The sequence below is a fragment of the Lotus japonicus genome, chromosome 5 (assembly GCF_012489685.1).
Source record: "Lotus japonicus ecotype B-129 chromosome 5, LjGifu_v1.2".
Lineage (NCBI taxonomy): Eukaryota > Viridiplantae > Streptophyta > Magnoliopsida > Fabales > Fabaceae > Lotus > Lotus japonicus.
The window spans coordinates 29,571,017-29,643,105 of NC_080045.1; the positions used below are offsets into that span (position 1 = coordinate 29,571,017).

At 39.1% G+C, this 72,089-nt stretch overlaps 2 protein-coding genes across 3 annotated transcripts; one reads left to right on the plus strand and one right to left on the minus strand.

Annotated features, from left to right (window-relative positions):
• Positions 1-26,850: 26,850 nt before the first annotated feature.
• On the minus strand, positions 26,851-27,291 carry LOC130719414 (uncharacterized). Its single transcript, XM_057570041.1, has one exon. The coding sequence runs from the start codon at positions 27,289-27,291 to the stop codon at positions 26,851-26,853; it is 441 nt and encodes a 146-aa protein (XP_057426024.1).
• A 3,415-nt stretch (positions 27,292-30,706) lies between these two features.
• On the plus strand, positions 30,707-37,467 carry LOC130716981 (subtilisin-like protease SBT3.17). 2 transcript variants are annotated; one of them, XM_057567053.1, is made up of 3 exons: positions 30,707-30,982; positions 31,076-31,173; positions 34,415-34,647. In XM_057567053.1, the coding sequence occupies exons 1-3, from the start codon at positions 30,747-30,749 to the stop codon at positions 34,438-34,440; spliced, it is 360 nt and encodes a 119-aa protein (XP_057423036.1). In that variant the 5' UTR covers positions 30,707-30,746; the 3' UTR covers positions 34,441-34,647. The 2 variants fall into 2 exon arrangements, with proteins under 2 accessions (XP_057423036.1, XP_057423034.1); XM_057567051.1 differs by lacking the exon at positions 34,415-34,647 and adding an exon at positions 37,259-37,467 and having other exon boundaries at positions 30,709-30,982.
• The last annotated feature ends 34,622 nt before the right edge of the window (positions 37,468-72,089 follow it).

Sequence of the window (72,089 nt, forward strand, 5' to 3'; positions counted from 1 at the left end):
ATCAAAATCGGCGAATATTGTAACACCCCACTTTTCGTTATTAGGTTATTTATTATTTTATTTTAATTATTATGTTATATGGTAATTTGATAATTTATATGATTTAATTTGATGATTATGTGATTTAATTAGATGATAAGGTCATTAAGTTATTTTATTAAATAATTATGTGATATAGATAAATATGAGTTTTAGGTTTTAAGTGAGTAGTTGGGTGTGGGGCCCATTGTAAGATTATTTAAGGGTTATGAGAGAATTAAAAAGAGAGAAATCAAAAAATTAGGATTAGAGAAGCAGCAGAACAAAGGAACACGTAAAAGGTGAAGGAGAGGAGAAAAGGTAGAGAAAACCTAGAATTTGATCTTCAAGAAGAAAAGGGTCAAGGAGGCTTTGTACCGGTGTCATAGAAGGTAAGGGTTTGAATTTACCTTGTATAATTGTAGAATAACAGAGGTTGAGTTTAACATGAAGGAACCTCCATCTTCTTTGAAAATTCAGAACTGAGAGACTGTGTTGAGTGTTAACATGTGGTAAGCAAAATTGATTTTGAGCGAAATTGAGGTTCTGGAGAAAATTGGGTTCTATTCTGTTTTGCCCGCAGATACCCTACCAGTCTGTGTTGTAGAGAGCATAACTCTCTCTACAGAATTCCAAATTGAGTGAAACCAATTTTGTATGAAAGCTAACTCATAGGGCTATGTTGGATAATATTTTCATAATTTTTCGATTGCTGGTTCAATACCAGAATCATTTGCAAGTTCATTCTGTTTCTGCCCGCAGACACCCTAGCAGCCTGTCTTGTAGAGAGCATAACTCTCTCTAAAGAATTCCGAATTGAGTGAAACTAATTTTGTATGAAAGCTAACTCATAGGGTTATATTGGGTAATAGTTTCATAATTTTTGGATTGCTGGTTCAATACCAGAATTATCTGCAAGTTCACTCTATTTCTGCTCGCAGACACCCTAACAGCCTGTACTGTAGAGTACATAACTCTCTCTACATAATTCCAAATTGGGTGAAACCAATTTTATATGAAAGCTAACGTATAAGTCTATGTTTGGTAAAATTTTCATAATTTTTGGACTGCTCATTTAGTACCAGGATTATATGCAAGTTTGCTATGATCCTGCTTATTTCTGGGATTGATTCTGAAACTGATTCTAGTAATTGATATGAGACATTTGATGATTTTGTGTTGCTATTTTTTCAGTGGAATAGTGAATGATTTGATAATTATATTGAAGTGTTATTTTGTGCAATTTTGGTGTGATTTCCGTTATGGAATTTGGTGAGAAAATATGTTATATATTTGGGGTTGGAGTGGTCTCAAATTGCATGTTAAAATGTATGAGTTTTTGCACGAAATACACTTCATTTAGTCAAGAGGCAACGTGTCGGTTTTCATCGGAAAACTGAGGTTTGTCCCATAACTGGAGTGGTTCTGGAAGTCTGGCGTGGACTTCATTGGTGGTTAACTGTCTGGAGTGGACGCGGTGATACCGCTAAGGTTAACAATTGGTACCATGTAAGACCCAAGTTTTTAAGCTTATGCTAAGTGAATAAAATCTTATTCACGATTATGGTTGATGTATTGCGAAGGGAAACCTGAACAAGAGTTTACTAAATGAAATAAAATTATGAAGGAGAAAGTTCAGGAAAAGTCAAAGGATTGTATCGAAGTCGATTTAAGTTATAGCACGATCGTTATACGCTTAAACCTAGGTCAGAAACCCTAGTATATAGCTAGTTTTCACTTATAGGCTTGATGGAAGTTAATTCCAAAAATCTTCAGAGAAATGTTAGAACTTCTCTTTTTCCATATATAACAATCGTTTCGAGGCGAAACTCTAGGATCTACGAACGTCCGATTCCAATCATCGGAAGTATGCCGAAACTGAAACCCTGGTATTTCAAAACCCTAGAATCACCCGACAATGAAGACTTTTTCTATTCGGAACATCAAATGAAGATTCCACACGCGTACACCCATTTCTCTTGATGATTTCAATCTTTCTTCAGAAGGAAGTTTTCTATTCCGACATTCGATGCAAAAAGTAACTTATCGGGTAAAATAGTTTTACACCGACTTTGCATTAGTTACCAAAAATACAAGGAGACCTCATTTTAGTTTTGGAATTCTTTCGCCAAAACATATCTTAGAATTCACGGAGAATGAAGCCGAAAAAATCAGATTCGCGAAACTTTCATTTTACCGCGTTTTTCCATCCTCTATATATAGCAAGAAAGGAGAAAAAATGGCAAATATCTTACCCATTTTCTCTCCAAACCCGCGAGCTCACCAAGAGGAAGAGGAAGAAGATTTTTTGTTCATTCCTTGCTTGATCATCGATTAATCAGTTGCTACTTCAAGGTTTCGAGGTATAGTCGCTAATCCTTACCTCTGATCGCTTTTTCTATAGCTTTTCTCTAGACTTTTCTGCGTTCATAGTTTTGAGGTTTTTGCAAAACTATCCTGAATATTTCATTTTTGATTCTAAACATCTTCCTTACATGCCCAAGATCACTTCTATCGGATTAGTTTTTCCGTTATGTCGCCGAAATTCCGCCGAAATCAATTTTAGCCTCAAATACCCATTTTGGGGCAAAGTCTCAACCTTTGGACTGAAAACTATCGCCTTAGCTTAGTGCTAGTAGGATTAGTTGTCATAAACGTCGTTGGTGACGTCCCCATCCAATTTGCTTTTCGAAATTTCAGTTTTGAATTTCTGAGCTGAAAATATTGACCAAAATACCCCTGCGACAGTTTTTGATCCGATAATTTTTCCGAGTTTAGAATACCCTTAGTTACGGCTAATGATAGCATAGGAACCAAGTTTGATCGAAGCAAAATCGAACCCCACAATTACCAATAGTGGCCGAGCACCCTAAGGGGGGAGGGGGAAAATTCCTTTTTCGAAAACTTGTCCTTTCGCGCTAGATTATCGTACCTCGGAGTATATACTACTTCGTGTAACCTTAGTGAGTATTTCTTTCTGAGTTTCTGATAGTCTTTGATGGAATTCTGTGGTTTTACTCTAAAGGTTCTTTTGAAGAATTTCCTGAAGATCAAGGAGCTCATTGTGAAGGAACGTTTGAGGAGAACGCTGGAATAACTAGAGGTTAGGGCAACTTACCTTACTAGCTAATGCTTTAGGTGTCGACGCGTTCGACTTGATTTACTGTTTATGCACTTGTTTGTGTTTTGATTGGGAAAAGTTTTCTGAGGCTTCGGCTGACAATGTGGATGATTCATCTACTGACTGTTTTTGAGATTGAATTACATGATATGTGCTAAGTGGGTAATTTAGGATGTGTGATGCATGCCTTATATGCTAAGTGCTACGTGGTTATTACATAATATGTTGATATATGATATGTTGGTTGATTGTGCTGAGTTAATTATGCTTTTGCAATGAAATCTGAGATTCTGTGTAGTGAGAATAGCGGGCAGGTCATGCCGATTTTATTTTGAGAGTTTTGAGAAAGTTTGATAGGACGAATGAGATTCGGACCTTGTTATGGTGTTTCATGGATCGAGACATTCTCTGGAGTCAGTTGGGGATTAGGAGATCCCGGGAACTTATAAGATTTGCGATAAGAGAAAGTAGAAACTATTTTGTGAGGAAAACTCATAAGACATTAAACAACCTGTAAACCTTTTAATAATGATAATAATCTCGAAGGAAAGCTTAGGAGTTAAATCTTAGTTTTTGGAAAACGAGAAGTGTCGTCGGATCCAAGTGTTGAGATATTGAGAGGTTTTGAGTATGTTGATACTCTTGTGCTCTGGGAGCAGTTGTGTTGTTTGGCTATCTGAGAGATAAGCCGGGAAACGGGTAGTTTCCGAGCATGTTGATGCTCTTTGCTCGTTGAGCAGTGTTGACCATCGGATAGAGATGAGTCGGATGATTTGGAGATCATCATGAGATACAGTTTATGCCTTCGGGTACAGTTTATGCCTTCGGGTACAGTTTATGCCTTTGGGTACAGTTTATGCCTTCGGGTACAGTTTATGCCTTCGGGTACAGTTTATGCCTTCGGGTACAGTTTATGCCTTCGGGTACAGTTTATACCTTCGGGTAATTCGGACATCGACGGGGGATATGATCGACCGTGAGGTTAGGATCGACCTGTTGATTGTCGGGCATAGCGGAGGGAAAAGTCGACCCGCAGGGTTATGACTGATCCGGCTATGTCAAGGTTGTAAGTGACACTCGAGGGTTATGGTCGACACAATGCCAGTGTTAGGACCGACTCGATCGTGCCCAGCCTACTTCTTTCGGAATCGTCGAGATTGACGTTGCATTGACATATCATGCACTCTAATTATATTCGTTGGGGATTTGGATGAGTTGATGTTGATGAACATCGTTATGTGTTTAGAGGAGTTGATGTTGATAAACATCGTTATGTGTTTTGATGAGTAGATGTTGATAAATATCGTTATGTGCTTTGATGATTGAATTGTACTAGAGTTTTGATAACATGCTATGTTTAAACCTTAGGGTAGACAATGCAGAACTTATATGTATATATACAACATATATATATACCCCTTATACTTTACCTGATGTCTTGTATTCTCCATACTGTATTCCGTAAGTTGACCCTTGCACGTGCTACCTGTGTTTGGGGGGCTATGTATGCCCTTTTTGTCAGATGTCGTCGGTGGATTCTTTCGTGATTCTTCGTCGTTCGGGGAAGACCCGGAGCGAAATGACTACTACTGAGCCTTCGACGTGGACCCGGACTTCATGCATGACCAGATGAGAGTCGATGATGGAAGTATGGGGGATGGGTGTTTATAGTCTACTAAGGTTGGGTGTTAGTGTCATAGCTCTGACTTATTCTTATTTTTGAGGGCTTGTGTTGCTGACACTTGACCTATCATTTTGGGATTGTACATTTTGCCTACGGGCGTTACACTTTTCTACTTTCCGTCACTGGAGGTTACTCGTGACGAGGTCGCTACTTACAGCGGGGGATGTTATATATATTGTATATTAGTTCTGTTGCCTTTCGCATTTGGGTTTTATTTATTTCAGTCTTGTTTATATTATCGACAAAAAAAATATTTATGTTTTTCCGCATTAAGTTTATTTTGGTTACTAAAGTGACGCCACCGAAATCGGGGTGTTACATACCACATGCATACATTAGAGTCTCACACACTAAGTTTCACGTTTTCAGTGGTTTTATGTGTTTGGTGAATTGTTGGTGAATTGTTTTGCTGTTGTGGTAAAGTCGAATTATTATTCTTCTTAAAACTTATAATTTTCCGAAACAACAATAAGAATGATGAAACTGTCTTGAGAGCAAATATTATAATCACTCAGATTTTAAAGAAAAGGTGAAGAGAGTTTATAAAGTAGGATCTGAATTGTTTGCTTGCTCTTTGTTATGCTATATTTTATACAATGTAAGTTCTTACCCTTCTGTTGGAATGATGTTCTATTCGACATCGCTCAGGTACTGGAGGTAGAGATGTGGCTCATGAGGAGTAGCTTTGGAGAGTCTTAGTTTATGTTATTATTATTATTATTATTATTATAATAAAATAAGTGTCTTGCTCTGTAATGTAACACTGGGTAGATATTTTACGTTACTTTTACACTTATGTTGAGAGGATTTTATAACCTCTCCTTATGTAAGTTGTTGAATAATTTTCTAAATTATGGCGATGTCGTACTGTTGATGGCCGAAGTGCTTATGAAATTCAGTTATGAGTATGATGAATTTTATTGGAAGGTCATGGAAGACAAACCTATTTAAATAAGTGATTTTATGCATCTTAGGATTATCTGGCTGGTTTAGGATTTTTATTGGCAGGAATGATTCATTCTTTGAAAACCATATGAGTTTATAAATTTTCAAACACAATCAGTGTTAATTTTAATGAGTTTTCGTGAAGAAGTGTAATACTCCCTTGATATGTTTTTAAACTCTGATAAACGTTTTTAAATAAAACAATGGGGAAAAGGGGGTGTTAAAAATATCGGCGAGTGTTCTAGGCTCTTGGGCAAGTACAGAAGATATCCCAAGCGAAAAATCAAGAAAAACGGATAGTTTTACGAAAAGCTCGAAACTTTGAGCACAGAAAGAGATATAGAAATGCAGTAGAAACAATGATCAGAGGTAAGAATCAAGCTAGTTACCTCGATACCTTGAAGTAGGGACGAACTTCGCGAAGATCGGTCAAGTTTCGGCGAAAATCTTTCTCTCCTCTTCTCCCCTTAAACTCGCGGCCTCCTTGGTGGGTTTTGTGAGATATTTTTGAATTTTTCAACTATTTATAGGAAGGTGAAATCGCGGGAAAATGAAAATTTCGCGATTCCGATTTTTGCAACACATTCATCGATGAATTCTAAGAGAGATTCTGGCGACAGAATTCCAGAACTCAAAACAAATCTCTAACATTTGGGAAAAACGATCCCTAAAATCCCAAAAGCGGTGTAAGTTAATCTGTCCCGAAAAAACTACTTTTTGCTGTGAAGGTCAGACGACAAAACTTCGTTCTGAAGAAAGATTGGAAACATCGAAACAAATCTGGCAACACGGACGGAAACTTCCTTAAAAGCTCCGAATAGAAAAAGTCTTCATTCAGTGATTGAATTTAGGGTTTTGAAGCAAAGAAATTAGCGTCGTCGGACTTCTGAGAAGTGAAACCCATCGTGCGTACAGTCCAGAGTTCCGAAATGAAACACTGGTCGAAGGAAAAATAAAGAGAACTTCTTATTTTCCCAAGGATTTGAAATCTCACTTAAACGTTGCTTTAAAAGCGAAATTAGCCTATTCTGGACACTCTCGCCATAAGGCAGGTGTGCAGACGACTCGCACTAACTCCTAAAACAACTATGAAACATTCCTCAAGCAATTCCTAAACTTTCTCCTTCATTAACCTTTCTCAAACAGCAAACTCCTGTCACGCTTACACTGATTCTACGCGTGAGTCGGAAATTAAACTTGCTCTGTAAATCCAGGTCTTACACTATAACTTTTATCGATTTTGATACAATCCTTAGCCTTTTCCTGAACTTTCTCCTTCACAAATTTATTCTATTCAATAAACACTTGTTCAGGTTTTCCTTCACGTTACATCAAATTAATCGTGAAAAGGAATTTTATTCGATTTATTCCAAACTTAAAAACTTGGGTCTCACATTACTACCCTCCAAAAAGAAAGTTTCGTCCTCGAAACTTAAGGTTCAGCAAAAAGTTCCGGATACTGTTCCTTGATCTTTTCCTTCAGTTCCCATGTTGCATCACCAGTGTCCTTGTTCCAAATAACTTTCACCAACACAATCTCTTTTCCCCTCAACTGCTTTATCCTGGTGTCACCAATGCTAATTGGCGGTGTCTCAAATGACAAATCATCCTTCAACTCGATGTCATCAAGTTCGATAACATGCGTCGGATCTGCAATATACTTCCTCAGTTGCGACACATGAAACACATCGTGAATGTTTGATAAGAATGGTGGTAGTGCAATCTGATAAGCAACTAGCCCTATACGACGAGTAATCTGATAAGGTCCAATAAACTTTGGCGTAAGTTTCCTTGACTTAATCGCTCGTCTGACTCCAGTAGTCTGTGTAACTCGCAGAAATACATGATCTCCTTCTTCAAATTCTAAAGTTCTGCGCCTCTGGTCGGCATAACTCTTCTGTCTACTTTGAGAAGTCTTCATTTTCTCTCTGATCTGTTTGATTTTCTCTGTTCTCTGTTGCAGAAGTTCTGGTCCAACTAACAAATTCTCCCCATCTTGATACCAACACAAAGGTGTTCGACACTTGCGGCCATACAAAGCTTCATACGGTGACATACCTATGCTCGTATGAAAACTGTTGTTGTAAGTAAACTCAATCAATGGCAATAGATTATCCCAACTACCTTTGTTGTCTAACACGCAAGCTCGTAGCAAATCCTCCAATGATTGGATAGTTCTCTCAGTCTGTCCATCAGTCTGTGGGTGGTAAGCAGAACTCAATCTCAACCTTGTTCCCAATGCCTCCTGAAGAGCTCCCCAAAAATGTGAAGTAAATTTTGGGTCTCAGTCAGAAACAATACTAGTCGGTACCCCATGAAGGCGTACAATCTCCGCTATGTAAATCTCCGACAGTTTCTCCACATTGTAGGTAGTTCTCACAGGTATAAAATGAGCCGACTTGGTCAATCGATCCACTATTACCCAAATTGAATCATATCCCTTCTGAGTTCTTGGCAAAGCTACGACAAAATCCATCGGTATGCTGTCCCATTTCCATTCTGGTACATCCAAACTTTGTAACATACCCGAAGGTTTCTGATGTTCCACTTTAGCCTTCTGACATGTTAAACACGCAGCTACATACTCGGCCACTTGTCTCTTCATTCCTTGCCACCAAAAATTCATCTTCAAGTCTTGGTACATCTTTTTCATTCCAGGATGAATACTCAACTTGCTCTTGTGACCTTCGTCCATAACCAACCTCCTCAAATCGAGGTTGTTAGGTACGCAAACTCTGTCCTTACACCGTAGGATATTATCATTTCCTACCTTGAATTCCGGGTCCTTACCCTGAATTACCAAGTTCCTTTTCCCGAGTAGAAATTCATCTTGTAACTGTTGGTCTCGGATTTCTTCCATCAATCCATTTGCGATCCTGATCATACCGAACTTCAGTTTTCCCTCGGATGATCTCACATCTAAACTCAAATCTCGAAATTGTTCCAGCAATTGCAGCTCCTTAACCATCATTGACGAGATATGCATCTTCCTGCTCAAGGCATCAGCAACAACATTAGTCTTTCCAGGATGATATTGCAAAGTAAACTCATAATCCTTGATGAATTCCATCCATCTTCGCTGTCTCATGTTCAGTTCCTTCTGGTCAAACAGATATTTCAAACTCTTATGATCACTGAATATGGTAAAAGTGCATCTGTATAAGTAATGCCTCCAGATCTTCAGTGAGAATACGATGGCCGCTAGCTCTAAATCATGAGTTGGATAATTCTTCTCGTGAGTCTTCAGTTGTCGTGAAGCATAAGCTACAACTTTCCGATGTTGCATCAGCACACATCCTAAACCTTGATGTGAAGCATCACAATACACTTCATAGGGTTCCTCTGGTTGTGGCAGAACTAGTACAGGTGACGTTGTCAAACGTTCCTTCATCGTTTGGAAACTCGTTTCACAAGCTTCGGTCCATGCAAAAGGTTGGTCCTTCCTTGTAAGTTGTGTCAAAGGTCCAACAATCTTGGCAAAGTTCTCGATGAATCGACGATAGTATCCAGCCAAACCAACAAAACTCCTGATTTCAGTCACAGTCTTTGGCTGTTTCCAAGCCAATACTGTCTCTACCTTTGCTGGATCCACAGCTATACCTTCCTTAGAGATTACATGACCTAAGAATTTAACCTCTTCAAGCCAAAATTCACACTTGGTAGGGTTAGCGTACAGCTTCTTCTCCCTCAGCACTTGCAAAACTTTGCGCAGGTGTTCCTCATGGTCCTTAGCATCCTTTGAGTAAATCAGAATGTCGTCGATAAACATTACGACGAATCGATCTAAGAATTCGTGGAAAGTCCTATTCATGTAGTCCATGAAAATAGCAGGTGCATTTGTCACTCCAAATGGCATCACCAAATACTCATAGTGTCCATAGCGAGTTCTGAATGCAGTCTTCTGTATATCCTCAGTCTTCACTCTAATCTGATGATAACCCGACTTCAGGTCTATCTTTGAGAATATAGCAGCTCCTCGAAGTTGATCCATCAAATCATCAATTCTAGGCAACGGATACCTATTCTTGACAGTTGCTTTGTTAAGTTGTCGGTAATCAACACACAATCTAGATCTCCCATCCTTCTTCTTCACTAATAAAACTGGCGCTCCCCAAGGCGAAACACTTGGACGAATGAATCCTTTTGACAAAAGATCTTCTATCTGAGACTTTAATTCCACTAACTCTGCAGGTGCCATACGATATGGTGCAATCGAAATTGGCCCTGTTCCTGGTACAATGTCAATAGCAAACTCGATGTCGTGTACAGGCGGCAATCCAGGTACATCATCAGGAAATACATCAGTGAAGTCTCTCACGATTGGAATACCATTCACATTCGGGTTTCCTTTACCCTCTAGGTTCAGCAATAGAGAATACTCTTGAGATCCTTCGTTCAGAGAAACGCTAATATGATTTGCGGAAAGATACTCAAAAAGATCCGAGTCAGGAAATACCACTCTCTTTCGGTTGCAGTCCAAAAGACAATGATAATGAGATAGCCAATCCATTCCTAGGATAACATCTAAGTTCTTGAGAGTTATGCATACTAGGTTAGCATAAAAGACTCTATCTCTATATGTCACCGGACAGTACATGCATGCAGCATTAGCAAGTAGGGTCTTAGCAGGTGTAGTGACTATAAGATCAAAGCTCAAAGCAGTAACAGGCAGTTTCAGTCTGGTCACGCACTCCCTAGAAATAAACGAATGCGTTGCACCGGAATCGAAAAGTACAGTTAGGAGATTACCGTCAATCTCGCAATTCCCTCTGATCAGACCATCAACTCCTTCAGCCTCTTCACCATCCATGGTGTAAACTCTTGCTTTGGCGACAGGGCGCTTTCCACGAGCAGTGTTGACAGACGGTTCAGTCTTGGGTGCCCTACACTGACTGGCAGTGTGTCCAAACTTGCCACAGTTAAAGCACTTAGGCCTTGTGTCTGTGCACGCATTAGCATAGTGCCCCAGCTTTCCACACTTGAAACAATTCACATCCCTGTTCACAGTCTGATTTCCAGAACCACCAGCAGTACCAGCCATAGGTCGGTAAGATCATGGGGTAAACCCTCTCCCAGCAGGACGTTGATATGGTTTCTTGTTCTGAAATCTCCCTTTTCCTTGGTAATATTGAGAACCTGATCTCACCGGTCCTCCCATTCCAGCACGATTCAACCTCTTATTCTTCATCAACTCAACTTCTGTAGCTTTCTCAACAAGCGACTGAAAACGCATGATTCCCAGTGGCCTCACCGAATCCTCAATATCCGGCCTCAATCCATTGACAAAACGCTTACACATGTAGCGTTCATCCACATGATCATGGAAAAATTGGAAATGCTTAGCCAAAGACTCCAACTTAGCAGCGAATTCAGGTACAGACATGCTCCCTTGACGAAGTGTCAGGAACTGTGCCTCTCGCTCATCCCGAGCACTAGTTGGAAAATACTTCTCCAGAAATGCAGTTCGGAAAGAATTCCAGTTGATCTCTTCATTGTTGGCTTCCATGATTCCCCTGGCACCTCTCCACCAGTACTCAGCATCACCCAGCAGCAGATAAGTAGCCATGCCAACCTTGGCACCTTCAGCAGTTTGCAAAACACCGAATATCTTCTCAATCTCCTGGATCCAAAGATCCGCTTTATCAGGGTCGGTTCCACCAGTGAACTTAGGAGGATCTTGTCTCCTAAAGTCATTCAATCCCTTATTCTGATCCAGAGTTACTTCTCTCTGACGTTGATGCTGATCACGTGCTTCCTCAGCCGCACGTCTCATAGCACTTTCATTAGCCTGTGCAGTCACAACTTGGGCCATAGTGGCCATCATCTCCGCTAGTTGGTTAGTGTTCACCATGTTCTGTTAAGTCAAACAAACAGTTAGTACTCATCATAAGATAGCATCTAACATAACTATACAATATGATTAAGTAATAACTTCAATCAATTCTAAGCGAAAAATCGCTTGCAGACAATCAATTTTCACTCTTTGCATAGTCACACAACCTAGCACAGAAGACCTATTCCCCAAAGACTCCCGAAAGACTCGACAAGCTCTGATACCACAATGTAACACCCCGATTTCGGTGGCATTTCGGCGACATTCGGCAAAATGTAATCCGCTAAACACGCTCAGGAGCATGCAGGGAATAAGTTTAGACACTGAAATCAGCTTATTTGGACAGTTTTACAAAAAGCTCAAAACTTCGAGCACAGAAAGACATAGAGAAAGTCGACAAAACGACGATTAGAAGTGAGATATGGTATCTATACCTCGAAGTCTTCAATTAGCAACGATCTGTGCAGCAAACGGGCAAGAATCGGCGAAAATCAAATCCTCCTCCTCTCCTTGGAAGCTCGCGAGTTTTGGGAAGAAATGGGGTGAGTTTTTGAATTTTTTTCATTTTCTCGCTATTTATAGGTTTTGGAAAATTTGGAAAAATGAAAATTTCGCGATTTTGATTTTTCCTGCGTAATCCTCGGAGAATTCTAATATAGGTTTTGGTGACAGAATTTCAGAACTCAAAACAGGTTTCTTGGAATTAAATCAAACGATCCAAAGTCGGTGTAAATCGATTTTACCCGAAAAGTTACTTTTTGCAGTTGATGTCGGATGAGAAAACTTTGTTCTGAAGAAAGATTCAAAACATCGAGAGAAATGGGTATACGCGTGTGGAATCTTCGTTTGAAGCTCCGAATAGAAAAAGTCTTCATCGTTCGTTGATTTTAGGGTTTTGAACTATCAGTGATTCGGTTTCGGCAAACTTCCGAGTATTGGAATTTGACGTTCGTACATTCCAGGGTTTCGTATCGAAACGCTTGTTTATAGGCAAATAAGAGAAGTTCTAACATTTCTCTGAAGATTTTTTTGGAATTAGTTTCCGTCGTGTCTTAAAATATAAATTAGTTATTTACTAGCGTTCTTGACCTAGTTTTAAGCGAATACTAATCGTGCAATAACTTTTATCGATTTTGATACAATCCTTAGCCTTTTCCTGAACTTTCTCCTTCACAAATTTATTCTATTCAATAAACACTTGTTCAGGTTTTCCTTCACGTTACATCAAATTAATCGTGAAAAGGAATTTTATTCGATTTATTCCAAACTTAAAAACTTGGGTCTCACAGCAACAATAATCAAATCAAAACAGAATCTTCAAAGATCTTGTTGCGTTTTTTTTTTCTCAAGTAAAGATAGAAACAAATCTTTTATCAAAGATTGTTTCACAAATAACAACCCACAAATCAAAACCCTTCTAGAACAGCTACTTGATCCTCAAGTAACTATAAAAACATATCTTCATAAAATCTTCAAGGGCCCACAAAATCAAACTTAAGTAGAGGACTAATGTCCTACCTTCACGAAATCAGATGCCACGACATCTGCTTCGACAATCAGTTGTTTTTGACAAAATGCATGACAAAATGTACCAACACCTTACGTGAAATCCAAAGTTTTTGACATTGTCAGACCAGGTGTCCTGGACATTGAATTTAGGTCGCCTATCCAGTCTTCTCAGAACTTTGTTGAATTTTCTGGCAAGAAGACCTATGGCTTCTGAAATAGTCTCACCATTTTCACCTTCATCATGATCATCTTCTTCTTCAGCGTTCGAAACAAAAGCAATGCTCTTGTTCTACTTTTCAGATCTGTCAATCAAGGTCATCTCATAAGTCATAACTGATCCAATTAGTTCATCAACTTTGACGCTACTTATATCTTGAGCCTCTTCAATTGATGTGACTTTCATGTCAAACTTCTTGGGGAGAGACCTGAGTATCTTTCTTACAAGCTTTTCTTCTGACATTTTCTCACCCAACGCAAAAGAATTATTAGCTAAATCACGAACCTTCATATGAAACTCGGTAGTGGTCTCATCCTCCTTCATCCTCGGATTTTCAAACTGAGTGGTTAAGATTTGGAGCCTTGACATGTGTACTCTTGAGGTTCCCTCATGTGCAGTCTTGAGAATCTCTCAAGCATCTTTGGCCATAGTGCACGTATTGATTAGCTTTAACATATTCTTGTTCGCACAATGAAAAATTGCATTCAGAGCCTTAGAGTTTCCAAGAGCCTCATCATCTTCTTCTTTAGTCCAGTCAGCTTATGGCTTCAACTCTGTAGTTGACGTTCCTTCTTTAGGTGTAAGAACTGGATGAGTCCATCCTTTGATAACAGCCTTCCATGTCTTGCTATCAATGGATTTGAGATAGGCAACTATACGTGCCTTCCAGTAGTCGTAATTTGTGCCATCAAGAATTGGTGGCCTGTAAGCAAAACCAACATCCTTCGAACCAGAATTTGTCCTCCCTGGAGCTCACCCAAACAGAACAGGGTGCCTGCTCTGATGCCAATTGAAATTCTAGTTCACCTCAGAACAATGTCCTGAACATTGTGTAGAACATGCACAAAATAAAACACAACGTTAATACAAATCACAAGTAAAAACAACTGGAAAAATAAATGACACAAGAGTTGTTAACCCAGTTCGGCGCAATGCCACCTACGTCTAGAGGGCTTCAGCCCGAGAAAGATAATCCACTATTATAGAGAATCAAGTACATCAAGGTCTTAGTTGAACAGCCCATGTTCACAGCCTTTCTACGTATTCCTACCAATGGATTATTACTTAGAACTCCCCCTAAGTATGAGACCCCTCTCACTTTCTCTCACAATCACTGCCTCTAATTGAATCTCAAAGTACAAATGGTTGTAGAGAAACAGTCTCAACGAAACACAACAACTCTGTGCTTATTTGATCAATGGAAGCACCTGAGTTGATTACAAAACACACACAATGAACTCTCAAAGAAAACCCTGAAAACAACTAACACTTTATCAAACCTCTCTCGTAATCAGCTAGGGTATCTTCAGAACTTTAAATAGATGCTCCACGGGTGAGGTCTTCAATGGGCTTGAGCATCAAGGAGTCCATGTAGCAAAGTGGCAGCGAAACTTCAAAAAGATTTTCTCCACAATAAGACCAAAACAACATTTAAATTGGTCTACACTAATTAACCCTATTCCCTGAATAGGTTAATTCAAATAAACATAGATGATATGTCCAGCTAATGATACAGAGTAAGGCACCGACGAATCTTCACAATTAAAATCAAAACGTGAACCACGTAAACACTTCCAGCAACCTTAACCACAATGTCCTACCAGATGCTCCGAACATGAGGTTGCACAACAGACACAGACAATGTTGTTTGTCACACCATTAAGCACATCACTTAACTTAGACAAAATGCAGCCAATACTTAGAGAATCTTTAACAACACAAAATACTCAACACTTTAGATATATCATATAGGAAGAGGGTCACCGTCAGCACTTGAGAAAGAGTAAGGTCAAGTACATTGCAAGGATCACTCTATTCAGTCTATACTTAAGGCTGACTAACAGAGGACCATTAGCTAGAATGGACTGAGTGGATTTGAAATTCTCATCTTCCACCAGTCCTCAACAGGAAGTGCATATCGATCTAGAATTTACAGAACAACCCTAAGATGTTCCTCAAGTTCCATAACACTTCCTCAGTGCCATATTTGTATCACACTGTACTTTTGGCACGTAATCCCACAAGCCCAAACATGACACCACTATTTTTTATTCCGCTAGACAAGGTAACTCTAAACAACTTTTACCCTTCATTAAGAGATATCTTTGTATTCTTGATGATTTCCATTACCTTACCCTACATGGTATTTCTCAAGAAGTGACTATCTTAAACACTTTAAGTACCAAGTAGCAAGCTTTTATTAAAAATATTTTCATTCTCCAAAGGAAATCAATATGCGTACAAACTACGCGACAGAACCTTACTAAACCCATAACTCCCAACCCAAACTTATTATTGACATCCACATTATCAGATATTTTGGGACTTTATCATGCTGGAGTAGTTACAAGGTTGATCAGGTCCTATAACTCAATTCCAAGGCAATCAAAAGTTACAAAATTATGTGATGGGTACACAATACTAAGCCATGTCAGATAGACTCTAATTTCTATTTGCGACCCTCAGTCTGATGTGGACCGAACGCCTCTGATACCACCTAATTATGACGCTCAAACTTGTGATACAAAATTGAGTTTATTGTGATGCTACTTGGCAAAAATTTCAAAACTTTTCTTTATTTAACCAAAACATCAAGGCTTAGTAGTCTCCAAGTACAAAAGCGTGCTCCTGAGTCCTAAGCTCCTACCCACCGATAGCCACCATGGCTTAATAGCTTCAGTGCTCGTAAATCGATCTACACCCAGAGTTTTTCTCGCGCCACTCAATAGCCTAGTATCAATCTTCAAGACTTGTTTCCTAATAAAAGAGGAGAAAAACAACAAAACAAACAACAGAGGGGTGAGAAGCAATCCAACACAATCACGCAAGAGAATAACATAATGTAAATGAGCTTCACATCAAACAATCATCGTATGCAATGCAAAAATGTTATGCATGTGGGCCCATATGGGGAACAACTCATCTTGTCTCCTCGGAAAGTCGTCGGGACTAAAGTTCGGAATCGCTCATCAAACCCCTCTTGACCGACCATTTTGATCATCAGGGGCCTGCGGAATGACTAGGCTCACGATGGGATAAACCTAAAACAGCTTTCGGAGAATCCCACCTAGCCAAACCCAAAGACCACATACCTCACGCTCGGTACCCTTAGATCTCTCAGCTTCACCCAATGGTACGACCCGACCAAGACAGTCCAAGTTGGGATCAACTGTCTTTCTGACCAACACCTCGTCCATCTGACCGAGGCCAATGTAAATAATGCATGTTTCACAACACGTGAATACCCCATCCTCTGATTTCACATCCACTAGGAATATATCCTAGTCCACAACGTTCAGGACTCCTTCCTGAACAACAATGTCTAAGACTCTCCACCTGAGTCTTTAGGAAATGGGATACCCTATTTAGAACCTTTCCTTCTCAAGACAGTTTCATAGATTCTTTTTAAAGCAAGTTCAGAAATCAGTTAAGTCTTCTTGCTTAATTTTAAGTCCAAGTCGAAGTCCGCGGAGTCCATCAAAGTCTCATAGTCTCATAAGGTCATCAATGGTCCAACCAAAGTCATAAGTTCCATTGAAGAACATTTACTATTGAGATCTCAATCTTCAATCCAAGCTTGTTTTCCAAGGTGTATAATTTACTCATCAATTGATCTTTAAATTATGAACTTCTTCCATATTCCTTAGGTCATGTTAGTATTCCTCCTAATTAAGGGTCCAAAAGTTATTTTCTTTGGAAAAGCATTTCTCAAAAATCACTTTTCAACTTTTAAAAAATCTAACTTCAAAATCAATTTTTTCATATTTTTCCTTATCACGTTTATTATCGGCTCAAATCCTAAATCTTCCTCTAAGCTTAGTTTATGCTCAATTCAAAGTGAAATAATATTGGTTTATTGCTCAAAATCACTTTTTTCTTATTTCTATCACTTTCCTTTTAGAACTTTGAAGATTAGAGGTCAGAAACAAGCTTAGGAGTCAAGAACTTACGGAAACCACGTTCTGGGGAAATTATGGGCAAGTTATGAATTTTCCGATTAAGGACTCGCTGGAGAAGGTGAGCGGAGACGGAAAAGGTGTCGCGGTGGTCGGAGCTGGGAATAGTGTCGGCTTCTCCTCACTTCCAGAAGAACGTATCTTTTAGAATCGTCTAAATCGGAGTTCGGACGAGGTTGAAAAACACGTTTGAAGATAATAATTTTCCAGCCAGCATGCCGGCTCTTTAAGCTCACACTGGAGCTGAAGAACAACAACCCAGAAATGACTCAAACATGCCCAGAATTGAACCAAAATTTCCATAATTCATATTTGAACCTCCAGAAACACGATTATCAAGTTTTTAGAGGGCTTTGGTCGATTTTTTGGGGAATTTCGAAGAGGGACAAATTGGTGGTGTTTGAGGATAGTGATGGTTTCCATGGGGAGACCTTCTTGACTTTGAAATAGGGGAAAGGAGAGAGAGAGAGAGAGAGAGAGAGAGAGAGAGAGAGAGAGAGAGAGAGAGAGAGAGAGAGAGAAAAGAGAGAGAGAGACAGACAGACAAACAGACAGACAGACAGACAGGCAGGCAGGCAGACATAGAGACAGAGGCAGACAGAGAGACAGAGTCAGCGAGAGAGAGAGAGCATCTGAAGGGGAACTGAAACAGAGCAGCGTAGAGATGGAGGGGAATTGAAGAGGAGTGAAGGTGTGAGGAGTCTTTGAACTAAGCTCACCTATTTATAGATGAATTGGGAGCAAGAAGGTAATTGTAAGTCACCAAGGGAAGGAAACTGGTAGCTGCAGGTTACACGTTCCAGAAGAAAGAAGAAGCTTAATGTGGGACAGGGAGAGAGGAATGAGTAGCAAGCATGGTGAGTCATCACCTTCATCAAGTGCTACCATGTTCTTGATTATCACCCTTAGGTGATTCTAACATTGCCCAGGGGTCCTTAAAGTATAGTTTAAGAATTCTTTAGGCCTAAAATTTAATTACCTTGGTTTTTTAGAGTTATAAAAAGAAATATATTAGTTAGGAGATAATTTAACTAGTTTAAAATTCCAATTTCACCTAAAATGATTAACACACAAATTCTCTTGATTAATTTTATAACCACACACAAGTATATTCCCATACTCTAAACTTCTTTATTGTTTGATAATACCTCCAATAAAATTTTATCTCCTATACTCAATGTATTAAATATTTCTACACAATTATTTTTTTTTGAAAATGAAATGTATATTATTAATAGAAGTGCTTGAGTCAATAGCAACTCAAGGCGAGAACCAAATACAATCTAAACTGAACTCGAACGACCTATGAAAAAGCTGGCCGATTAAAAAATAATCCCACCACCATCCCACAGAATGGCATAAACAAAATCCCAAGATAGAGCCTCATTAAAACCTTGCTAGGCAAAACCCAGTGGGATAATAATAATAATGATAATAATAATAATAATAATAATAATAATAATAATAATAATACCTTATTAATTTAGTAGGAGAAAAATGGGATGTTACAGAGAGCCTTGCAATTCTTGGCGAAGTGTCCCGGTTGGTTAGAGTTGAAACATCTTGGGATCCCCTTTGGACAGGTGGAATAATAGTGTCCAGTCTCACCACATTTTGATATGCAAGTAAGTAACACAAGAAAGGAGGGTTTTAATTGTGTACTTGAAATTTACGTTTTAAAAACTTTGTCTTATGAAAAGAATATTAGTTCTTTTAAGAAACGTTTAAGTATGATTTTTCGTAAACTGTTCAGTGCAGCGGAAGTAAAACAGTAAGTAAGATGGAACGATCAGCACACAGAGATTTATACCGGTTCACCCTAAACGATTGGGCTACGTCCAGTACTTGGCCACCACCAAGATTTTCACTAGCAAGTATCAAGGACTTCTCCAATACAAGTATTTGACAGGACTTCTCCAAGTATTATCACGGACTTCTCCAAGTATTATCACGGACTTCTCCAAGTATTCTACAGGACTCCTCCTACAATTATTGTTCAGGACTTCTCCAAAATCTTACAAAGATTTAAATCACTCTACAGGGTTTCTCTTCTTTCAAGAGTGGAGGTAGAGAATTTATGGCACTGGAACTCTAAGTGTTTGGGTTCAGATTTGACTTTGGATCACTTATGAGTTCTAACGTAAGTGTGAAGAGAATAAAGAGATTTGACTCTTTTAAGGTACGAGGTTTTCTCTTTCACTTGCAGAAGTAATGGCTTGTGTTTGACACTTAAGAATTTCTGCTTGAGCTTTGAATGTTTTTGAGAAGTTTGGAATGAATGATTGAATGCTTGTATTCTCTGAATTAATTCTCTCTTTCTTTAGATCTTCAAGAGTGTCTTAAGTACTTGCTTGCTAGTGTTGTAGACGTTGAGAGATGAGATCCAACCGTTGCTTTAGCCGTTGTGAAGTAAGATCAGAGCGTTGATTCAAATGGCTTTGGTTGGTAGCTTCATTAAATGCGGATTCAGAAGCAAGTCTATCCTTTAGCTATAAAGATGCTATTTGTTAGCTAGTAGGTGGTGATAGACTTTGGGCTACTTTTCAGACATGAGACAATTTGGCAATTTGATGTTGATGGCTTGTACTTTTCCTCGTGGGTCAGCGTTCGTTTAGCTGAGGGAAATTATCTTCACTTGATCTAGTTTGAAAATCAGTCAAATAGTTGCCTTTTGATTTGAATGTTTGGGCAACTGTTTGTAATCAAACTATAACTTTTGGGGCTCAAAATATTGCCTTCTATAAATTTGACTGATGACGTGGCATTGAACGGTCAGACATTAGAGGCTAGAATAAGAGTTAGTTCTCTTCTGCAGAACTGTTTTGCAACTTCTAAAGTCTTCTTCTATCTGCGACATTTTCCTTTTTGAAATGATAGAACGTTGAAGATAGCCTTTACTCGAGTTTCTCCTGAAATTCAAGTGTAGTGGTAAGTTCAATTTTCAGCGAAAATTCTTACTATAAAATTGTTATAATCAAAATAAGATTAAAAAAAACGTTATGATGCGTTTGAACTTAACACATTTGAAACACGTCACTTCACTGTTGGTAGATTGGCCTCTCGTTCCTCCCGCCACAGCAGTCATGGGTCTGTACTGCCCCGGTGCGAAGCTCATATCCATGGGGTGTTGATATGGTTTCTTATGATGCGTCTTTCCTTTTACTGATTGGCTTTGGAAGTTCGACGACATCGGTCCCCCAACGGTGTTCGATCGGTTGGTCCTTTTGTTGTCGCCTGCTCTACTAGTGCCTCCCAACGGCCTCACCGAGTCTTCAATGTCTGGTCCAAGTCCATTCACAAACCTCTTGCACATATAACGCTCATCCACTCCATTGTGGAAGAACTGAAAATGTTTTGTTAGTGACTCCAACTTGACAGTAAACTCCGGCACAGACATACCTCCTTGACGAAGAGTCAAGAATTGTGCTTCTTTCTCATCACGAGAACTCGTAGGGAAGTACTTTTCCAGAAAGGCGGCTTGAAAAGTGTTTCAGTTCACCACCTCATGATTGGCCTCCATCATTGCTCTGGCGCTTCTCCACCAGTATTCAATATCCCATCTGCAGCTTGATTCGTCATCGCTTGCGCCAAAGTGGCCATCGCTTCCGCTAGCTGGTTTGTGTTCTCCATGCTCTCCTGAACAAACGGTTAGTACCAAATCAAGAAATTGTACGTCATAAAATGCATACGGTTTCATGATCAAGGAACGACTTCAAACAAAGCAAGTGAGAATCGCTTCACACAAAAGGAAATCTTTCAAACAACTTATCAATCAATACTCAGTCAATCGATCAACACCCAATTGATCGATTACAGAGTTTGTAACGCCCCGAATTTCGGGTGTCACTTTAGTAACCTATTAAAGTAAATATGCAATATTTTCCAAAAGAATGTATAAACACGAGTATATTTTTTTCTTTTCAAATGTATTTCCAAAACATGTCATACATACTCCCAACTACAAAGGGATTTACATCAAGCCTTGAACAAGGCAAGTACCCAAAACCCCAAATATAAATTTCTAAAATCGTGATGCAAGCTTAAACCAATAATGGTTAGCTCTCTAACTCAAGGCTCTAACTCTACACCCGACTCTATTCTTCAAGTCTCCCACAGTTCTTCAAGTTCTCCTCTCCGACTCGTACGAAGGTCAAGCTCCATCGAAGATTCTCCATCGCCTAATTGCGTTAAGCGCCCAAACAACAAGTAGCAAATAGAAAGGGTTAACTCCATGCAATTACCATGTAGCAAAGGGAAAAGCATGCTATTCAAATTTAAGTGCATATCATGGCACATAAACTAGCAACTTAATTCAAGATAGATGACGACATATATTCAACAATATAGATTTAAATCAACTATCAACAACCTCAACAATATTTATACTCAGATATCAACAACTTAACAACATATATGTTAATTCAGATATCAACAACTTAACAATGTAAAATTTATTCAGACATCAACTTGACAGCATATAACAGCTCAGATATCCACAACCTTCACAGTATATAATCAAATCATATGACAATAATCTCAACAATATAACATCAAATCAAATAACAACAACCTCAATCTATATCATCTAATCAGATGTCAACAACCCCAACAATATCACATCAAACCATATATCAACGACTTCAACAATATAACATCAAACCAGATATCAAAAACTTCATCAATATAACGTCAAATCAGATATCGACAATCCTCAACAATATCTAACGTCTCGCAAGACGGGACAGTCCTGTGAAAATATCCACTCCACTCTCACTAAGTAACGCCTCGAAGGACGTGATAGTCATGTGAAAATATCCACTCCACTACCACTTGATAACGCCCCGAAAGACGGGACAATCACGCGGGACCACACCCCACCTCATCGCCACTTTAGAACATCTCGCAAGATGGGACAATCACGCGGGACCACACCTCACATCATCGCCACTTTATAACGTCTCGAAGGACGGGACAATCACGCGGGACCAAACCCCACCTCATCGCCACTTATAACGTCATACATGACGGGACAATCATAGGACACACCTCCTGATCGCCACTTAGCGTCTCACAAGACGGGACAATCATAGGACACACCTCCTGATCGCCACTTAGCGTCTCACAAGACGGGACAATGATAGGACACACCTCCTCATCGCCACTTATAGCGTCTCACAAGACGGGACAATGATAGGACACACCTCCTCATCGCCACTTAATCGTCACACAAGACGGGACAATGATAGGACACACCTCCTCATCGCCACTTATACTTAAGCCATATATGCCAAGTCAGTCAACAACTAAGCCCAACCAAGGACCAATCCAAAGTAACCACATGTTCTATCCACTAGGAAGCAGTAATGATAGAAACCAGTAAACGGTCGAAGCCTCTCAGAAAACGGAGACACACGTCTCAATAAGTTCACTCGGCCGAAGCCTTCAGAAAACATTTGGCACCAGCCTCAGAAACAGTCAATATAAGCAAGCATACAACATTGCAAGCATAATAATCATAATCCAATGACAATCAATATAAACATCTTCATCTCAAATGCACGCAGTGCGATAAAAGTAGGCAAGACTCAAAGACGCGCTAAAACTGAGTTACCCTTATCTTAGCCAATTTTCTTCCTAAACGGTGACTTCATTTCGATCACATCTTTGTTTTCCCGTGTCGTCTTGCTTCCTTTTATTATTTGGCTTCGTCGCCAAGCGCTCTCGTTATTCGTACTCTTCATAAGTACACTTAACGAAATCACTAACTAAGTTAACCCACTAACTCAAGGTCTTAACAACGGCTTTAGACAATTGACCCGAAGCACACGCAATTTAAACGACTCTTTCTCAGTCAACAGTTACAACAAAATAATAGAGTACATATCTCTTTTGAAATTTAAATCATTTTGTAAAGCAAATCGCAACTCCTCCCTAATCAACTGTTAAACTTCAATTTTCACAATAACAATGAAAATATTTATTTTTCTTTAAAACTTGCTTACTCGAGTCTAAAACATATACAAGAGTTGAAGGCTTACGAAAATAAAGTTTCGGAAACTTGTCGGCGAAGGGTCGTTAGAGAAAGTTGCGACTCACGGGGTTGACGGAGGGATTGTCGCCGGAGACACAAAGGAAGGTTGTTCCTTCACCCTTTCGCGGCCAGGAACTCAACGGCGCTGTCCGTTTCCCCAAAGAGTCGACGGTTTGCCCAGAAAGTTCAGCCGAAGGTCGACGGCGGTCGTCGGGGTCGTCGAATAAAATGACCAAAATATGAAATTGAAAATAGTGGTTTGCTCTCCTCACGGCAAGGATCGTAGCAGTATCCTCCGTTTTTCCATCGGTCACCGGAGTTGACCGGAAAGAGCTCCCGAAGGCGGCAGCGGCGGCAGCGGCGGAACGACGATCCGGAATATGGGTTTTGTTGTGGACGCCGCAAGGGTTCCAACGGTACTAACCTCGCTGTGAGCGAAGGTCCGAGTACACCGGAATCGACGGCCGAAGTTGACGATGTCGGCGGTGTCGGCGATGTCGTCCTCCTCTGTTCTTCGTCTTGCTTCCTCTGTTTTTGTTCATGGAGCTTCGCCATGGTGTTCTCAGCTGGACGGTGGTGGTTGCTGTGACCAGCGGTGGTGATGGCTAACGTTGGTGGCCTTCACGTGAGAGGAAGGAGTGTTGGCGGCTTGCTCATGAAGGCAGGAGGCATGGTTGTGCGTGTTGTAGGTGTGGCCGTCCATGGTGGTTGGAGAAGTGACCTTTGCTGGAGCTTGTATGCGTGGTGGTTGTGGCACTCGGCCATGAGAAAAGAGGAGTGGCCATGGAGGTGGTTGGCTTCCATGGTTGTTTCATGGTGGAAGATAAGAAGCATGGTGATGGGGATGGAGTTGTGTAGCTGCTGCAAGTGAATGGAGAAGAAGATGATGGTTGGGGTGCTGCCATGGTGGTTCGTCCATGGTGAGAGGAAGGAGAACATGGTGGTGTGTTCAGCCATGAGAAAGGAAGGAGGTGATGTTGAGAGGAAGAAGAAATGGTGATGGTGGCCAGCGGTGGCATCTCGTGGAGAGGGAGAAGGGGACGTGAGTGAGAGGTACCATGGTGGTGTGGGTGCTTCAAAAGAAATGGAAGAAGGAAGAAGTGTTGCAAGGAATAAAAGAATAGAAGGGAAGAAGAAAAAGAGAAGTCTGCAGAAGAAGAAGAAAGAAAGATATTAAGAAGAGACAGAAGGAAAAGTCAAAAGTGAGAAAGAGAGTGGACGAGAATGAGAGGGATAAGAACGGATTAGTGGAGGGATAAGGATGGATAGATATTTTGTAAAGATATTTTGAGAAGATATTTTGTAAGTCGGTACAGATTTGTTTAGACACTAGAGGATTTAACTCATAGAGTTAAGATAAAAATATAAGAGTGATATATTATTATATTAAAAATTATGGGGAACTCTAAGAAATGATAAAATATAAATTTGAATCACTTTGAGCAAAATAAAATGATCCATGAACCAAGAAATGAGTAGAAATTGAGCTAAAGAATAATTGTGAGACAATTAGAACAAATATGACGTCGTCATATTATGCGTATAAGCTAAGTATAAATTATAGGAAAAATGACAATAATAATTATTATCATTTGAGGAGAAAATATTTTGGAAACGACCTGCTCCAAAATCTGACACAAAAATAATTAAGGAAATATTCTCCGAATGAGAAAACTTCATTCACGGAAAAGATTTATAGAGATGAAAGGATTAAAACAACGCGGACAAAACTCCAAAAGGAGCTTCGAACACAGTTCAGGGTCTCGCTTAAGTCCCTGCGGAGATAAAGTATAACTTTATCGGATTTCCGGAAAGCAAAACCTATCGATCTTACAGTCAAAAGTTTCGTAATGGAACACTTGCCATAAACAAACATAAAAAAAAATAGAATATAAACACTCAATTAAATTAATAAATCGAAAATAAATCAATAGTCTAGTTATTTAATTCAGGGTCTTACAGAGTTCACACAACCTAGCACAGAAGACATGTTCCCCAACAAGCTCTGGTAATTTCAACCAAAGCTCTGATACAACAATGTAACATCCAAAGTTTCAGGGAGTTAATGCAGCGACCCATCTTAAATGACTATGCAACTTGTCCTAAAGATGCAACTAAATTCATTTTTTGAAATATAAATAAGTTATCTGCCATGTTCAAAACGTGACATGCATACATATTTATATACAACATATCCCAACCCGAACATGCATACATAATGCCCAAAGGCGAGTTCCAAATAGTTAATTTTCCAAAGTAGTTTAAGCCTTCGAATTACATAGGTTTTCAACAATAGTCAGTTGAAAATGGTCCCGCAGACCCCTACAACGACTATTCTTGTGATTTCCAATAGCGGAGAACCACACAAAAAGCCACGAACTCATCTCCATCAATTCTCATGAACCTAGTCCTGCTCTCAAGCATCTGGAAATTTTCTGACCGCCTAAACACAAACAGAACAAACATGGCATGCAAGGATCAACTTCCCAACAAATGATATAATACATGATAACAGGTCATATATATACAATAGGAGAGCATTAATAAATGAGATCAGTCAAACATTCGGATAGGAGCATGTGACATAGCCAAAAATATGTTATCCCACCACAACCTCAAACACGACAACAACATTATAAGTTAGTTGCATGTGTGCTAGTGCAATGTAAGCTCAAAAGATTATCTGGATAAATGTTTTACGTCTCCCCAACTAGCGACGGGTACCAGACATAGCAAGTGGTGCGAGCCATTTATCGACACCCTATAATCAATTCGAACCACCTATCGACCGTTCTGGTTGCATATGCCGGAAACACTATTGCATTCCAAAGGTTCAGGCCTGATCTCATATCAAGACCTAGGTGAAACCGGTTTGAACCACTTTTCGCTTGTTCAACCCTGAAGGAAATGTATGCATGAATGCATCAAAGTTAGTCAAACAATGGATCGTCCTCCTAAGATATGTCTCTAACTCCAGTCTCAATCTCTAGTTGTGCCCTAAGGCAATATGATTTCAGGTTACTTCCACGAGTAACGAGTGCCATTCGCACTTTTGTGACCCACCTGTCACTACGGTCCATCCCACCTGATGTTTGTAACTCTGCAATAAGGAGTGTCTTATGCGTCGACAAGTTCTCTGTCCTTCACCGACACGAGGCCTACCCACGATCATAGTTCGCTAATCACTTAACTCCCCCTTTTAAGCCCACTAGGTGATAAACCCTCAAACCTGAGATGCAAGTAAATAACACCAGAAAGGGGGGTTTGAATTGTGTACTTTTAAAACACTTTTTAAAACTTGGTTTTCGAAAAGAATATTAGTTCTTGAAAACTTTTCGTAAATGGTTTAGTGCAGCAGAATAATAAACAGAGTTTAAAAGACGATCAACACACACATATTTATACTGGTTCACCCTTAAACGATTAGGCTACGTCCAGTGAATAACAGTGACTTTGGGTCCTTAGCCTTTTGAATAGAAGTGACCTTGGGTCCTGTACAATACTGGTTCACATCTTCAATCTTCAATCTTCAATCTTCAATCTTCAATATTTTCATATTTTCGATCGATATTCCTAAGACCATTGACAATGGTTTGGAACCTTCCAAACATGTCATCAATGCTTTCATTCTCTTTCATCTTGAAGGTTTCATACTCAGCTACAAGCAGACTAACTTTATCTTGTCTTAAATTTGTTGTGCCTTCATTTGCAACTCCTAGAGCATCCCATACTTCTTTAGCTGTTGTCAGCCCATCAACTTTGTCCAGTTGAGCTTTACTCAATGCACATAGAAGAAATAGTTTTACTTTGGCATTGAATTGGTAGTCTTTGCGTTGTGCTTCTGTCAGCTGATCTTTCTGGTTAGGTTCTCCAGCATCGTCTTTGTGGACAATGTTTAATGATGTCCCAAAACTTATAGTTTGAGGAATCAATGAATAGTTGCATATGAGTTTTCCAGTAAGGATACTCAGTTCCATCAAAGAAGGGAGGTTTGTTGGTGGATGAACCCGTAGCGATAGCTAGATCTTCTGCCATGGATCTTTACTCTACACTTGTTAAGATATTAGTTCTAGAGACTATGCTCTGATGCCAATTGAGATGTAAGTAAATAAAACAAGAAAGGGGAGGGTTTGAATTGTGTACTTTTAAAACACTTTTTAAAACTTGGTTTCCAAAAAGAATATTAATTCTTGAAAATTTTCGTAAACGGTTTAGTGCAGCGGAATAATAAACAGAGTTTAGCAGACGATCAACACACACAGATTTATAGTGGTTCACCCTTAAACGATTGGGCTACGTCCAATACTTGGCCACCACCAAGATTTTCACTAGTAAGTTTCAAGGACTTCTCCAATACAAGTATTCTCAAGGACTTCTCCCACAAGTATTCTCCAAGACTTCTCCAAGTATTCTACAGGACTTCTCCTACAAGTATTGTACATGACTTCTCCTACAATCTTTTCAAGATCGTTTAACACTACAAGGTTCCTCTTCTTACAAGAGTTATGGTAGAGAATTTATGGCACTAGAACTCTAAGTGTTTTGATACAGATTTGACTTTGGATCACTCAAGAGTTCTAAATCTAAGAGAGAATTAAATGAAGAGATTCGACTCTTTAAGGTTGTTGGTTCTCTCTTTCACTTTGCATAAATGGTGGGTAAGTTTGACACTTAGGAATGTTTCTGCTTTGAGCTTTTGGAGCTCTGAATGCTTTGAAGAATGTAGAATTGAATGCTTTGAGTTCTTGTTGTTTCAGCGTTGATTCTCTCTATGCTTCATTCTTCAGCTTTGCCTTAAATACTCTCTTGCTAGGGTTGTAGCCGTTGTGAGACAAATCCAACCATTGTTCTAGCCGTTGAGAGATGAAATATGTCTGTTGATTCAAATGGCTTCGGTTGGTAGATGCATTAAATGCATGCTACTGTTAAAGTCTATCCTTTAGATGAAAAGGTGATGTTTGTCAGCTAGTAGGTGGCAATAGACTTGGGCTACTCTTAAAAAATGAGACAAAATGGAAGTTTGATGTTGACGCGTTGTCCTTTTCCCTCGTTGGTCAGCGCACTTTAAGGAAAGAGAAAATTTTCACGTGATCTATTTTTGAATCCTTAACAAATGGTTGAGTTCTGAATATGTCATTGGCGCCTAGAATTTTGTCTTCAACCTTTCTGAATGATGAGCTGGCATTGGACGGTCAGGAGCAAATGTGCCTTGACTTGAGTTTTATGCGTGTCAGACAGTCTTGCGAATTCTGAATCTTTTTCCTTTAGAAGGACGTTGAAGTACTTTGTTCAAAAGAATATATCATGGAATTCAAATTAAATGAGAAGCTTAGTTTTCATTAAAGTGCTATTAGATAAAAATTGTTATTCATCTAAATTAGATAGAAACCTAAGCGTGAGTCATAATAATAATAATAATAATAATAATAATAATAATAATAATAATAATAATAATAATAATAATAATAATAATTGTTGTTGTTCCTTTGTTTGGTTGTCTGCATTTTAGCTAAGTATGTATGTGCCAACTTGTCAGACCCGATGTTGTAACATCTAGTCTATGACATCTGTCCCCGAGTATCTGCTGTGAGTTGGTTATTTGGTTATCTGTGAAGCTTTGCATTCAAGTTAGGTTTTTGCTGGAAGCTTCTGTGCACCGTCAAGGAATATTCTGTGTGTAAATAAACCTGGTTCAAGAGGGTTTGATTTGGAGCTATTTATGGAAGTTAGAATATGCTGAATTAATGATTGGCCGAGGATCATGTGCAGATTTGTTAATTGGTTGTTTCTAATAACAACTTCCTGATTCTGTGTATGGACCGTGTGATCTTTCAAGCCCAATGAAGACAAGGCCTGGAAGACTATATATGAAGACCCAAGACCTAGGCTCTAGGTGTGGAACGTATCATTGTATTAGGGTTTTTATTGAGTTCATACTGTTCTTGTACTCTTAGCAGCTTTATGCAATTGTTGTGAGCTAAGAGTTGAGTGTTTACTGTGTGATCTTGAGATCTGTCTTTGTAACTCGTACTTGAGTTCAATCACTGTGGCAGTGATTGTGAGAGAGAGTGAGAGGGAGTTCTCATACTTGGGGGGAGACCTAAGTAATATTCCACGGGTAGAGTTAGGTAGAAAAGGTAGTTGAACTGGGGCAGTTCCCGTGAGACCTTTTGTGTACAATTTCTCTATAATAGTGGATTATCTCTCTTGGGTGAAAACCCTCCAGACGTAGGTGGTATTGCACCGAACTGGGTTAACAATCTCGTGTGTGATTTTATCTTTTCAGTCTTTTATCTTGCTGCAATATTTATTGTGATTTGTGTAATATTGTACAAGATGTCATAGACCCAAGATGTCATAGACATCTGGTAGAACATCCGTCCTACACTTGCTAGAATTTCAATAATAATAATAATAATAAAAATATGGGTCTTACAACAAACAATGCGCACACATAATTTATCCTGGTTCACCCAAAATCGGAGGGTTACGACCAGCCCTTGGCAACCACCAAGATTTCCACTATCAAGTATGAAGGACTTCTACTTATAGTATTCTTTTAACATGCCTCTTCAGGAACACCCGAGTATTCTTTTCCCAGGCCTCTCCACGAACAACTTAGTATTCTTTTACCATGCCTCTCTAGGCACAAACAAGTATTATTTGCTCATGCATCTTCTGAAATTTACAAGTATTCTTTTACCATACCTCTTCAAGGACAAGGGATTACAAATTCACTCATAAAGAGAAATTCATACACACTTATGAGATGCTTACAAATCTAGCAAAGAAAATTCATCTCAAGTTGTATAAGATAGAGCTGATGAAATCAATGTGCTCACAATCCTTGACCTTCGATGACTTGATCAAGTTACATGGTGATCTAAAAGAAGAAGAAGACTCATGGTAAGCATGGTATCCGTGAATAACTCGACTCTCCAATAACCATGCTTCCAACATAGAGTCAAGCCTGAGAATTGCCAAAAGCTCTACACGAAGGCTGTCACAAACACCTGCGTAACCAGCAAACCTAAAAATCCAACTACCCTCCGCTGAAAGCACAACACCCCCGAAACCAGAGGGACTTGGGTTCCCAATAGAGGTGTCGTTAGTATTAATAGAAACAAAGTCTGGCCTAGGAGGGATCTATCTCACCTAACACTCCGTCAGAGGAGGATTTGAACGATCGAGAACATGAGCAATGAGCAACCAAAGAGCCCGAGCTTGACGCACCATCTTGAAGACGATATATGTAAAAAAGTATTGTTTTTTTTTCCAAAATATTGTTTGCAAGACAAATGTGGCTTCTTGTCTTGTTTAAGTAAAGTATATTCCCATAGTACCCCAGCTTTGAAATGGGAATAAAGTCAAAAACCGTGTATCCGTGTTGTCCATTTGTTTCATTGTTAGGTATTTCTTATAAAATCAAGACATGATGACGCATATGTCCCTCAAACCCTCTCAAGCTCAATCCTTGTTCCTCTTGATTTTGGTACTCGTTCCATTGATTTGCATCGCCATGTCTGATTCCGCAGCGAAACCCCTCGATTCGAACGCTAACACGTCTTCTTCTTCGGCTCCTGCGGTTCACATCGTCTACACCGAGAAACCCCAGGACGAGGAACCTGAGGCTTACCACATCCGAACCCTCTCCGCAGTCCTGGGCAGGTCCGTGATTCTCTCTCATAATCCCGTTTGTTTCCTGAGAAAATCAAGTCAAAATTCTCGGTTTCGGTAATGATTGATGATCATTGATTGCAGTGAGGAGACTGCGAAGGAGGCTTTGTTGTATAGTTACAAGTCTGCTGCAAGTGGCTTCTCTGCTAAGCTTACCCCTGACCAGGTTGATCAAATTTCAAGTAAGATTGGGTGTTTTTACTTTTTACTATTTTTAATTCGATTTCATTTTGATTAATGATTTTCTTCTTCTTGATTTCTCTTGTGTAATATGATTCGTTTGTGTTATTTTTATTTTCCACCCTTCTGCTTAATGATTTTCTTCTGTGGTAAGTTTCTGAATTAGTTAGAGATTAGAGAGAGTGAAGAGAGAATATAAATAAGAGTGTGAGGAGAGTAGTGAGGGTTGTTTGTAATTGGGATAACTGGTTTAAATTATTGATGATTCTTGCTCCAAGATGAGCTATCATGCACCCTAAAAACTCAACCTTCCCAGAACCAACCCAACCATATACTGAAAACTAAATATAGCAACACTATAGCCCTTCCAACAAGAATACAAACTTTCCTCAAAACCACTTCTGACCTAATTATTGCTACTGCTGACTCCTCTTCTCTCCTCTGCAAAGAATTCCCCAATCCCTTCACGATCCACACCAACCAAATCCTTGCAATGACGAAGCAACCAAGGACGATCAGCACTCTAAATTCCTTTCAAACATGCCTGATTGTCATCACTCATGAGCCCACAGCTCCCCCACAAAGTTATCTCGTCCTAAGTTCAACTTCGTTTCCTGCATCAGTAACACCTCTAACATCACCTTCTCAAAAGCCATTTTTCCTGTATCAATATCACCTCTGACTTCACCTCAAAATCCATTTTAACTGCCCTTCTCATTGTTGCTTTGCCAAAAACCCCCTGACATTCATTACCACCCAAAGTCGCTCCATGCTTATCTACAACCACGATTTCCAAACTGCAAAGCCAAACCTTGGATCGCTATCTCCTCCGGGAAATCAAACAACCTTCCAAACCGCAAGCTCCTTATATATGCACGGCGCGCACGAGTCTGCACTCCTTCTGCGCTATCTAAGTCAACATGCAATAATTCCTGCTGTTGCAGATCGGCCTAGCTGCGCTACTTCGGAATTTTCTTCTGTTTTTCTCGGCCTTCCCGGTGCTCTCTTTGGCTTGTCTACAACCAGCGGTTTCTCCTTCGGCAGCCTCCCTCGCTGACGCTTCTTCTGCCCCACCACAGAATTTGTCTTGCGTTGATTTTTCGAGCTGCCAAAGGTGTATTATCATAGGCCAATTTCTGGACACTATCGGGCTCATAATCACTTACTGCAAAATCACTTATTTATACCTCTTCTACTAACTCTGTTGGACATGCATCCAAAATAACCGGAACTGTATCTTCAACTTGTGAGGTATCTTTGGGCCCCCAAAATATGATTGTTGACTTCTTGTTGCCCGGTCCTACCCCTTCTGCCATGAGAATTTTTATCACATCAGCTTCCATGTGCTGCCTCCACACAGTTGAATGGAATTTGGCCCACCCCATTAAACCATGATATAACAAATCATGATTTGCAAAATACCATCCTTGCCAACTAACCCTTTGATTTCGCTAATTTTGTGCCCGTAATTCCGTAAATAGCAAGGTTTTGCAAATTTAAATTTTGAAAACATTTGTGCTTCTCAATTTCCTCCTTTCCATAACCTGATTTCGTAACTCCACCTCTGGATTCTCCTCTGTTTGCCATTACCCCTTTCCCTGAAAATCTGCGCTTGCTCTCTCCCCGCCGGAATACTCCTCCTGTCCGCCGTCATCATCAGAAAACGTGTTTTCATGCCCCTGCAACTCACTGTCAACATCACTGCTGTCTCTCGGCAGTACATCACTCGCACGACGCCTGAACTCCCCCCAAACTGGACCAGGGTATTCCGGTAGAAGATACACCTTCCTCAAAGTGTCATCGACCTGTATCCAAATCTCCTTGCCTGCTATCCATGGTTTCTTAACTTCTAATAAAACTCTCGCAACATCAAACCGCTACCTATCCCTTGTTGGATCGTCCCTGCAAATTGTTCGACCTAACTGTGCCGTCACTGCCTCAAAGAATTCATAACCCCAAACCTTGACTGGTACGTTGAAAATCTTTACCCACACTAGGTAACTCGCTGAACACGTTGCAGGCGTACAAGGCTCAACCGTCTGAAATTTTTGCAGCAGAAAATCCATCTCCTCTTTCAATATGTCCATCATCTCCACTCTTGATCATCCCCAGGCCATTAGCATACAGGAAATATTGAATAACTTCGATAGTATAGACCTCCCTCAGTGTCGCAACAGCCAAACATTCCATCCTTTTGCCATCTTCCTCTGTCGACTGAAACACAGCAGGTCCACTTCGGTTGGAACTCCCTTGGCCATCATCCTGCTTCGTTTCCTTGACTCTCCAGATCTGTTTCCCCACCTGTTGCGCAGCTGTTTTGTTGTGTACATTCACCTTTGGCCTCCACGCACTTCTGTCCCTACAGCTTGTCCTGTCATCTTGCAATTTGTACCTTGCCCTGTTCATGAAGAGCAAAGATTGTTGCACCATCGCTCCATTCAGGCTCTGTATCGCCCTTTCCGCATCATGTTTGTATTTGAACCTTATAGTTCCAAATCTGGTAGCCGTCCCTGTCTCTTTCTTCTTTGTAAGTACACTCCGTGCACCCTTCCAAACTGGATCACCTCCTTCTTCAGGCTCCAATATGTCACTTCATCCCCTATCCCATCGATGAAAACAGTGTTATCCTGCTTCCGTTGTCTATTCGTCGCCGGCTCCCTTTTTCCTTTTGTTTGAAAACCTCCGGTCGAACCTCCGCCATGCCGGAGCACATCCCTTGCAGAGAAAACCGGCGACTTTATCACCGGAAGTGGCATCGTACATGAAAAAAAATATTTTTTTTATTATTCAGTGCTGCAAAAATCTTTTTTATTATTCTTGCAGCATTACATGCAGTTTTTTTATAATAAGTTTTATGAATCACAAAAAAGCTTAATTCAAACTGGTACATTGTCTTTTCTCTTTTGATTTGTTTATCTTCCTAGACAACTTTCATCAAACATTTTATTAATTAACTATTACAGCAGTTTTGGTCCTTGTATTCATATTGTATAAAATATTCATTATGTATCCCTGTTAGCATTGCCCTCAGATTTTGGGGAAACACATCTATATGTTTGTTTATGCTCTGATATTTTGTGAAACCGGGTGTTCTGTTTACACCAAAATGATTTCTTGATACCATCCCCCCCCCCCTCCCAAAATAAACAAAAAACAAATAGCTCTAAAGTAGATACATTAAAATCATAGAAGTCTGAAGTTTATGATGATTCCTGCACGAAATTACAGCTTGTTTAATTTCAGGAATTCTTTCTTCATTGGTATCATGATAGGGTTCTGTCAAGGCATGGCTTCCTTTCCTGATCTCTTAATAGACTTCTCTTACATAAATTAAGAATGTAGTAAATGGATGGGGAAGTTAATGTGGGAGCAAGTGTTAAGCGATTGTTATTTTGTGCAAAACAAAAACAAATAAAGCTCTGTATGATTGCTCCTGCAAATCTGCAATAAATTATATCTTGTTTCATTGTCGTGAATTCTGGCGTCATTATCGTGTACTAAAGATGGTAGGAAATGGATGGGGAAACTGAAAGTGGGAACAGGTTTTATAAGTATTTCCTAGTAATATGAATTGAAACTGATGAACTGGTGAAGTGCTTCCTGCTAGTCCTAGCAGGTCCAATTTCTCATATTAAGTATTATCTTGTGCGTGTATGATTAGTCAGCAGTGTTATCAATGGCGGATGGTGGTCCATGGCATAAAACCAAAAAAACGCCATGCGGATGCCATGGCGGCCATAATAAAATTAATGTGATATATATATATATATATATATATATATCAGAACTAATAATAATAAAAGAAACAAAAAATATAGTCAAGAATTAAATGATAGAATCATAAAAACATAATAACATAAGCCTCATAATAATGACATACAATCTCATCAGCAAAATAAGCCTCAGGCCAAGGGATGGCAATGGGTAGGGTTTGGGTAGGGTACTATAGTACCCATCCCCATACCCACGTTTTCAAAAAGTACCCGTACCCGTCCCCATGCCCGCGTGGGTAGCAACCCGAATGCCCGTCCCCGTACTCTGTGGGTACCTATATGCCTGTACTCGTACCCGTTACCCACAATTTAGCTAGCGAAAATTTAACTTTCTTCATTAAAAAATCAAAATATAAATTTTATTATAAAATAAAAAGCATAAATTAAAAATACAAACGATCATCCGAATGTTTAAGAAGTAAAATCATTGGAATAGGTATAAATTTTATATAAAAAAATAAGCGAGAGTTGAAGCTTTCAATTTATAAATTTAGATTATTAATAACCTCCTAAAGTTGTCGGTTAATAATTTATTTTAAAAATAAGTGAGAATAATTATGAACTGTATATATAATATTAAGACTTCACTTACGTATTTTTTAAAAGAAGTTAGGAAGTTATACTTTAAGTTTATTAAAATATACTACTAATTATGTGTATGTATATGTATAATATGTGTGCGGGTATGGGGCGGGTTGGGTACTATAGTGCCCATACCCGCACCCGTACCCATTAATTTTTGCGGGTATTTACCCATACCCATCTAGTGGGTTTTTACCCTACCTATTGTGGGTATTTTTTGCAGGTACCGAATGGGTATTGGACCCATTGCCATCCGTTAGAATAGGGTCAATACAAAGTTCCAAGCTTAAATTCCATATACTGAAACAAAAGTAAACCACAAATAACTGGAAACTAAATATAAAAATATGAGAATAAAAACAGGGTCTAAAATCATGAAGAGATAAAGGAAAGGGTCAAGGGGAGAAACAGAAAAAAAAAATGAAGAAATAGAGGATCGCTGGATGTGGGTCGCAGGAGGGAGGTCATCGGAGATGGTCATCTGAATCCACCGGACTAGTCGCCAGGGAGGGAGGAAGCTTGATGGGGGAGGGATGAGGTGTTGGAGAGAAGCAGCGTTTGAATGAGAAAGGAGAATAGAGCCTGTTGCTTCTAGAATTAGGGTTTTTTATGGTGGACCGCCGTAAAACCGCCACGCCATGGCCGCCATTTAACAACACTGTTAGTCAGTCAATTTTGCAGCTGTCTAAGACTCAGCCTGTTTTAGATTCATAGTCACCATTTATTCGCGTTTCCATGTTTCTTTGTTGTGATCAGAAAGTTCAAAATTGCAGGCCACTGGGCAGTTTTTATCAGTTCTCACATGGTTTGTTTTAACAGTATATATGTATTGTTGTTTTGCTTTATCATCAGCACATAAGTGATTTGCTAGATATTGATAAATGTGAAAAGATCAACCTTATATATAAATGTTAAAAGTATCATTTGAGACCGTGAGAGTTCTCATTGTAGTAAGTAGTAACCTAACCTATGAAGCACCGATTCCCCCACCACACCGACACCGACACAGCTAAACTCCACAACGTAGAACATGGGGACAACAAACACACACACACATATATATATATATATGTAATATATATGTATATATATATATATCAACATCAAGACAAGTTAGCCTCTTCAAAATGGAGCTTCACAAAAAAATACCCAGAGGATCCATTTTACAAACTGACCACTTTGTCTTAAAAAAAGAGCTAATCTATCTTATGGTTTTCATCTACTTCTTAATCATCATCATTGAAAACCATAATCTTTAGCTCCGGTTCATCAAGTAACAAATTGGCAATTTTTTTCATGGTTTTCCTTTTAAAATTTTTTTTTTTGAAAGATATAAGTGTCCTAGAGGTGTCGACTTCTGAGCTGCAAAAAATATAATTTTATTCGGACCCCAGCACACTGCAAAGAAGTGTCTCACATGTTTCGTGTCGGTGTACCACATTGGGACACTCCATAACATACATGTGTCTGTGCTTCATAGACAGTAACTAATCCTTACCAAACACTACAAATAGATGATCAAAATTAGGTTTAAGTAGCTAGATTTCAGTGAAAGAATCCTTAACATTCACTTATGGTTTAGATTAACTACTTTTGCACTCATTAGTCACTACATACACTGGCTATATATATGTGTTTTTCGTTTATTTTATTGTGTATGATTAGCTATATTGGCTAATTTTTCTCCACACATTCTTAGTTAATAGTTGCTACGTGATGTTTTAATTTGCAGAACAACCAGGTGTTCTTCAAGTTGTTCCGAGCAGAACCCTTCAGCTCCATTCAGGACCAAATAAACTGGTTTGACTTTGCCTGTATGGGTCCCAAACTATTAATGCCGTGTATAAACTAGTTTGACTCACCGTGGGTGTAAAAAAACAGGAAAAAAAACATGGGTTTATCTTAGATTATAACAGTGGTAATATTTCTGGTTGACGTTAATTATTGTCTCCCGTATTTAAAGTGGCATCAACAGGATTTTAGTTAGCTTATTATCTGTTGAAGCATCGACAGCGTAGTTTGATGCTGGAGATGTCAATAGGAGCTATTATGTTACCGCTTATAAGTTAAGAGTGTTCTTGGGTAGAGTTATTTTGAGAGTTATTTTGAGGGGTAATGTAATTTGAGTGGATTTATAATACCACATTTAAATCCCTTGTTAGGAACTAAGAATTCTGACGTTCCAGGAGATTAAGTGGCAGATCCTAAAAGTACAAGAAAAATTTAAAGTGGTAGGATCCTCAAAGCTAATAATCAATCGGTGTTAGAGACATACGTAGCTTTAAGAACAACATTCATAATCGCTTCTATTGATTCCACTCGCTTAGATAAAACAATTAGAAAGGAATAAGACTTTGAATTCATTAGTCAAGAACATAAAGTGTATTCAAGCATGAGTAAGATCATAAATCAACTTTGAATAAAAATAATTATTATTAAGAACAGAATCTCACATGAAAAAAAAAATTCCTAAGACTAATAGAAAAGTTTATCAAGCAATGGGAAAAATAACTAAAATACTAAGAAATAAGGATGCGGTGACGTAAGATGTCTAACAAAAGCCTCAACCAGCCTATATATACTAATAAACAAACTTGTCCACCAAGAAACGATTCTTTGTCCTCTAAAGGGGCTCACAAAGGAGTATTTTACAAAGGAGTAAGTGGTTAAACACTTCAGCATCCAAGGGTCCTACCAAAAGGATGAATCTTTAATTGAGGTAAACATGATAGTCTTAACTCTCTAAGTCAGTTTCGCAAGCCTTCTGAATTTGCCTAATTCTGACTTATGTAACCTATGATATGATTGTTTTTGTACAGGCGAGTCAAGACTTGCACGATTAGCGACAACCACTTTGCAAGGAAATCCTGACCAAGTTAGAGATAAATTGTTGAATTTCGCTGAACATGGAAGTTGTAGGGAATCTAATAAGCTTCCCAACAACATATCATTCGCCCCAATAGGATTTATGCAGCTCCATATTCAACATGTTCTAGTGCAAGGGGTCATAAACGCTAAGAAGAAAGAATAAAGTGTTTTTCTATAAATAAAAAAGTTAGAACGTGTTGTTATTTTGTTGTCTTGCATTTTGTCAAAAACAACCTGATGTCGAAGCAGATGCCTTGGCATCTGATTTCGTGAAGATAGGACATCAGTCCTTTGCTTGGAACGTGATTGTGGGCCCTTGAAGATCTTATGAAGATAAGTTTTTATAAGTTACTTGAGGTTCAAGTAGCTGTACCGGAAGGGTTTTAATTGTGGGTTGTTATTTGTTGAAACAATCTTTGATAAAAGATTTGTTTCTATCTTTACTTGGGAAAAACGCAACAATATCTTTAGAGATTCAGTTTTGATTTGTTTTGCTGTTGCAATCTGTTACTTCAGCCCAAGCAAACCCTAGTGCCTATGCTACTGCTGCTGAAGTATATAAAATGATGAAGACCACCAGAGATAATTGAGAGAGAGATCAAGACTTTTAGGGATGTTCATTGTTCTTTGTCCTTGTTTACTTGCGAACAAACTTTGCTCATTGATTCTATAAAGCAAAGTTGTGTTATGTGTTCTTTGATTCTAAAAAATCCGATTGTCGATTGTTTGTTACCAATCACTATGGCAGTGATTGAGAGAAAATGAGAGGAGCTCTCATACTTAGGTTGAGATACTAAGTAGAAATACATTGGGTAGATTAGGAAGTGAACAATGAACTGTGGTGTTCATGAGTGTTTGTAATTCCTGAATCTTGAGATAGTGGATTCCCTTTCTTTGGGTGAAAACCCTCCAGACGTAGGTGAAAGTTTTTCACTGAACTGGGTTATCAATCCCCTGTGTTCTTCTTTATTATTTTGCTGGTTTTGTTACTGTTAGTCAATTGTCGAACCGGTTGTCCCAGCATCGCGCAGGACATTCGTCCTACAGGGAACCTGAATTTAGAGAACGGAATAAGACTTCAAATTCATTAGTCAAGAACCGTGAGCGTATTCAAGCATGAATAAAATCATAAATCAACTTTGAATAAAAACAATTATTATTAAGAAAAAAATCTCACATGAAAAATAAAATTCCCAAGACAAATAGAAAAATTTAGCAAGCCATAGGAAAAATAACTAAAATACTAAGAAATAAGAATGTGGTGACGTGAGATGCCTAACAATAGCCTCAGCCAGCCTATTTATACATATAAACAAACTAGTCCGCCTAGAAACGATTCCTTGTTCTCTAATGGGGCCCACAAAAGAGTAAGTGGGTAAACACTTAAAGCATCTGAGGGTCCTACAAAAAGGATTAATCTTTAATTGAGGTAAACATGATAGTTGTAGCTCTTAAAGTCAGCTTCGCGGGCCTTCTGAGTTTTCCTAATTTCGAGTTCTGTAACCTGAGATATGATTGTTTTAGTACAGGCTAGTCAAGACTCGCAGGATTAGCGACAACAACTTTGCTGGGAAATCGTGACCAAGTTAGGGATAAATTATTGAATTTCTCTGAACATGGACGTTGTAGGCCATCTAGTAAGCTTTCCAATAACATATTATTCGCTCCAATAGAATTTATGCAGCTCCATATTCAACCTGTTCTAGTGCAAGGGGTCATAAAAGCTAAGAAGAAAGCATAAAGCGTTTTTCTATAAAAAACAAATTAGAACATAATAAGACTTCAAATTCATTTGTCAAGAACAGTGAGCGTATTCAAGCATAAGTAAGATCATAAATCAACTTTGAATAAAAACAATTTGGCTAAAAAGCATTTTTGGCCCCTGAAGTTTTAAGTTTGTGCAAATTATGCCCCTACTCTGTTTTTGTCGACGTTTCTACCCCTCATGTTTTCAAACAGTGCACTGTCTACCCCTCCGTCAGTCAGGCTTTCTCAGGAGAGGTCCCTTAGTGGATTGGAGAGATGAAGAGGCGTATATGAAGTTAATGATGATCAAGGAAATGATATAAATTAAATTTGCTTGATGTATATATCAATTATGTATGTAATTGAACTGGTTAAATGCATGTTTTGCTACTTACAGGCCTTGAGTTTGAATCTCTCTTGCCCATTTTTTCCAATTTCATTTGTAATTTCCACGTGACAGGTCAAAAAAATATATATAAAAAGCCACATCAGCTCATTCCGTTAGTTTTTTAACGTCTGACCGATGGAGGGGTAGACGGTGCACTGTTTGAAAACATGAGGGGTAGAAACATCGATAAAAATAGAGTAGGGGCAGAATTTGCACAAGCTTGAAACATCAAGGGCCAAAAGTGCTTTTTAGCCAAACAATTATTAATAAGAATAGAATCTTACACAAAAAATAAATTACGTAAGACTAATAGAAAAGTAAGCAAGCCATGTGAAAAATAACTAAAATACTAAGAAATAAGGATGAGGTGAGGTGAGATGCCTAACAATAACCTCATCTAGCCTATTTATACTAATATAAAAACTTGTCCACCAAGAAACGATTCCTTGTTCTCTAACAGGGCCCACAAAGGAGTGAGTTGCTTAACACTTCAGGCATTTGAGGGTCCTACAAAAAGTATGGATCTTTAATTAAAGTAAACTTGATAGTTGTAGCGCTCTAAGTCAGCTTCACATGCCTTTTGAGTTTGTCTAATTCCGAGTTTGTAACCTAAGATATAACTGTTTTAGTACATGCCGATCCAGACTTGAAGAATTAGTGACAACAACTTTGCAAGAATATCCTGACCAAGTTAGAGATAAATTATTGAATTCTGTTGAACATTGTAGTTGTTGGGCTATGAGTAAGCTTTCCAGCAACATATTATTCGCCTCAATAGGATTTCTGTAGCTCTATATTCAACCTCTTCCAGTGCATGGGATCATCAAAGCTAAAAAGAAAAAAAAGCGTTTTTTTATAAATAAAAAAAAAACAATTAGAACGGAATAACACTTCGGATTCATTAGTCAAGAACAGTAAGCGTATTCAAGCATGAGTAAGATCATAAATCAACTTGGAATAAAAACAATTCTTATTAAGAAAAAAATCTCACATGAAAAATAAAATTCCCAAGACAAATAGAAAAATTTAGCAAGCCATAGGAAAAATAACTAAAATACTAAGAAATAAGAATGTGGTGACGTGAGATGCCTAACAATAGCCTCAGCCAGCCTATTTATACATATAAACAAACTAGTCCGCCTAGAAACGATTCCTTGTTCTCTAATGGGGCCCACAAAAGAGTAAGTGGGTAAACACTTAAAGCATCTGAGGGTCCTACAAAAAGGATTAATCTTTAATTGAGGTAAACATGATAGTTGTAGCTCTTAAAGTCAGCTTCGCGGGCCTTCTGAGTTTTCCTAATTTCGAGTTCTGTAACCTGAGATATGATTGTTTTAGTACAGGCTAGTCAAGACTCGCAGGATTAGCGACAACAACTTTGCTGGGAAATCGTGACCAAGTTAGGGATAAATTATTGAATTTCTCTGAACATGGACGTTGTAGGCCATCTAGTAAGCTTTCCAATAACATATTATTCGCTCCAATAGAATTTATGCAGCTCCATATTCAACCTGTTTTAGTGCAAGGGGTCATAAAAGCTAAGAAGAAAGCATAAAGCGTTTTTCTATAAAAAACAATTAGAACATAATAAGACTTCAAATTCATTTGTCAAGAACAGTGAGCGTATTCAAGCATAAGTAAGATCATAAATCAACTTTGAATAAAAACAATTATTAATAAGAATAGAATCTTACACAAAAAATAAATTACGTAAGACTAATAGAAAAGTAAGCAAGCCATGTGAAAAATAACTAAAATACTAAGAAATAAGGATGAGGTGAGGTGAGATGCCTAACAATAACCTCATCTAGCCTATTTATACTAATATAAAAACTTGTCCACCAAGAAACGATTCCTTGTTCTCTAACAGGGCCCACAAAGGAGTGAGTTGCTTAACACTTCAGGCATTTGAGGGTCCTACAAAAAGTATGGATCTTTAATTAAAGTAAACTTGATAGTTGTAGCGCTCTAAGTCAGCTTCACATGCCTTTTGAGTTTGTCTAATTCCGAGTTTGTAACCTAAGATATAACTGTTTTAGTACATGCCAATCCAGACTTGAAGAATTAGTGACAACAACTTTGCAAGAATATCCTGACCAAGTTAGAGATAAATTATTGAATTCTGTTGAACATTGTAGTTGTTGGGCTATGAGTAAGCTTTCCAGCAACATATTATTCGCCTCAATAGGATTTCTGTAGCTCTATATTCAACCTCTTCCAGTGCATGGGATCATCAAAGCTAAAAAGAAAAAAAAGCGTTTTTTTATAAATAAAAAAAAACAATTAGAACGGAATAACACTTCGGATTCATTAGTCAAGAACAGTAAGCGTATTCAAGCATGAGTAAGATCATAAATCAACTTGGAATAAAAACAATTCTTATTAAGAACAAAATCTTACATGAAAAATAAAATTTGTAAGACAAATAGAAAAGTAAGAAAGCCATGTGAATAATAACTAAAATACTAAGAAATAAGGATGAGATGAGGTGAGATGCCTAACAACAGCCTCAACTAGCCTATTTATACTTATAAAGTAACTTGTCCACAAAGAAACGATTCCTTGTTCTCTAACGGGGCTCACAAAGGAGTAAGTTGCTCAACACTTCAGGCATCTGATGGTCCTACAAAAAGGATGAATCTTTGATTTAGGTAAACATTCTAGTTGTAGCTCTAAGTCAGCTTCGCGAGCCTTTTGAGTTTTCCCAATTACGAGTTCTGTAGCCTAAGATATGATTGTTTTAGTACTGACGGGTCAAGATTCGCAGGATTAGCGAACAACTTTCCAAGGAAATCCTGACCAAGTTAGAGATAATTTATTAAATTTTTCTCAGCATGGAAATTGTAGGGATTTGACTAAGCTTTCCAACAACGTATTATTCGCCCTAATAGGATCTTTACAGCTCCATATTCAACCTGTTCTAGTGCATGGGGTCATAAAAGCTAATAAGAAAGAATAAAGCGTTTTTCTATAAAAAAAATTAGAACGGAATAAGACTTCAAATTCATTAATCAAGAACAGTAAGCGTATTCCGGCATGAGTAAGATCATAAATCAACTTTGAATAAAACAATTATATTAAGAACAGAATCTTACATGAAAAATAAAATTCGTAAGACTAATAAAAAAGTAAGCGAGTCATGTGAAAATAACTAAAATACTTAGAAATAAGGATGAGGTGAGGTGAGATGCCTAGAAATAGCCCCAGCTAACCTATTTATACTAGGTGCTCGCTAGGATACCTCAACACTTAGTTAGGGTATGATACAAGATGCGTGGACCAATAACATTTAAGTGAGTGTTTCTTCTTTTTACCATATATGTTTTAAAATGAATAAAAAATTCAAATACACTGCCAGATGTCGGTTACTTATTGGTATACGTCAAATAGCGTCAGTCATGTACCATACAATAAGGGTATTGTAGAATTCACCTTTATACTAATAAACAAACTTGTCTACCAAGAAACGATTCCTTGTTCTCTAATGGGGCCCACAAAGGAGTAAGTTGCTAATCATTTCAGGCATATGATGGTCCTACAAAAAGGATGAATCTTTAATTAAGGTAAAAATGATAATTGTAGCTCCTTAAGTCAGGTTCGCAAGCCTTCTGAGTTTGCCCAATTCCGAATTTTGTAGCCTAAGATAAGATTGTTTTAGTACAGGCGGGTCATACTGCAGGATTTGCGACAACAACTTTGCAAGGAAATCCTGACCAAGTTAGAGATAAAATATTGAATTTCAATAAACAATGAAGTTGTAGGGCTTCGAATAAGATTTCCATCAACATATTATCCGCCCCAATAGGATTTATGCAGCTCCATATTCAACCTATTTCCATCAAAGCTAAGAAGAAAGAATAGAGTGTTTTTCTACAAAAAAACCATTAGAACAGAATAAGACTTCGAATTCATTAGCCAAGAATAGTAAGCATATTCAAGCATGAGTAAGATCATAAATAAACTTTGAATAAAATAAATTATTATTACGAAAAGAATCTCACATGACAAATAAAATTCCTAAGACTAATACAAAAGTTTAGCAAGCCATAGAAAAAATAACTAAAAACTAAGAAATAGTGTGACCCTTGTTTTTGCAATTTTAACCCTTGTTCAGAATTTTATCCTCTTTTCTATGTTATTTGATAGTGTGACCCTAGATGCTTGTTTCTATGGCTTGTCATAGGATGATTGTTGTTTGATACCTTTGTTTCCGTTTCCCTTTCATTCAATGTTTTGGGTCGCTAATAATACTTTCAGAGATGATTGGATGTAGATGGTTGCTAATATCCAGTTAAGTCAACTAATAAAGATTGCTTATCATATTAGCACACATATATCATTGCATTCTGCTTGGCTTAAAATTTGAATGATAGATTGCAAGCGCAGGTGGTAAAAAGTAGTTTAAAAGGTTCTAAAAAGCACTGTGGTATAAAGCTTTCTAAAAATCCACTATTATGACAACAGTTAAGAAACGGTGGCATAAAATGCATTACTAACTGTGGCATAAGAGGAACAAAGAAACGGTGGCATAAAAGGAACAAAGAAACTGTAACACCCCGATTTCGGTGACGTCACTTTAGTAACTCAAAAGTAAAATAAAGCGGAAAATGCATGTAACTTTTTTTGTTTTGTTTTCTTTTTGAAGTAAAAGACTTTTAAACTAAAGACTCAACCCAAACGCGATTAACATAAACTAATATACAATATAAGTACAACTCTCGCTGTAACTAAAAACATCGTCACGAGTGTCCTCAAGTGACGGAAAGTAACACCAAGTAACAGAAAGTAGAACTTGCAGGCAAATAAGTGCGACCCATAGTCAGAGTCATAAGTTTTATAAATACAGTCCTCCAAGAAAGTAAGTCTGCCCAGAACGGCTTCCAAAAGAACTCCTACGTCCGACAAACTCCTTGTGATCATCAGGGAAGAGAACCACACAAAAAGCTAATAGTCGGGGACCTACCCTGCCCCAAAACGATTAATGACAATCAGAGCTATGACAACAACACCTCATATACTACACCCCTAACATCGACCCTCATCTGATCTAGCATGAAGTCTGGTCCACGTCGAAGGCTCAATAGTAGTCATTTCGCTCAGGATCCTCCCCAAGCGGTGAATCATCTCGAATCATCTGTTGGACGTCTGGCAGCAGGCCGACCGCCCAAACACAAACATACACACAAAGCCAAGGCGCGAGGGTCAACTCACAGAATATAATAGATAATACAAGCAGCATGTGGAGAATAGGAGATATATATGTTGTATATATACATATAAGTTATGTATTGCCTACCCTAAGGTATATACATAACATGTTATCACATCTATAATAATAACCCAATCATCAACATCTCAGCAAATATAATTAAAGGGCATGATATGTCATGCAACGTCAATCATAATAAGATGCATGGTGTGGCAATGCAAAATATGCTGACACAAATCCGAATAACGTCACTCTGCTTGGCGACGGGACAAACCAAAGGTATTGCCACTTAAAGGCTAGGCACCTCAAGACGGTCGCAACACTGGCCTCGTGTTTAACAATTTCTACTCGGGTGTCGATCATCACCTTTGGCTATAGTCAAGACGGTCCAAACTCTACCTGATTTGACCATTTCTGCTTGCTATGTCGAACATCAACATGAACGATACAACTCTACACGGCTGACTCTCACTTCCTGTTGTGCCAGGTATAGTCAGGAACGATACAACTCTGCCTGGTTGACCATCACTTCCTGCTATACCGAAGTACTCTACCTGGCACTTCATCACTATGTATGTATGAATGCAATGCAGTTAGCCAAACAACTATTCGTCCTCACCGAGATACATGTCTAGCTAAAGCTCAGTGTCTCTACAATACATCGCCGAGTCGATTCAACTCTGCCTGGTTGAACACACTGACCCGCACGTGTCTAACTAGAGTCCATTGTCTATAAAAAAAATAAGGTAAATGTCGATCCATCGACCAAATGCTTCAACAAGCAAGAACCCTAGGTGATAGCCAAGACGGTTCAACTCTCCTGGTTTAACCATTTCTGCTTGATATGCTAGACATAAACAGGAATGATATAACTCTGCCTGGCTAACCGTCACTTCCTGTTATGCCAACTATAGTCAGGGATGATACAACTCCACATGCTTGACCGTCAAATCCTGCTACACCAAGAGTACTCTACTAGGTACCTTGCCAACGCAAGTGTTTAGATACAAAACTCAACTCCAATAACTCAAAGGTTTAATGTCGACTCTACGACATAAACTCCAACAATCAAGAGTACTAAAAGTACTCGGTGACTTTCTCTAGTCACCGTGGTTCACCCTCGTGGCAACCACCACAACTCTCAACAACTCAAGGCTCTCCACTTTTTCCCGTTTTTCAAAATCATTTCCAACTCCTGAGTTTCTCTAAGGTTCTCATTAATTAATTAAAGTGTTCCAAGTTGAGTTAAATTCAATTATGAGGTTTATCATCGAAATCCAAGTTCCATGAATTCTCAATTCCAATGTCCCCGAAACCCCACCAAGGGTAATCCCCGGGAAAAGTCTAAGCGTTCAATAGGGCTAGGTCTCAAACCTCTTGTCAGAACCTGCCTAGGGTATTTCTCTCAACCCGAATAGTCAAAGCAAAACAACTCAAATGTCCTACACTCCGCATTCTTGTAAAAGCGCACAATTTAATAACCATACAATTATATCCAGCTCTAAAGAACGATGCAACAATAGTTTAGTGCGGAAAACATAATCATGTCAAATGCACTCGAAAGCAGTAAGACAGAAACCAGTAAACGGTTGAAGCCTCTCAGAAAACGGAGACACACGTCTCAATAAGGTCACTTGGCCGAAGCCTCCAGAAAAAAATTTCTCAGTTCCAAGTAATAATCATATCACAGAAATAATCAAGTCGAATTTATCGACGCCTACAAAGCAATAGCTCGTAAGTAAGTTGCCATCACCTTAGCCGTTTTCCTTACTAAGCTGCGATTTCGATTCAATCACATCTTGTTTTCCGTGTCGGCTCGCTTCCATCCATTGCATAGCTCCGATACAAGGTGCTTTCGTTCTTTGTACCCTTCACAAGCATACTTAACGAAATCACTAATTGAACTAGTCACTAACTTAAAGTCTAAACTATGACTTCAGGCATTTGACTCGAAGCGAACGCATGTTAAACGACTCTTTCTCAGTCCACAACTACATCAATTAGTAGAGTACTTATCTCTTTTTGAAATGAAAACTATTTTGTAAAATAAATCGCAACTCCTCCCTAACCAACTGTTAAACTTCAATTTTCACAATAACAGTAAAAATATTTATTTTTCTTTAAAACTTGCTTTCTCGAGGCTAGAACATATACATGAGTTGAAGGCTTACGAAAATCAAGTTTCAGAAACTTGTCGGCGAAGGGTCGCTAGAGGAAGTCGCGACTCACGGGGGTTGACGGAGGAACTGTCGTCGGAGACAGAAAGGAAGGGTGTTCCTTCATCCTTTCACAGCCAGAAGCTCAACGACGTTGTCCGTTTCCCCTAAAGATCGACGGTATGCTCTGAAAGTTCAGCCGAAGATCGACGGTGGTCGTCGGGGTCATTGAGTAAAATGACCCAAATATGAAATTCAAAATAGCGTTTTGCTCTCCTCGCGGCAAGGATCGTCGCAGGATCCTCCGTTTTTCCATTGGTCGCCGGAGTTGACCGGAAAAAGCTCCCGAAGGCGGCAGTGACGGAACGGCGATCCGGAAAATGGGTTTTGTTGTGGACGTCGCAAGGGTTCCAACGGTAATAACCTCGCTCTGAACAGAGGCCCGAGGACACCGGAATCGAAGGCCGAAGTTGACGACGGCGGCGGCGTCCGCGTTGGTTCTGTTTCACATTGTTTCCTTCTTCGTTCATGGGGTGGTGTGGAGCGGTGGTCATGGCTGCTCATGATGGTACTGTGGCGCAGAAGTGGCGGTGATGTCGAGGCTCCTTCTCGTCGGCCATGGAAGCTCGAGGGGAAGAAGAGAACGGTGTGGTGATGGTGGTCGCGTAGGGGTGCCAGCGTGAAGAATGGTGGTGCGCGCGTGTAGTGTTAATGGTGATGGTGTGTTTAGAAAGGATGAGAGAACTTCGTGGTGGTGGCTGATCTTGCCAAGGAGGAAGAAGAAATATGGTGATGAAGGTGAGTGGTGCTGTCACGTTGAAGGAGAAAGAAAATGGGTCTTTGGTTGCTGCACAATGAAAAGAAAACAGATGAAGAAGATATGCTGGTGATGAGAAGAAATGGAACGGGAAAAAGAAGAAAGGAAAATGAAGAAGAAGTAATGAAAGGAAGTGGTGTGGTTGCAGCAAAAGAAAAGAAAATGGCGAAGGAGAAATGGGTATGCATGGTTGCTGCACAAAAAGAAAAGTGAAACGACAGAGTGAGAGAGTGAACGTGAGGGAGAGTGAATGGTCAGAATGAGAGAGAGATACAATAATGTTATCTTCACACCTCTCTTTGAGGTGGAGAGAGGTAGAATGAAGAGAGAGATAGGAAGAAAAGAAAAAGTAAGAGAGAGAAAGTATTAGATGTGATAGATGATAAGAGGAGAGAGATAGAAATAAAAAGAGGTAGAAATGAAGTGTTTCAAAGATGAGGTGTGTATATATCATTACTCCGGGAGAGATAAGGATTGGTGGATTAGATATTTACATAAGATATTTTGTAAAAATATTTTTAAAATTGGTACTAATTAGTTTAGATACTTGAAGAATTTAACTCATAGAGTTAAGTGAAAAATATAAAGATAATATATTATTATTTAAAAAATTATGAGGAGCTTAATGAAATAATAAAATATAAATTATGATCATTTTGGGCAAATTAAAATGATACATAGAAAAATAAATGAGTAAGAATTAAGCTAAAGAATAATTGTTAGACAATTAGAACAAATATGTCGTTGTCATATTATGCAATTAAGCTAAGTATCCTTCCATAAAATGGTCGATACCTGCTCCCATTTCATTTTAAATGAGAAAATGGCTTGAACGCAGTCTACTTCAAAATATGTCGCAGAACTACTTTTTGCAATTTACATCGGATTGAGAAACTTTCTTCTAGAGAAAGATTGGAAACATTGAAAGAAACCGGTACACACGTGTGGAATCTTCGAATAGAAAAATTTTTCATCGACAGTTTATTTTAAGGTTCTTGAGCTATTAGGAACTCAGTTTCGGCAAACTTCCGAGAATTGGAATCGATCGTTCGTACATTCCAGGGTTTCGTATCGAAACACTTGTCATGGAAAGAAATAAGAGAGATTCTTATATTCCTCTGTAGATTTTTGAATTTCGTTTCTACAGTGCTTTAAGAGCATATTAGGCCTTTACTAATGCTTTTGCCCTAAGGAAGAAGTGAATAAGGCTCGTGCTATAACCTATAGTGACTATAGTACTATTCTTAGTCATTTCCTGAACTTTCTCCTTCATTAAGTTATTACAAAAATTGAAAGCTCGTTCATGTTTCCTTCACGATACATCGAAACCTAATCATAAATAGTAACTTATTTATTTTATTATATAACTAAAATTTTGGGTCTCACAGAAACCGCGACATAAACTTCTCAAGAAACCGTGGTTGAAAAATCCAAAGCCACGGTTTCCAAACGCGGTATTATATAAATCGTGGCATTAAGTATTTGAGCAAATCGTGGGTTTAACTTCACAAAACTGTGGCACTTGAGCTTGGCCACGGCCACATACACCGCGACACGGAAACCGTGGTCTAATCGCGGCGTAAGCTTTCAACCACAGCTTTTTAACATCCAACCATGGTTTTTCATCCGCGGTAGAATGCCAAAAATGTTGTAGTGTAAGGATGAGGTGAGGTGAGATGCCTAACAAAAGCCTCAACTAGCCTATTTATAGTAATAAACCAACTTGTCCATCAAGAAACGATTCCTTGTTCTCTAACGGGGCCCACAAACGAGTAAGTTGCTAAACACTTCAGGCTTCCGAGGGTCTTACAAAAAGGATGAATCTTTAATTGAGGTTAACATTAAGGTTGTAGCTCATTATGTTAGCTTCGCGGGCCTTCCGAGTTTGCCCGATTCCGAGTTATGTAGCCTAAGATATGTGTGTTTTTGTATAGGCGGGTCCACACTCGCAAGATTAGCGACAACAACTTTGCAAAGAAACCTGACCAAGTTAACGATAAATTATTGAATTTCGCTAAACATGGAAGTTGTAGGGCTTCAAGTAAGCTTTCCGACAACATATCATTCGCCCCAATAGGATTTACGAAGCTCCATATTTAACCTGTTCTAGTGCAATGGGTCATCAAAGCTTAAAAGAAAGAATAAAGTGTTTTTCTATAAAAAACAATTAGAACGGAATAAGACTTCGAATTCATTAGTCAATAAAAGTAAGCGTATTCAAGCATGAGTAAGATCATAAATCAACTTTGAATAAAAACAATTATTATTAAAAACAGAATCTCACATGAAAAATAAAATTCCTAAGACAAATAGAAAAGTTTAGCAAGCCATAGGGAAAATAACTAAAATACTAAGAAATAAGGATGCAGAGAGGTGGAAAACCTAATAAAAGCCTCAGCTAGCCTATTTATACTAATCATCAAATTTTGTAACCTAGAAATGATTCCTTGTTCCTTAACAGGGCCCACAAAGGAGTAAGTTGCTCAACACTTCAGGTATCTAAGGGTCCTAAAAAAAGGCTGAACACTTAATTGACGTACACATGGTTAATGTGGCTCTTTAAGTCAGCTTCGCGGGCCTTCTGATTTTTTCCAATTCCGAGTTCTGTAGCCTAAGATATGATTATTTTTGTAAAGGCTAGTCCAGACTCGTAGGATTAGCGACAACAACTTTGCAAGGAAATCCTGACCAAGTTCGAGATAACTTATTGGTTTTCGCTGAACATGGAAGTAGTAGGGCTTTGAGAAAGCTTTCCAACAACATATTATTCGCCCCAATAGGATTTATGCAGCTCCATTTTCAACATGTTCTAGTGCAAGGGGTCATAAAAGCTGAGAAGAAAGAATAAAGCGTTTTTTTATAAAAAAACAATTAGAACGTGTTCCAGTATAGAACTCTATCTTACGGGCTAATCGATTTAGAGCGAAAGAGAAGCAAAGTGAACAAATGAAAAAATGCATAAAAAGTTAGATCCCCACCACTTGGGTGGTGACTGATATTTATAGCTTGGGTTTTGACCCGTTTGGGCCATGGGTTGCCCGACCCATTATTTACATATTCGAGAAGCCCACAATGTTACATATCAATGCGCCGATCAGGGACGGATCTATATGTTTTTTTAATGGTTTCTTTGGTAAAGAAATGCCCTCACTTGTATCTCACATTGTTAAATGTCTTCACTTGAGTAGTAAAAGTATGGTTTTTTATGATTCCTTTGGTAAAAAATGTTTTCACTTGTGTCCCCACTTTAGTAAAAAATTCCATAACTTCTAATAGTATATGTTATTTTTTTTTTACAAATTTATATGTATATATTGCCCTCAAGACACTAAATTTCTGGATCCGTCATTGGCGTCGATATCAGTACACAAGCCCACAAGACAACAAATCTCAAAACTCAATTTTAAAATGAAGTGTGTCTTATTGGTAAGCCAACTGTCTATTACAACCGCCCTATTCTATGTTGGATATGTAATGGGCGCGTAGGCTCCAACATTGAATGCTAAGTAATCATACAAATAATTGTAAAGTGTAAGACCAAGATTTGTGTAACGCCCCGACTTTCAGGGTCATCAAAGTAAAATAAATATGCAATGTTTTCCAAAAGGTTTTATAATCATGTATATATATTTTTTCCTTCAAAGTATTTCTAAAACATGGCCTGCATACTCCCAACTACAAATAGATTTACATCAAGCCTTGAGAAAGGCAAGTACCCGAAGGTAAACTCGAAAGCACCCAACCTACAAAACCTAACCAATAGAAACAAATCAACAGAGAATCTATTATGCAACAACACCATAAATCCAACATACTCCTTACGATCTCTACATCGGGGAACCGTAGGAAAGCAAAACATCGGAACCTACCCGGAAACTCAAATATAAATTCCTAAAAATCATTAGGTAAGTTTAAACCAATAACGGTAAGTTCTCTAACCCAATGCTCTAGCCTTAAATCCGACTTTACTCTTTAAGTCTTTCACTAATCTTCAAGTCCTCATCTCCGACTCATACAAAGGTCAAGTTTCATCGAGGGTTCTCCATCGCCTAATAGCGTTAAGCGCCCACACATCAAGTAGCAAACAGAAAGGGTTAACTCCATGCAATTACCACGTATAAAAGGGAAAAGCATGCTATCAAAGTTTAAGTGCATAACATAGCACATAAGCTAGCAACTTAATTCAAGATACATAACGACATATATCCAACAACATAAATTTAATTCAGATATCAACAACATAGATTTAAATCAGATATCAGCAAAATCAATAACATAAAATCAAACCAGATATCAACATAATCAACAACATAGAATCAAATCAGATATCAGCAAACTTTACAATATAAATCAAATCAGATATCCACAACCTCAACAATATAAATCAAATCAAATGAAATCCAATATATAAGTGTCATGTAGTACAATTATGTGTCACTACCAAGACGTGTCAAATCAAAAGCGTCTCGCAAGACGGAACAATCACTTGGAGCGAAAACCATTGATCTGTCACTTAATATGCCACGAAGGCCCCACAATATGCCACACATGCCCCACACAATATGCCACACAGGCTCCACAATATGCCACACAGGCCCCACACAATATGTCACACAAGCCCCACAATACAATCCAATAACGCATATTCGCAAATATCATCACAGCATATATTGATTGAGGTCTATTGCTCTTCTCGCGACCAGAATCGTCGTGGTATACTCCGTTTATCCATCGGTCGCTGGAGTTGATCGGAAAACGCCTCTGAAGGCGGCAGCGGCGGCGGAACGGTGATCGGAACATGAGTTTTGCTGTGGACAACGCAAGGGTTCCAACGGTACTGACCTCGCTTTGAACGGAGGCTCGATGACACCGGAAATGAAGGGCGAATCTGATCTTCACATTTTCCTCTGTTTTTTTCCATGGTAGTGGCCACTGGACTTCATGGCCATGAAGGGACAGTGGAGGTTGTGGGTGAAGCCATGGGGGTTCGCTGGTTCGTTCATGGTGGTGGCTGCCTCGTTGTAGAAGAAGGTGATGGTGCACGTTGGTGATGGCGAGGTGCTTCTTGCGTGAAGGAGAAGAAGCTTGAGAGAAAGAGATGGTTAGCGTGTGTTGAGAAGGAAAATGATGTTGTGGGTGATGGTAGCTTTCATGGAGGAAGGATAAGGAGGTGGTGGCTTGCTGCAAGGAAAAGGAAACAACGTGAAAGTAGGAAAGGAAGAAGAGGGAGCTCGTGAGGTGCTTGTTGCAGCAAAAGAAAGTGAAGAAGAAAGAAAAAGAAGAAATGAAGAAGAAGATTGATGAGGACAAGGACAAGGACAAGGGTCATGGAGCACTAAAAGGACTTGGAGGACCAATGACAAGGGCTAGAGCTAAAAAGGCCAAAGAGACTCTTCAGCAAGTAGTGGCAACCATTCTTGAAGACAAAGTGGTAGAAGAGATGGAACCAAAAATCATGATGATCATTCAGGCCCAAGAAGAAGAGCCAGCCCACGCATAGGGGCTGCCATGTGATGCTTTGTTTTATTTTATTTCAATAAAGATGCAAATGACCAATTGAATAAGTTGGATCCAAATGCATTATGTTGCTGAATTTTATTTTAGTGTGTTTAATCCACTTCAAGTGGTGTGGGTGTGCATGGGGCGCATGAAGGGCTTAAAGGGAGGGACCCATTCCTTTCTTAAAACTCTTTGAATGTGTTTGAATTTGAATAAGTTCTGAATGGAGGAGTTACATCAGCAAAGTAAAAGGATTGAAGAGCTTTTAAAGGCAAGAATGGAGTTACAAAGACAAGGAAATTAAGTGCATAAAGAGCATTGACTGCTATGTTCCCTGGTCAGAATAACAATCAAGAAAGGGAGTTACATGAAGCAATCAGCCACTAAAAACACGTTCAGGGCTGAAGCATATCACTATCTTCCTCTTTTAATTTGTAACTCCTAGCCTAGGATTCTTCTAGAGAAATTACACCTCATCATTTTTTGTAACTAGGCTGAATTTCCTTCTTCTTTATAAGGACCACTCCTTCAATGTAATAGACAGATCATGAATGAATAAGATTATTTTTTCTGAGTTAGTTCAGTTTGTTGAGAGTGATTCTCATATCCCTTGAGTGATTCAAGACCTTGACTTATCAAAGGTTTGCCACCACCTTTGTGTGACGTCTGCACTTCCATATCCATAAAGTTCCATTCCAATTCTGTCCATCTTTTCCTTGCACGAAATTCTTCTTTGTTTTTCCCTTCCAACTCTGATTTCTCAAGTCCTAAAATCATCCTAGACGATCCATCAAGCCCTTGCATCAACTTGGGGCATATCATTTGGTAATCAGAGCTCCGGTTCTAGGATTTTGGTTTCTTTTCTTATCTGGAATTCTGGTTAGCAACTCTTTGTCATTTCTTGTTACCTTGATTTTAGTTTTTGTTTCTTTTGGCTGAACCATTGCAAAAGTTAAGCCTTGTTAATTGTTCAGAATCAAAAACAAATTACAAAACGAAAATTCAAAAAAAAAAAAACGAAAATTCAAAAAAAAAAATGGCTGAATGGTTCTTGTTTAATTAGCCAAATTCAATTGTTCAAGGTAATTTTGTTGCTAGCATTCCAATTTATTTTCTTCTTTCTGTTTGTTCTTGAATTCTTCTTTAGTCTCTAAATATTTGGAGTCCTTTCCATTTCTGTGGTGATTTGTCTTGTCTTCTTTTGTTTCATATTCTAAAGTCTATTCTAATCTGTGTGACTCTACACAAATTTGGTGGCATAATTCTTTGTGTGTCTTAACTTTGATTTACTCAAGAGATTGTGAGAATTTTTGAGTGGAAAAAGGCAAGAGTGCACATCATAGAAAAGCCAATTTGAGGGAAACACGAGAGAAGTGAGGTAAACACTAACATTTGTTTGTTCTACTTGAATCTTTTCATTTGTCAAAGATGTCAGGAGAAGAGGAGGAGCAACCAGCAGTGCGACTCTCGACCATCGAAATGCGGGCTCTTACACAACATCTGGAAAACTTAATGAGGAGGCAAACTGAAGAGATCCACGAAAGGCTGGATCAAATGGAGAACCGGAACAATAGTGACAGTGAAGGCGGGAGGCCACGACGAATTCATGAAAATCCTAGGCCTGCTCGGATTGAAGGAGTCAAATTCCAAATTCCTCCTTTTAAGGGAAAGAGTGATCCAGAGGCATACTTGGAGTGGGAACTCAAAATAGAGCATGTCTTTGCTTGCAACAACTATGAGGAGGACCAAAAGGTGAAACTTGCAGCTGCTCACTTTTCAGACTATGCTCTTGTTTGGTGGAATAAGTTTGCAAAAGAGAGATTGAGAAATGAGGAGCCAGCGGTGGAAACATGGGCTGAAATGAAACGAATCATGAGGAAAAGATATGTCCCTTCAAGCCATGCTAGGGATGTAAAATTTAAACTTCAAAAACTTACCCAAGGCAGCAAGAGTGTTGAGGAGTATTACAAAGAACTTGAGGTGCTTATGTTGCAAGCCAATCTTGAGGAGGATGAAGAGGTAACCATGATTCGATTTATTAATGGTTTATCTAATGATGTTAGAGATATTGTAGAACTTCAGGAATATGTAGACATGGAAGAATTGCTGCACAAGGCCACTAAAGTTGAGCAACAACTCAAAAGGAAAGGGCTTGCAAGGAAGAGTTCTACCAATTCCAATTCATCTTGGAGAGACAGAATGAAGAATGAAGGGCCGAGCACCCTTAGCAAACCAACCACCAAACCACAAGCTTCAGCTTCTTCAAAACCTCTTGAACAACCATCCAAAAAGAGCAAAGAGGTCAAGTGCTTCAAATGCCAAGGTATGGGACATTATGCTTATGAATGTGCCTCCAAAAAGACCATGATTCTTAAGGATGATGGAGACTACACCAGTGAGTCCGAAGGAGAACAAAGTGAAGAAGAAGAGGAGGCAGCCATGAATGGTGAACTGTTGATGATCCGAAGAATGCTTGGTAGCCAACAAAAGCCAAAGAAAGAAAGCCAAAGAGAGAATATCTTTCACACAAGATGTTCTGTCAATGGGCAGATTTGCTTGATGATTGTTGATGGCAGGAGCTGTACTAATGTGGCTAGTGAAAGAATGGTGGAGAAGCTGAACCTGGTCACAAAACCACATCCTTGGCCATACAAACTTCAATGGCTCAGCCACTATGGAGAAATACAAGTAAGTAAGCAAGTTGAAGTTGACTTTTCCATTGGCAAATACAGGGATAAGGTTCTTTGTGATGTTGTTCCCATGGAGGCTAGTCACATACTGCTGGGAAGACCATGGCAATATGACACCAACTCTGATCATAATGGCAGCACCAACAAGATCTCATTCCAACATCATGGCCAGAAAATTACGCTCAAACCTTTGAGCCCTAGGGAGGTGCGTGAGGATCAAAAGAAAATGAGAGAAAAGATTGAACAAGAGAGAAAAGAAAAGAGTGAGACACTTGAGAGGAAGCAAAAAGAAAAGAGTGAAACACTTGAGAGAGAGCAAAAAGAAAAGAGTGAAATACTTGAGAGAAAAGAAATTTGTTTGATCAAAAAGAGAGAGGTGAAAAGGATGATAGCTTCAAAACAGATCCTATACTTGATGTTTTGCAAAAATCAGATTTTGAACACTAACACTTTTGAAAATTTTGAGCTGCCTTCTAGTGTTAAATCTCTTTTGCAGGATTATGAGGATGTGTTTCCAACAAGTGTTCCAAGTGGTCTACCACCACTGAGAGGAATTGAGCATCAAATTGATCTCATTCCGGGAGCTTCTTTGCCTAATAGGCCAGCATATAGAAGCAACCCACAAGAAACCACTGAAATTCAAAGACAAGTGGAAGAACTCTTGAACAAAGGGTGGGTAAGAAATAGCATGAGTCCTTGTGCTATACCGGTGATTTTGGTACCAAAGAAAGATGGGACTTGGAGAATGTGCTCTGATTGTAGAGCCTTGAATAACATCACCATTAAGTATAGGCACCCTATTCCTAGACTTGATGATTTGCTTGATGAATTGCATGGAGCATGTTATTTTTCTAAAATTGATTTGAAAAGTGGTTACAATCAAATAAGGATTAAAGAAGGGGATGAATGGAAAACTGCTTTCAAAACTAAATATGGTTTGTATGAATGGTTGGTTATGCCTTTTGGTTTAACTAATGCACCTAGTACTTTTATGAGACTAATGAACCATGTTTTGAGGGAATTCATTGGGAAATTTGTGGTTGTGTACTTTGATGATATTTTGGTCTATAGAGTCTCTTGAGCTGCATGTTGAGCACTTAAGATCTGTCTTGAGTATGCTTAGAAAGGAAAAATTGTTTGCCAATCTTGAGAAATGCACTTTTTGCACTGACCATGTTGTGTTTCTTGGTTTTGTTGTGAGTTCGAAAGGAGTGCAGGTTGATGAGGAAAAGATCAAAGCCATTCAAGAGTGGCCCACTCCTAAATCCGCGGGTGATGTAAGAAGTTTTCATGGCTTGGCCAGTTTCTACAGGAGGTTTGTAAAGGACTTTAGTACCTTGGCAGCACCCCTAAATGAAGTGGTGAAAAAGAATGTGGGTTTTCATTGGGGAAAGAATCAAGAAGAGGCCTTTGCTGCCCTAAAGCATAAGCTTACCCATGCACCTATACTTGCTTTACCTAACTTTGCTAAATCTTTTGAACTTGAATGTGATGCTTCAAATGTAGGTATTGGTGCTGTGTTGCTTCAAGAAGGCCACCCAATTGCTTATTTTAGTGAAAAGTTAAGCGGAGCTGCCCTTAACTATTCTACTTATGATAAGGAATTGTATGCTTTGGTGAGAGCTTTGAAGACTTGGCAGCATTATCTTTTGCCCAAGGAATTCGTGATTCATAGTGATCATGAGTCGCTGAAATACTTGAAGGGGCAAGGTAAGTTGAACAAAAGGCATGCCAAATGGGTTGAATTTTTGGAACAATTTCCCTATGTCATAAAACACAAAAAAGGGAAAAGTAACATTGTGGCTGATGCTTTATCCAGGAGACACGTGTTGCTTTCCATGTTAGAGACTAAATTGCTAGGACTTGAACATGTGAAAGAAATGTATGAAAAAGATGATAACTTTGCTGAAATTTTTGTGGCTTGTGAGAAAGTTTCTCAAAATGGATTTTATAGGCACAATGGATTTTTATTTAAGGAAAACAGGTTGTGTGTGCCTAAAAGTTCCATTAGAGAACTGCTTGTTAAAGAATCCCATGCTGGGGGATTAATCGGTCATTTTGGAGTCCAAAAGACTCTAGAAACTTTACAGGAACATTTTTATTGGCCCAAAATGAAACATGATGTGATCAAGTTTTGTGAACATTGCATTGTTTGCAAGAAGGCTAAGTCTAAGGTGATGCCACATGGTTTGTATATTCCTTTGCCAATCCCTGAATACCCTTGGGTTGACTTGTCTATGGACTTTGTTTTAGGCCTCCCTAGAACAAAGAATGGTAAGGATTCCATTTTTGTGGTTGTTGATAGGTTTTCAAAAATGGCTCACTTTATTCCTTGCAGGAAAGCTGATGATGCTTGTCACGTTGCTGATTTGTTCTTTAAAGAAGTTGTAAGACTTCATGGGATGCCTAGAAGCATAGTTAGTGATAGGGACACCAAGTTCCTAAGTCACTTCTGGAGGACTTTATGGGGGAAGTTAGGTACTAAACTTTTGTTCTCTACCACTTGCCACCCACAAACTGATGGGCAAACTGAGGTGGTTAATAGGACCCTAGGCACCTTGCTTAGGACTGTCCTTAAGGCCAACTTAAAGGCTTGGGAGGCGTGTTTGCCTCATGTTGAATTTGCTTACAATAGGGCTGTCCATAGCACTACCAATTGCTCTCCATTTGAAGTAGTGTATGGATTTAACCCTTTGACTCCTCTTGATTTGTTGCCTATGCCTAACATTTCTGTTTTCAAGCACAAGGAAGGACAGGGCAAAGCTGAATATGTCAAGAAGATGCATGAGCGTGTGAAGGCTCAAATTGAGAGAAAGAATGAGAGTTATGCTAGACAAGCTAACAAGGGAAGAAAGGAGGTGGTGTTCCAACCCGGAGATTGGGTTTGGGTGCACATGAGGAAGGAAAGGTTTCCAGAACAAAGGAAATCCAAACTCCAACCTAGAGGGGATGGACCTTTTCAAGTTCTTGAGAGAGTCAATAACAATGCCTACAAAATAGAGCTTCCAGGTGAGTATAACATCAGCTCAACCTTTAATGTCTCTGATTTATCTCTCTTCGATACAGATGGAGGAGACTTTGATTTGAGGTCAAATCCTTTTCAAGAGGGAGGGAATGATGAGGACAAGGACAAGGACAAGGGTCATGGAGCACTAAAAGGACTTGGAGGACCAATGACAAGGGCTAGAGCTAAAAAGGCCAAAGAGACTCTTCAGCAAGTAGTGGCAACCATTCTTGAAGACAAAGTGGTAGAAGAGATGGAACCAAAAAATCATGATGATCATTCAGGCCCAAGAAGAAGAGCCAGCCCACGCATAGGGGCTGCCATGTGATGCTTTGTTTTATTTTATTTCAATAAAGATGCAAATGACCAATTGAATAAGTTGGATCCAAATGCATTATGTTGCTGAATTTTATTTTAGTGTGTTTAATCCACTTCAAGTGGTGTGTGTGTGCATGGGGCGCATGAAGGGCTTAAAGGGAGGGACCCATTCCTTTCTTAAAACTCTTTGAATGTGTTTGAATTTGAATAAGTTCTGAATGGAGGAGTTACATCAGCAAAGTAAAAGGATTGAAGAGCTTTTAAAGGCAAGAATGGAGTTACAAAGACAAGGAAATTAAGTGCATAAAGAGCATTGACTGCTATGTTCCCTGGTCAGAATAACAATCAAGAAAGGGAGTTACATGAAGCAATCAGCCACTAAAAACACGTTCAGGGCTGAAGCATATCACTATCTTCCTCTTTTAATTTGTAACTCCTAGCCTAGGATTCTTCTAGAGAAATTACACCTCATCATTTTTTGTAACTAGGCTGAATTTCCTTCTTCTTTATAAGGACCACTCCTTCAATGTAATAGACAGATCATGAATGAATAAGATTATTTTTTCTGAGTTAGTTCAGTTTGTTGAGAGTGATTCTCATATCCCTTGAGTGATTCAAGACCTTGACTTATCAAAGGTTTGCCACCACCTTTGTGTGACGTCTGCACTTCCATATCCATAAAGTTCCATTCCAATTCTGTCCATCTTTTCCTTGCACGAAATTCTTCTTTGTTTTTCCCTTCCAACTCTGATTTCTCAAGTCCTAAAATCATCCTAGACGATTCATCAAGCCCTTGCATCAACTTGGGGCATATCAAAGATGGTGTCGAGAGTTATGAGGGAAAGAGAGAACGGGATTGGGTGACAGTGAAGAGAGTGAAGATAGTGAGTGGTGGGTTGTTGCTGTAACAAGGAAAGAAAAATTGAGAAAAAGAAGAAACGGTGATTATATTTAGAAGATGGGACCTGATGCCAAAAGAGGAAATGAACGAGAGAGTGAGCACGTGAGGGATAATGAGTGGTCCAGAATGAGGGAGAGAAGGGGATTGGTGGATGGGAGACGTGTAGGAGGGAGTGTCAGGTAAGAGAGAAGATATTTTAACAACGGGATACAAATTGATTCAGACACTCAAGAATTTAACTCATAGAGTTAAGAGAAAAATATAAGGATGATATATTATCATACAAAAAATTATGGAAAATTCTATGAAATAATAAAATATAAATTAGGATCACTTTAAGTACATTAAAATGATCAAAAGACAAAGGAAATGAGTAAGAACTATGCCAACAGATGATTTGAGATAGTTGGAGCAAATATGACATTGTCATATTATGCATTTAAGCTAGAATAAATTATAAGGAAAGTGATAAGAATAATTTATTATCATTAAAGGGGAGAAGATAACTGTTAGATAGCTCAAATAGCGTTGAATTGTGCTTATTAAATAAAACGATGAGTTATGGCTTATTAAAAATAAGAAGACTAATAATATTATTATTTAATAATTTCCTTGATTCGTAATTAAAATCAAGTCAGAAAAATAAATTAAAAATAGTAGAATATAAACACTCAATTAATTAATATAATGAAATTAAAGAAATAAGCTAGTTATTTATTTCAGGGTCTTACAATTTGGTTTTGTTGTACATCTCTAGGCTTTGATGATAATAAGTATATATTTGGTGATGAACAATTTTGGTACTCTAACTTTTGTCTTTTATGTGTTTGACAAACAGGTTCTGATTGTGATTGAAAGTTGAATTCATCAGAAGTCAAAGATCAAACAATGACCATTAATCTGCTTCTGCACTCACTACGTTCTGATGAACGGTAGAATATTCCTTTAGAAGTTCTTAAGATAAAGCTCTGATAATGGGTTCTGAAGATTAAGTGCTGAAGATTATGATGACCAGATGTTCTGATTGAACGGTCAAAGACTCTGAAGACCCAAAGAAAGCTGGTTCTGAAGACCAAGTGCTTCTACTCTAAAGACCAGAAGTTCCGAGTGAACGGTCCAAATGCTGAAGACTTGAAGTTTTGAATATCCAAGCAACCTCGTGACTCTGTTTAGAAGCTTCACTTGTTCTAATGAGAAGCGCCTCTGAAGATCAGAAGTCAAAAGCAAAAGGCATGGGTCACTATCAAAAGTACAAGTGTAGTGTACTATTCTGACCGCCTACCTAACGAGGATCAGCTACAGTAGGTTCTGGAAATTCCAGAAATGCCCTCCAACGGATAGAATCCTTCAACGGGAAAATCACTCAAAGCTTGGAATATATAAAGGCTGAAGAAAGGAAGAAATGACCAAGAAACTTATTGCAATCAAAATACTCTTAGCGAATACCTTAGCAGTTTATTTTTTCATTGTTCTAAATTTGTTTACACATTGCTTGTTTAGAAGCACTTCATTGTAAACCCAAACTTTGTTCAAAGTGTTTGTAATTCCTTAAGGGACCGGTTAGGTCAGAATCCTTGAGAAGACTAAGACTTGTGTGTCTTAGTGGTTGCTAGTTCTTAGGTGTGTTAGTGACGTAGCAAGTTGTGCTAGTGCAGTTGTAACAACCTTTGATTAGTGGATTACCTTCATTCAATGAAGGAAGAAATCACCTTAACGGGTGGACTAGAGGTAGCTTGAGGATTTGTTCAACTGAACGAGGAGAAAGTCAAAGTGTTTTTCCCTCTTTATCTTTTGCACCTTCTTTCCTTGAAACCGAGAGATTTCCTTGAAATCAAAAAGGGAAACGTTTATCTGCAAAACCCTATTCAAACCCCTATTTCTAGTGTTTTTCATACCTTCATAAAGGTCTTCACCCTGCATCACAACTTCATTCTTTTCTTTATTATGTTCTTTTAATAAGGGGGAGTACTAGTAATATTTTGATCTTGTTTTGGAGAATTAATGATCAATTGTGCTAAGAAGTGCTCTTCACCTGCTTCTAAGTGCTGACGGTTAAACTCTGATACCTTGATTCAGAAGGAGCTGAACAAACTATACACATCAGGATAAGATCTTTCTAATCCTTAAACTCTAATCTATGTTAGTTTTTATTCATCAAAATATATAGTTTTGTCATAATCAAAAAGGGAGAGATTGTAAGACCAAGATTTGGTTATGTGAACATCTCAAAGTTTTGATAATAACATGTATATATTTTGAGTTTGAATAACTTTGGTACTCTAATGTTTGTCTTTTGTGTATTTGACAAACAGGTTCTGATTCTGATTGAAAAGGGTTTTCATCAGAAGTCAAAGACCAAAGTTTTGAACACCAAACCGCTTCTGCACTCACTACGTTCAAATGAACGGTAGTTTACTACTGCTTTAGATGATCTGAAGATCAAAGCTCAGATGTAGGCTCTGAAGAATCAAGTGCTGAAGACTCTGAAGACCAGAAGTTCTGAAGTGAACGGTCAAAGACTCTGAAGACTTGAAGTTTATGAAGATCCAAGAAAGCTGGCTCTGAAGACCAAGTGCCTCTATTCTAAAGACCAGAAGTTCTGAAGATCTGAGCATCCTCGTGACTCTGACTAGAAGCTTCACAAGTTCATATTTGAAGCGCGCCTCTGAAGATCAGAAGTCTACTATAAAGGACATAAGGTCACTATCAAATAGTACATTCGCAGTGTACTATCCTGACCAGTCTACCTATGAGGATCAACCATTGTATGTTCTGGAATTTCCAGAAGTACCCTCCAACGGATAGAATTTCACAACGGAAATATCACCTCTTGCTTGTAGTATTTAAAGGCTGAAGAAAGGAAGAAAAAGACTAAGACACTGCATTGCAATACAAATCTCATTTAAGCGATAAACCTTAGCAATCTTTTTCTTCATTGTTCATAATTTGTTTACACTCTGCTTGTTTAGAAGCAAATCTTTGTAAACCCAATCTTTTAAACTCTTGATTGTATTTCCTTAAGGGATCGGTTAGGTCAGTAGCCTTGAGAAGACTAAGACTTGTGTGTCTTGGTGTTTGCTAGTTCTTAGGATTGTTAGTCACTGAGCAAGGTGTGCTAGTGCAGTTGTAACAACCTTTGATTAGTGGATTACCTTCATTCGACGAAGGAAGAAATCACCTTAACGGGTGGACTGGATTAGCTTGAGGATTTGTTCAAGTGAACCAGGATAAAATCCTTTTGTGTTTCTGTTGCAAACCCACACTCTAGGCCCAGATTTGGCAAAGTCTATGAGAGGAGGCCCAAGCAAGGGACAGCTGTACCTGAAGATCCACCTTCTAGAAGCTTGGATCCCAAGATAACCGACTAATGAGGTGGCAACACACACATGGGTGAGGGGGGGACCATAGGGTATCAACCTAGGGAATATATGTTGGTTTGGAGAGAGAGTGAGGTAGGCAGAAATTAGTCTGGACTGGGAGAGATTGAGCACTCTCGAATTGCTCAAGTTTATCTTGTTATTTTCTTCCTTGTATTTCCCTAAACACTGCTTCTGGGTTCATACCAGAGGATTCAGTGTCTTAATAGCATTCAATCTTCTTCTTTCCTATTACATTTTTCTGGTACCTAACATTGGTATCAGAGCTCCCGATCCAAAGGGAGCTTTGTATGGTACTCACCCGCAGAGCTATGGAGAATCGGGTTGACAACTTGGAGCGTTCCCTCACCGAGATGAAGGAAGTGGCTCACGAACAGTTTGAGGAGCTCCGACGACTCTTCCTGAGTCGCGACAACCGGCGAAGGGGTCGTTCCAACACCCCACGCCATCGAAGAACCTCACGCGATGCGAGCTCAGTCACCGCAAGGAGAAGCGATTTCGGGTCACAACCCGGGTCGCGCTCTTGGTCTCGAGCTGCGACGCACGATCGTGAGCAGCACGAACCCTATCATCACCGTCACCATCTGCGAGCAGTCACGGGAAGGCGAGTCGACATTCCGATGTTCAACGGAAGCGACGCGTATGGCTGGATAACGAAGGTCGAGCGTTTTTTCAGGCTCAGTCGGGTCGAAGAAAGGGAGAAGATCGAGATGGTGATGATCGCCATGGAAGATCGTGCCCTCAGCTGGTTTCAGTGGTGGGAAGAGCAAGCTCAGGAGCGAGCTTGGGAACCGTTCAAACAAGCTCTGATCCGCCGTTTCCAACCGGATCTTGTCCAGAACCCGTTTGGACCTCTACTCAGTGCCAAACAGAAGGGTAGCGTCATGGAATATCGAGAAGCCTTCGAGCTCTTAGCTGCACCCATGAGAAACGCTGACAGGGAGGTGTTAAAAGGGGTATTCCTGAACGGTTTGCAGGAAGACATCAAAGCTGAAATGAAATTGTACCCAGCTGATGACCTCGCTGAGCTGATGGACAGAGCACTGCTGCTCGAGGAGAAAAACTCCGCTATGAGAGGAGGGAAACTGAGAGATGATGAAAAACGTGGGTGGAAGGAGAAAGGAGGAACTGGGGGAAGGTATTTTCCCAGTACTGGAGACAACAAGGGGAGGTTTGCTAACTCTGCTGCGAATCACCAAAACAGAGGGGGAACTGGAACTGCTGAAAATGATGGGAAAAATCTTGTGAACAAAGGGGGAACAGGAAGCAATGAAGGAAAAATTCCTGAGAAGAAGTGGAATGGAGGGCAAAGGCTCTCTCAAACCGAGCTACAGGAAAGAAGTAGAAAGGGGTTATGCTTTAAGTGTGGGGAGAAGTGGGGAAGGGAGCACATATGTGCCATGAGGAATTATCAATTGATTCTGGTAGAGGGGGAAGAGGAAGAAGAGGAAGATGAGGTTTTCGAAGAGGCTGAGGATGGGGAATTCATTTTGGAAGGAAAGGTGCTGCAATTATCCATGAATAGCAAGGAAGGGTTAACCTCTAATAGATCTTTCAAGGTCAAAGGAAAGATTGGGAGCAGAGAAGTTCTGATATTGGTGGATTGTGGGGCAACCAGCAACTTCATTTCTCAAGAGCTGGTGGTGGAACTAGACATACCTGTGATTGCCACTTCAGAGTATATAGTGGAGGTGGGAAATGGGGCTAGGGAGAGAAATTCCGGAGTATGTAAGAACCTGAAGCTAGAGGTTCAGGGGATTCCCATTACTCAACATTTTTTCATCCTAGGCCTAGGGGGAACAAAAGTGGTGCTGGGAATGGATTGGCTTGCTAGTCTTGGCAACATTAGAGCAAATTTCCAAAAGCTGACCATTCAATGGGAGGTTCAAGGACAGAAAATGTTCTTACAAGGGGAACCATCCTGGTGTAAGATTGCTGCAGGATGGAAATCTATTAAAAATACTATGGAGAAGGAGGGTGAAGCATATTACCTCTCTTATGAGGGGTTGACTGAGGATACAAGGATTGCAACTGAGATTTCAGAAGAGATAGAGGGAATCCTAGCGGAATTTCCTGAAGTTTTTCAAGAACCAAAGGGGCTACCTCCCAAGAGAGCAACAGATCATGCCATTTTGCTTCAAGAAGGAGCTTCCATACCCAACAGTAGGCCCTACAGGTATCCATTCTATCAGAAAAATGAGATTGAAAAATTAGTAAAAGACATGCTCAAGGCAGGGATCATTAGACCCAGTACAAGCCCTTTTAGCAGTCCTGCTATATTGGTGAAAAAGAAAGATGGAGGGTGGCGATTTTGTGTGGATTATAGAGCCCTCAACAAGCTTACAATCCCTGACAAATTCCCTATACCAATTATTGATGAACTGTTAGATGAAATAGGAGCAGCTGTGGTTTTTTCAAAACTTGATTTGAAATCTGGTTATCACCAGATTAGAATGAGAGAGGAAGACATTCCTAAGACTGCTTTCAGAACCCATGAGGGCCACTATGAATACCTAGTCCTACCATTTGGCCTATCCAATGCACCCTCAACCTTTCAAGCACTCATGAACCAAGTCTTGAAGCCCTATCTTAGAAAATTTGCACTTGTATTTTTTGATGATATCTTGATATACAGTGAGAGTGAGGAAAAGCATAGGGAACACTTGAGGAAGGTTTTGCAAGCTTTAGAGGATAACCACCTGGTGGCAAACCAAAAGAAATGTTCTTTTGGTCAACTGGAATTGGTGTATTTGGGGCATGTGATATCAGGACAAGGGGTAGCTGCTGACCCTAACAAAATCAAAGATATGTTGAACTGGCCCACTCCGAAAGATGTGAAAGGATTAAGAGGATTCCTTGGGTTAACAGGGTATTATAGGAAATTTGTGAAGAATTATAGTAAACTGGCCCAACCTCTCAACCATTTACTCAAAAAGAACAACTTCAATAGGAGTGAAGAGGCAGCTCAGGCTTTTGAGAATCTGAAGGTGATCATGACAACTGTGCCAGTTTTGGCAGTGCCAAATTTTGCAAAAACCTTTGTTCTAGAGGCTGATGCATCAGGAAAAGGGTTAGGGCAGACTAATGCAAGATGGGAAACCAGTGGCTTATATGAGTAAGACACTTTCAGAAAGAGCACAGGCCAAGTCTGTATATGAGAGAGAATTAATGGCAGTCGTGATTGCAGTTCAGAAATGGAGACACTATCTCCTAGGGCAGAAATTCATCATACATACAGATCAGAAGAGCCTAAGATTCTTAGCTGAACAGAGGTTGATGGGAGAGGAACAGCAAAAATGGGTATCCAAATTAATGGGATTTGATTTTGAAATCAAATACAAGCCAGGAATTGAGAATAAGGCAGCAGATGCATTATCCAGAAAAATGAAATTCTCAGCTATATCTTCAGTTCATTGTGCAGATTGGGAGGATTTAGAAACTGAGATTATGGCAGAGGAAAAATATAGGAAAATCATGCAAGAGCTGATCACTCAAGGCACTTCTGTGGCAGGGTACCAATTGAGGAGAGGGAGATTACTCTATAAAGGGAGGATTGTCATTCCCAAAGGGTCTGGGAAAATTCTCACCATATTACAAGAGTTCCATGATTCTAAACAAGGGGGACATGCAGGCATTTTCAGAACCTATAAGACGATTTCTGCTCTCTTTTTCTGGGAAGGGATGAAGCTGGATATTCAGAGTTATGTACAGAAATGTGAAGTATGTCAAAGGAACAAATATGAAGCACTCAGCCCAGCTGGCTTCCTACAGCCACTACCCATCCCTACTCAGGTATGGACTGACATTTCCATGGATTTCATTGGGGGGCTACCTAAAACCATGGGGAAAGACACAATACTGGTAGTAGTGGACAGATTCACCAAGTATGCTCACTTCTTTGCACTCTCACACCCTTATAATGCAAAAGAAGTTGCAGAACTCTTTATCAAGGAGGTAGTCAAACTACATGGATTTCCTACATCCATAGTCTCTGATAGAGACAGAGTTTTCCTAAGCACCTTCTGGACAGAACTATTTAAATTAGCAGGAACCAAATTGAAATTTAGTTCTGCATACCACCCACAAACAGATGGACAGACTGAGATTGTAAACAAATGTGTGGAGACCTATCTTAGGTGTGTGACTGGGACCAAACCCAAACAGTGGCCTAAGTGGTTGTGTTGGGCAGAATTTTGGTACAACACCAACTACCACTCTGCCATCAAAACCACACCCTTCAAAGCATTATATGGGAGGGAAGCACCTGTGATCATCAAGGGGACTGATTCTTTAACTTCAGTAGAGGAAGTTGAAAGGATGACTGCTGAGAGGAACTTACTTCTGAGAGAGCTCAAAGAAAATCTGGAAAAGGCCCAGAACAGAATGAAACAGCAGGCCAATAGACACAGGAGAGATGTGCAGTTTGAGATTGGGGACATGGTATATCTCAAGATACAGCCTTATAAGCTCAAAAGCCTGGCTAAAAGGAAAAATCAGAAGCTTAGTCCAAGGTACTATGGACCCTTTTTAGTGATAGACAAGATCAATCCTGTTGCTTACAAGTTGCAATTACCAGAGGGCAGTCTAATCCATCCAGTATTTCACATTTCCTTGCTCAAGAAGGCAATTAATGAGGGAACTCCTTGCCAACCATTACCCAGCTCATTAACAGAAGATTGGGAGCTCTTAGTAGAACCAGAAACTATTCTAGGAACAAGACAGAAGGAGAATGGGAGCATTGAAGTTTTGGTTAGATGGAAAGATCTTCCAACTTTTGAAGATTCCTAGGAAGACTACACTGCTCTGCTGGAACAATTCCCTAATCATCACCTTGAGGACAAGGTGATTCTTCAAGGGGGGAGAGATGTTGCAAACCCACACTCTAGGCCCAGATTTGGCAAAGTCTATGAGAGGAGGCCCAAGCAAGGGACAACTGTACCTGAAGATCCACCTTCTAGAAGCTTGGATCCCAAGATAACCGACTAATGAGGTGGCAACACACACATGGGTGAGGGGGGGACCATAGGGTATCAACCTAGGGAATATATGTTGGTTTGGAGAGAGAGTGAGGTAGGCAGAAATTAGTCTGGACTGGGAGAGATTGAGCACTCTCGAATTGCTCAAGTTTATCTTGTTATTTTCTTCCTTGTATTTCCCTAAACACTGCTTCTGGGTTCATACCAGAGGATTCAGTGTCTTAATAGCATTCAATCTTCTTCTTTCCTATTACATTTTTCTAGTACCTAACAGTTTCTCTCTTTACTCTTTACTCTTCTACCTTTGAATCCGGGAGTTTGCGTAAACCTTAAAAGAAACTATTTTTACTTCAAAACCCTATTTAAACCCCCTTTTCTAGTGTTTTTCATACCTTCATTTGGGTCAAGACTTTAGGCTCAAACAGTCAAAGTTGAAATTTTTGAAAACGAATTTGATAGGGTCGTAGAGAATGTCGTTTATAGCAACTAATTCTAAAGGCACTAGGTTAAGTCGTGAATTTTTGGTTCAAAAAGCGAAACTTTGGTGAAAATGGGTATTTTCACTATTTTTCAGATCTACGGCGACTCAGAGAAAATCCGAGCGCGCCGACGGTGAATATGGAACGCAGGAAAGGCATAGAAGAGGATTGAAAGAAAAAATCGAATTAAAAAGATGTTTTTGGAAAATGCTCAAAACTTTGAGCACAAAAAGACATGGTTTAAAGCAACAGAAAGTAGAAACAAAGGTATGGATTAGAAAGATTACCTCGCTGCCGATCCAAAGAAACTGAAATCGGGTCAATCGGACAAGAATCGACCAATTCATTAGTCAAGAACAGTAAGCGTACTCAAGCATGAGTAAGATCATAAATCATTTTTGAATAAAAACAATTATTATTAAGAACAGAATCTCACATGAAAAATAAAATTTCCTAGACAAATAGAAAAGTTTAGCAAGCCATAGGAAAAATAACTAAAATACTAAGAAATAAGTATGAGGTGAGGTGAGATGCCTAAAAAAAGTCTCAACTAGCCTATTTTAACTAGTAAACAAACTTATCCACCAAGAAACGATTCCTTGTTTTCTAACGGGGCCCACAAATGAGTAAGTTGCTAAACACTTCAGGCATCTGAGGGTCCTACAAAAAAAGATGAATCTTTAATTGAGGTAAACATGACGATTGTATCTCTTTAAGACAGCTTCGCGGGCCTTCTGAGTTTTCCGAATTCCGAGTTCTCTAGCCTAAGATATGATTGTTTTTGTATAGGCTGGTCCAGACTTGCAGGATTAGCGACAAAAATTTTGCAAGGAAATCCTGACAAAGGTAGAGATATATTAATGAATTTCTCTGAACATGGAAGTTGTAGGGCTTCGAGTAAGCTTTCCAACAACATATTATTCGCCCCAATAGGATTTATGAAGCTCCATATTCAATCTGTACTAGTGCAGCAGGTCATAAAAGCTAAAAAGAAATATCAAAGCGTTTTTCTATAAAAAACAACCCAAACATGTGTGAAAGGTTAGAATTGAGATAAGTTACCTAAATATTGCATAAATGTAATTCATTTAAGCTAAAAAAATCACAAATAATATGCATCAATTATGCATTGATCACTAATCTTCAGATTTGGATTTTACAGGTCCATGGGCGAAGACCATGTAGGTGACATATCTTGACTAAGTGGTTGGAGATGTCGAGGATCGTATAGATGGATCAAGACGACATAACGATCTTATGTTGCACTAGAGGATCCAGTGTGCGCCTCCATTCTTTACGTCGCCCCTAGAGCGGGTTACCCGACATTTGGGAGAAAGGTACACCAACATCTTCATTCTATGTTGGACAGAAGCAGTGGCGCTTGTACTGGAAAATGAAGAGTCCATTTCTTCTTCATATCCTTTCCACTCGAACATTGAATTGGCATAAGGTATAAAAGTGCATCCCTCCTTGTGGGTCGGGTTAGTGAGATTGTTTGAGATCAATGTCTCGAGTGATGAGGCGAGTTCCTCTTATGACTCACACTAGTAAAGTCGAGGGCATGTTCGGTGTGCCTTGATGGGTAGAGAGCACTTTCCGTGTTGATGTAAAATGCGTAGGGTTTTGACCAACTGAGTCTGGATTTGTGGGACATGTGTAAGACCCCGAATTAAATAATTAGATTATTTATTTACTTTCGTCGTGTTGATTAATTAAGTAATTATATTTTATTGTATTATGTTATTTTCATGACTCGAATCATATTACGAGTCACGAAAACTATTTATATAATAATTAAGTTTAAATTATATTTAAGGTTGACACTGTAGTCAGCTTAAGTAATAGCACGAGCCATATTTGCACCCGACTATGGTCGAGAGTGTCCGAAAAAGGCTATATCCGCTCCTAGAGCACTGTTTAAGAGAATTTTAGAATTGAAGGGAGAATAAGAACCTCTAGGTATTTTTCCCATGACCAGTGTTTCGATACGAAACCCTGACTTGTACGCTTGTTAGGTTTTGCTTCCTGGAAGTCCGTCGAAGCTAGACTTTAACTTCTCGGGGACTTTAATTAAGACCCTGAATGAAGAGTTTTTATATTCGGACCTTCTAACGAAGTTTCCATCAGCGTTGTCA

Coding starts and splice junctions, on each gene's coding strand:
- LOC130719414 (XM_057570041.1), bottom strand. CDS start 27,291: ATGGAACTGAGTATCCTTACTGGAAAACTCATATGCAACTATTCATTG.
- LOC130716981 (XM_057567051.1), top strand. CDS start 30,747: ATGATGACGCATATGTCCCTCAAACCCTCTCAAGCTCAATCCTTGTTC. Junction 30,983..31,075: donor CTCTCCGCAGTCCTGGGCAG/GTCCGTGATTCT, acceptor CATTGATTGCAG/TGAGGAGACTGCGAAGGAGG. Junction 31,174..37,258: donor CCAGGTTGATCAAATTTCAA/GTAAGATTGGGT, acceptor TTTAATTTGCAG/AACAACCAGGTGTTCTTCAA.